General features: G+C 33.8%; 2 protein-coding genes across 3 annotated transcripts; both read right to left on the bottom strand.

Annotated features, from left to right (window-relative positions):
- Positions 1–22,947: 22,947 nt before the first annotated feature.
- On the bottom strand, positions 22,948–27,062 carry LOC113494032 (otoferlin-like). Its single transcript, XM_026872190.1, has 3 exons — positions 26,859–27,062; positions 25,460–25,600; positions 22,948–23,352 (listed from the first exon to the last, which is right to left on the bottom strand). The coding sequence occupies exons 1-3, from the start codon at positions 26,964–26,966 to the stop codon at positions 23,101–23,103; spliced, it is 501 nt and encodes a 166-aa protein (XP_026727991.1). The 5' UTR covers positions 26,967–27,062; the 3' UTR covers positions 22,948–23,100.
- Positions 27,063–31,236: 4,174 nt separating this feature from the next.
- On the bottom strand, positions 31,237–70,030 carry LOC113508402 (LIM/homeobox protein Lhx9-like). Of its 2 annotated transcripts, XM_026891428.1 has the most exons (7): positions 69,321–70,030; positions 52,115–52,361; positions 51,516–51,650; positions 44,593–44,829; positions 43,489–43,637; positions 32,465–32,700; positions 31,237–32,188 (listed from the first exon to the last, which is right to left on the bottom strand). In XM_026891428.1, the coding sequence occupies exons 2-7, from the start codon at positions 52,195–52,197 to the stop codon at positions 31,967–31,969; spliced, it is 1,062 nt and encodes a 353-aa protein (XP_026747229.1). In that variant the 5' UTR covers positions 52,198–52,361; positions 69,321–70,030; the 3' UTR covers positions 31,237–31,966. The 2 variants fall into 2 exon arrangements, with proteins under 2 accessions (XP_026747229.1, XP_026747221.1); XM_026891420.1 differs by lacking the exon at positions 69,321–70,030 and having other exon boundaries at positions 52,115–53,616.
- Positions 70,031–72,089: the final 2,059 nt, after the last annotated feature.

Genomic DNA, 72,089 nt, shown 5'->3' with positions numbered 1-72,089 from the left:
AATTTAAATTGTAAGTGACTTAATATACATTATTAAAATATAATATTCAAACATTATAAAAAAACTTTAAATAACTTTAAAAGTTTAAACATTCAATAAAACTGCAACAAACTTTTCAACTATGTCTTTAATAGACAAAAGAAACAATTTGACCACAGAGTATGTATGCGTGTGTCAAATGCATGCTGGTTAGTATGATGTTTTATTAACTGATTTAATGTATTTTTTACGCATTATTATTAAAAAAAGAATTATATTAAATGAGGCAAATAAAACTTTTTTTTGAGTACTCTATGCCTATGCACAAAATGAAAATCAAAAGAAACCATTTGACCACAGAGTATGTATAGGCAAATATATATATTTTTGAAATGTCAATGTCAGTACTTTATGTCTATGGACAAAATGAAATATAAAAGAAACATGTGTGTGTGAAATGCATGGTAGTGTGGGTAATGTTTTATTTATTGATTTAATGTACTTTATAAGCATTATTATTGAAAAACATTAGCGTTCTGCACTTCTCCTGCACATAAACTATAAGTGTGCCAAATTTTATGCTCGTGCGTCCTCGCAATTTTTGTAAAAAGGGGTACAAAGTTTTGGTATCACGTATTAATATATAGATAACTTTACGCGACCAACGAGACAGGCTGACGTCACAGCGCGGGCACTCGAAAATTACGCGCTCTTATTATTGAAGATTTAAGGGTGATACATAAATTAAGTTGAAAGTCATTATGATGTTAACGAGCCGTGTAAAAAATTATAAAATTCGCAAGATTCCTCTGGAAGAATTGCAAGAAGCGGAGTATAGATCTAAATACAGACTTTCTAAATCAACCGCTAGTTTTATTATTGATATGGTGAAAAATAAACTAACTATACAACCTTATCTGTAAGTTTTAGATGAGGTTGCATTTAGAACTGAATCCCACCACTTCGCTTGTCAGTTGTCACGAATGTCACGTTGACTTGACATAAATCACAACTCGCACTATGGTAGTGTAAGAGCCCGTGGACCCCAAGCCTACGTGATTTTATAAAAGCTGAAAGTTTGCCAGCGCAGGCACTCAACATAGGTAAGAACAATGGTCGATCATAGAGTTTGGGACGTGGTGACTTTAACAGATAAACGGGTACTTGCTTAGGAGCAGCTGCTGATAAAGTTTCAGCTTTTATAAAATAACGTAGTTCTGGCGTCCACGGGCTCTTAGACCACCAAGTTCGTTCAAATCCGTTCAATAACTCACTATTTTTACTTTTAACAAACGTGGATTGCCATAACGTTCATCTTAATCCCGGTGAAAGGAATGTATAGTCTTAGAAACCAGAAGTAAGGACAAGTTTTTAAAAAGAAAGCACGGTTACGTCACAAACAATTTAACCAAATCATTACAAAGATAACTTAAAGTTAATACATCAAACTCTTATTACTGCAAAGGAATATGAATGGCAATTATTGAAATAAAAATATGGCTGCTATGCTGAATAAATACAACGAAGGTCACGGAGATGTTCCAGCGAAGCCAGCTGACATCGGAGAGAGCGTTGCTAAGGGCAATCCGTCTTTTATAGCGGACTGCTTGTCAAATCCCAGGTTCGAAAGAGGTTTTATTAAGGTTCTTGAAGGAGGTTTCACTTTGAAAAGGAGGTTTCGTTAACAATAGTTACTCCAATTTCACTTCTGGTTTATTAATGGCATTCTTATTACGTAGTTATTAGTCTCGGATTAACAAGTCCAAGAGCAACGAGGGATTATCTTTGGACTAGAGGATTTTTATTAATAAGACTGAAAGATACTGACTTGTATTGAGTTCAAAGTTCAACCTGCAGCTAGAATACAGTGGTGAATTTGAATGCTAATATCTCGACCGCGTGGCCGAATGGTTCAGGCACTCGACTTATACAGTCGGGGCATGTGGGTTCGAGTCCCACCGCGGTTCTTACTAGACGCCTCATTCGTTTTGTATTTTTTTCCATTATTCTTATCTTTAGATATTTTTAAATATAAATTTACTTTGAATTATCGTGGAAAAACATAGGTCCGACAATTTTTTTATCTTAACGATAATTGCACGGGAGCAATGCTAATAATATACGTTTTGATAAGGGTTCATACCATCGTTAGATAGTAGTTTTTTTGTAGATCTTTTTATGCTGTACAATATTGTAAAAATATTACTTTGGTTTAGCTCTTGGTGTTAAGAAGCCGCTTGCAATGAAAGTGCAAATTAAAATTGTTACAAAAAAAGTGTTCGAAGAGATTAACCTCCAAAAAAATAGTAACGCTTACTGTACATAATTTTGTAAATAATCAAAATTTTAATGCTGCATCGCAAGTGGTCGTTTAACGCATATAAGGCCATCTATAAACTTAGGCAAGCACTATTACAATGTGAAGGCAGCTGTTAGCTGGGGCTTCAAATTAATTTAAAGGGGTTGATGATAGATGGCGCTAACAGAACAACAGGACAATCTCTTCTATTTTAATCATTGTTATTAGGAAAGAGCAATAATGAAAGAGTAACATGTAGTACATTATTATTATTTATATTGAGTTTATCGTGCCGTCTAGCCTTAAAAGTTACTTTAAATTAGACACCAATGAAATTATAATATGTAGTGACGTATGAGGAGTCCAATTTTTTTTTTTTAAGGATACTTCAGAGAATTAGGCCTTGTAGTGTTAGGGCGTGTAGTGTTAGAAGCTTGGCTCTACATGAGATCTGATAACTTTTTGACAGTACGAGTCATATGGGCTCGTCTTGGCAACATTTTACATGAAAATGTTTTTGGTGGGATTTCATTTCTTTTGTAAGTTGTTTGTTAATATTTCTTCTTCTTTTTTTGGTATTCGTATTTATATGATCTGAAGTAATGTCTCAAATCTCAATATATGTCGATTATTAAAATTATTATTTGTATCTCTTATCATTCGCGGGCTAACTTCATGAGAAGAGACCCGGTCCTTTTTAAAGGCGTGAACAGGGACACAGGTCCAACGCGCAGAGGCCTTCTTGAGAACTTTAATATATAATGTGATGGGGCATCTACTAGGGATAATTCACCTCCACTCTATGGGAGAAAAGAGATGAAGAATCCAAAGTAGATGCAAAACTATTGCAATAACTATGTAAAACTAAATAGGCTATTATATAAATGATACATGTTAAGTGGACCAGTTCCTTGAAATTATTCGGAGAACTATGGCACCTGCCTTTTTACACATGGTAATGCAAACAATTAGGCAGGCGGTGACTCGCCGCTCACTAGATGGGCCCCCCATGATACCGTCACGATTGACAGCAGGTGGGCAGCACCAGTGCGAGCGGCTAGGGGTGTAGAGAGGTGCGACACCGATTTCACCATCGCGGGTCACAGACCCGGAGCGGGTTTCCTCGTTATTACGCCATTAGACACTTCCACCCCCGAGCATATAGCTCTAGCGACCCCTCTCTAGCCAGCCAGTTAAGGCAAGAAAGAGCTGGGAGTCCCCGTAAAGAGTGACCCCCTGGGGCATTCAGGTTCCGTTGTGTCGCTACTCACAAACAGCTCGCCACAAGCTGCCCTGCGGATGTATGCTCCTACATATACCTTCAGACACATTTTTTATTTATATCTCAAGGTTTGAAAAAGCATACTTTATTATTTATTATTATTATTTTTACAACAATGAGTACCTATATATATATATATCTATGGCATCAAGTTTTAGATTAGATTACACCTCTAGCGTCATAATTGAAAATTACAGGTCTCATACAAATTCCATCCCTAGTTTATCGGGTTGGGGGATGAAAGTTACAAGTTTTATATTTTTTTACTACTAGCTTACATACAAAACTGAATTTTGATGATCATCAGTGACTCAGTGACGAAATCAGCGTTTTTTAGATATCAATAAAATCTGAAGTTTAAAAGCTAATGTAATTAAAACTTGATATGTTCAATGAGTCTGCTATTGACAATATATCCCGAAAATTTTGTTGATCTAGCATTATCCAAACCCAAGTTATGAGGGTTCAAAAAAACGACGAAGTGCTTCGAGAAAAGGTAGGTAGTGCCCGTGCGCTTCGCTGGGCTCGTCTTGGCGGGGGCACTACTGCCGTGCCTCCAGATTACAATAAGCGCCACCAAAATGATTAACCTTTATCTCGTTTATGAAGTTTCCAACAATTTTGAGTAAGCAGTATTGTATAGTGACACAAATAGATAAAAAAATGTGACCTCCTTTTGTCAAGGTTATTTATTGAATCTGACTGTTAAACCTCACTAAGACATACAACAAACACCTTCGTTTGTTGTATGACTTAGTGAGTATCATCTATATCTATACTAATATATAAAGCTGAAGAGTTTGTTTGTTTGTTTGTTTGTTTGTTTGAACGCGCTAATCTCAGGAACTACTGGTTCGATTTGAAAAATTCTTTTTGTGTTGAATAGACCATTTATCAAGGAAGGCTATAGGCTATATAACATCACGCTGCGACTAATAGGAGCGAAGATATAATGGAAAATCTGGAAAAGACGGGGAAAATTCTAACCACGTGGACGAAGTCGCGGGCAACAGCTAGTCTATGATATATGTACTTGCTTTTCGCCCGCAGCTTGGCCGGCGTCAGGGTCGGTTATATCGCGTATCCAAGAGTTCTCTCTTCAAAAGTCCGGGATAAAAACTATCCTATGTTCTTTCTCAAGGTCAAATCTATCTCTGTACCCATTTTCATTAAAATCAGTGCAGTGGTTTAGACGTGAAATCGTAACAAACAGACAGACAGACAGAGTTACTTTCGCATTCATATTATTAGTAGAGATTTAAAAGCATACCTTTACAATTTAATTATTCTGATTATCAGTTGTTGATCAGAATAATTAAGTACGAGAATAAGTATCAAAATAAGTCATACGAAAATGAGGTACGAGCAATTATTTCATCCCCACACAGATCGAAACTTCAAAAGCGGTAAAACAAATGTTTAATATTATTTATAACCAGCTCTTTTCTGTGCTTTACTCCTAAACGTATTTAATAAGTTATAACTTATTTTATTTTTTAAGTCTCTTAATATATGTGATCCTTCATGCAGTTAAAAACAGAGTATACAAATATTTATGTAATGACTAGCTGACCCAGCAAACGTTGTTTTGCCGAATCAATTATTTCTAGTTGTATACATTGTTAATGCCACATTATAAAAAAAAATTAAAAGAAAAAACTTTGTCCAAAAATAAAAGTTTTGTCTGTGCTTAACATGAAAATTAGACGTTAGCTGATTCTCCGACCTACTGAATACGCATATAAAGAATGTATGAAGTCACGTGACTCGCATGACTTCAGTATATACCTTATACTTTTTATAATAACTACAGAGCGTAATTTCATTTCAATTTCATGTTAAAACCTTGATTTTGATACCAAATATGACTGAATTATTTCATGCATATCAGAATTATCAGAAGATTACATATTAAAACAGTCGCTGGAATCTACACCTGCAACTATGTGCATAATAATTGAATCTTTGAAACCCTAGTTCACATAAATACTTAGACCTTTGTTTAGTCCTAGCTACCGCATTAGGTTAAGTAACCTGTAATGGTAGATTAGTGTGATTATTAAATAAATAAATAAATAAATAAATTTTAATGTGTGCTGTTCGGATGTTCTGTACAACTTGCAGAACGTTATTCTTGACTGACCTGTTAGTCGAGTGGTTAGTAATCCTGACTGTTATACCAGAGGTCGTGGGTTTGATTCCCACCCGGGACAAATATTTGCGTGATGAGCACGATAATTTCTTGTAAGTCTGAGAGTAATTTATCTATATTATGTAGGTATGTATTTAGAAATATTTTATGTTTATCAGTTGCCTTGTAAGCGTAATTCAAGCTTTGATTAAGTTGACAATAGTAACTTGAGTAATTGAAATAGTTAATTATAACAATTAAATTATATTACACTTCATAACAAATAAAGTTTCCCAACATATGAATCACTCATGTCAGTTATTGGCACAGTCCTCTTCATTTACAGGGTAGTATTGATTGCCATGCTTGCTCACTTGCGGGACGCGATTCTACATTCCAATAAAATGTAAACAACTCAAAGATGCTTACTATAGTACGATTTTTATTTCAAGTCATTAAAATGACAATTGCAACCGTCATTTATACAAAAAAGGGTGACCCGCTACAATAGTGATGTTTGGAATCTTACTACGACGATGACATTTAGTCATGCTTCATTTTATTATGTATAAAAAATTTTACTATTTCTATTAATTGAGCTTTGTTAATTGTAAGTTGATATTGAATTTGTTTTTCATCCAACCACTGGATAATGTCAGAATTCATCCAGTTTTGAGTTGGATGCGCTCGACTTTTCTTGAATTGTAAGGTGCTTCATTTAATACCAGCACCGCATTTGGCTTTAATTTTATAAATTTAAATTAATATTTTTTTTACATTTAAGAACAGTCACTGTGTATGTCTTTTGATTAATTATCGTAATTTTTTTTTTAATATAAAGCCAATTTGATATTGAATAAAAAAAATGTAAGCTCGACTAACTTTTGATTGTAATAAAGTCGATTCTAACACATCACTATTTATTTGGAATTAAAAACCTTCCACACTGGAAATGTCATTTTATTGAGTCGAATTAAAATTCGGACTATAGTATTGAGTTAAGTGTTCAACGTGCGGCTCGAATACGGTGGTAAATTTGAATTATAGGATCTCGACCGCGTGGCCGAATGGTTAAGGCACTCGACTTATATAGTCGGGGCATGTGGGTTCGAGTCCCACCGCGGTTCTTACTAGACGCCTCATTTGTTTTGTATTTTTTTCCATTATTCTTATCTTTAGATATTTTTTAAATATAAATTTATACTTGCACTTTGAATTATCGTGGAAAAGCGTGGGGTCTGACAAACATTTTATCTTAACGATTTTATGATAAATTAACATATTTTTCACCAAAAATCATATACTACTAATAGTCAACACTGTGTTTTCCTATATATTTTTTTTATGTAACGTACAATAATATTTGCAAAAATGTTTTTTGAACTGTTTTATTAACTCGGAGTTTATCTAAACTGTTGCGTAATTGAAAGAAACATTCGTATTTAGAGTTTCAATAAAATGATAAATCTTACTATTGTTGATGCACCTACTAATAATATTAATGCGAAAGTATTTCAGACTGAGTTGTTTTTATCTTATTTGATCAACCCGTGAGTAACAACCTCCTTACCATCTTCTAAACTCACACTGACCTTTGTAATAGGTTCGGGTTCACGTTCTATTAGCGATAGTCCACACTTGAGACGAAAGAAATACTGGAGCAGTGGCGTGAGACGATATCTTTACCTCTACGCAGCCTACAGAAAACGCCTACGCGTCGTAGCACAGGACTACGAAATTTGAATTATTCGGAGATAGTTAAACCACGGTGTTGTTACTGCATCCATATAAAATTTACAAAGTACTTCTATTACTCGAATGATTGCAAACAGTCAATTTAAGTTATGCTGACATTCAAGGCGACGCGACGCTTGTTACAATTAGTCAGTTCTGGCAACGTGTAAGGGGCCGCGCGGCGGAGTGAGCGACAGTATGTCGTCGGTCGCGTTATCTTTTCACTATCAGAACTGAATTGTGACAATATATTTAATTGTTTCAGATCAAGACCTCAATTTTGATATCAAACACGGGCATTCTATCTTCAATTTGTATTAAAATAATGAAACAACGTAAAGTGGCAAATGAAGTAAATGTACTTCAGGAATGCCATAATCGAAAAAAAAACGTCCGTTTCTATTCCGGCTTTTAGTTTATCGATCTATTAAAATATAACATAATGGTTTGTTTTCGTGCTCTCTTTAGAAACTATACGAATATCAGTTTTTACGAAATGTAAAGCCATATGTGTTAGGATATTCATTTTTTCTTATTAACATTTGAATTTAGGTGATATGCAATCAAAACGATGTAATAACTTATCATTTTTATATTACTGTAGGTTCTCGTATTTAATAACCAGCGAAACAATCAGAAATGAGTAATATTAGTGAGGGTATATAACAAGGGGAATCCCGACGATGTGTGGCAGTAGTAATATAAGAATAAAACAGCAAAAAAATCAAGCAACAAATGTAAAACACCACTTCTATTTTATAGAAAGAGTCGATCGGACGTCACGAATGACGCTCTCCAAATCATACAAAGCGTTGCATTTATAAAAAAACATTAAACTCGTATACATTATGGTACAATGGTATGGAAATATTACTTTGTTTACAGACCATATTGATATTTCTATGAGCGCTTTCGAATCATTTGAAGCCTTAAGCGTAACACTGGTCACGTGACTATATATTTATCTCTACGTAGCCTTCAAAAAAACGTATTCGCGTCGTAGCACAGACATTTGAATTAATTGTAGATAGTTTAACCCAAGATGTCGATATTGGGTGCATACTCGTACGTATATAAAACTTATCAAATCTTTCTATTTCATGTGTAAATTCAAGGCGACGCTCGTTTCACTCAGTCATTACTATCAGACCTCGAACGCAGTAATTTATAAGTGTCTGCGCGGTGGAGGTACGTAGCGAAAGTCTGCTCCCTATCTCGTCGGTCGTGTAAGAATTCATTATCAAAACTGGATAAGGTAAATACATTTACCTGTTTCAGATCAAGACCTTAATTTTGATACCAAAACACGAGCATTCTATCTTAAATTTATGTTCTAATAGTATAACAACGCAAAGTCGTGCGAAAACAAATAATGAATGAAATAAACTGTTCGATATTAATTTAACATTCCCAAAGGTCGTTCAGCCTTGTGAATATTTTTTTACTTTTTAATGATAATGTTCAATAATTTAAACTCAAGTTTGCTTAGAACGTGTTTAATTTATTTATCTTATTTATTAATGTGTCAAACGGCCATATTTATTCGTCAAATAAAAGTTGTCTGGTGATTGAAAAATCGGCCCTTAAAAAACGAGTGATCAAGTTTATCTTCCCAGTATTTTGTGAGATAATGTAGTAGTGAGATAATTATAGGTATTCTGTTATAGCCCTAACTTATATCCGTTCATTAGAAAACGCTCGCGGTAGAATATAATATAATATCGATCCACCCCACTGGCCGCCACCCGCTGTGATATGTATGAATAATAGCATTATTACAATATTAGAATGGTACGAATAAAGATAATTATAATGTAATATTTCAAGGAAATCTACTTCTTAAATAAAATACAACATTTATGTAAATATTTCTTGAAAAGAAAAAGATATCCCACCAAAAACATTTTCATGTAAAATGTTGCCAAGACGAGCCCATATGACTCGCACTGTCAGAAAGTTATCAGATCTCATGTAGAGCCAAGCTTCTAACACTACACGCCCTAACTCTACAAGGCCTAACTTCACAAACTACACCTTAGTCAAAATATGTGGCTGGAAAATGTGTCTTTTAAAAAAAAAAAAATTTCATTAGTACAGGTGAGTTTTTCTTGCAATTAAAAAGAAACGAGAGTAAAATCCAGTTCACGACATAAATTTGTCTTTGCATCGGTTTGCATTATTACATTAATTTAACATAAAATGCTCGTGTTTGGTATCAAAATCAAGGTTTTGATCTGAAACGGTGGAATATACTGATGTTAGGACGTTATAATGATGACTAGTGGTCGCCGAGTGGTCGAAATTCGACCATATAATAAATTTAAATTGTAAGTGACTTAATATACATTATTAAAATATAATATTCAAACATTATAAAAAAACTTTAAATAACTTTAAAAGTTTAAACATTCAATAAAACTGCAACAAACTTTTCAACTATGTCTTTAATAGACAAAGAAACAATTTGACCACAGAGTATGTATGCGTGTGTCAAATGCATGCTGGTTAGTATGATGTTTTATTAACTGATTTAATGTATTTTTTACGCATTATTATTAAAAAAAGAATTATATTAAATGAGGCAAATAAAACTTTTTTTGAGTACTCTATGCCTATGCACAAAATGAAAATCAAAAGAAACCATTTGACCACAGAGTATGTATAGGCAAATATATATATTTTTTGAAATGTCAATGTCAGTACTTTATGTCTATGGACAAAATGAAATATAAAAGAAACATGTGTGTGTGAAATGCATGGTAGTGTGGGTAATGTTTTATTTATTGATTTAATGTACTTTATAAGCATTATTATTGAAAAACATTAGCGTTCTGCACTTCTCCTGCACATAAACTATAAGTGTGCCAAATTTTATGCTCGTGCGTCCTCGCAATTTTTGTAAAAAGGGGTACAAAGTTTTGGTATCACGTATTAATATATAGATAACTTTACGCGACCAACGAGACAGGCTGACGTCCACAGCGCGGGCACTCGAAATTACGCGCTCTTATTATTGAAGATTTAAGGGTGATACATAAATTAAGTTGAAAGTCATTATGATGTTAACGAGCCGTGTAAAAAATTATAAAATTCGCAAGATTCCTCTGGAAGAATTGCAAGAAGCGGAGTATAGATCTAAATACAGACTTTCTAAATCAACCGCTAGTTTTATTATTGATATGGTGAAAAATAAACTAACTATACAACCTTATCTGTAAGTTTTAGATGAGGTTGCATTTAGAACTGAATCCACCACTTCGCTTGTCAGTTGTCACGAATGTCACGTTGACTTGACATAAATCACAACTCGCACTATGGTAGTGTAAGAGCCCGTGGACCCAAGCCTACGTGATTTTATAAAAGCTGAAAGTTTGCCAGCGCAGGCACTCAACATAGGTAAGAACAATGGTCGATCATAGAGTTTGGGACGTGGTGACTTTAACAGATAAACGGGTACTTGCTTAGGAGCAGCTGCTGATAAAGTTTCAGCTTTTATAAAATAACGTAGTTCTGGCGTCCACGGGCTCTTAGACCACCAAGTTCGTTCAAATCCGTTCAATAACTCACTATTTTTACTTTTAACAAACGTGGATTGCCATAACGTTCATCTTAATCCCGGTGAAAGGAATGTATAGTCTTAGAAACCAGAAGTAAGGACAAGTTTTTAAAAAGAAAGCACGGTTACGTCACAAACAATTTAACCAAATCATTACAAAGATAACTTAAAGTTAATACATCAAACTCTTATTACTGCAAAGGAATATGAATGGCAATTATTGAAATAAAAATATGGCTGCTATGCTGAATAAATACAACGAAGGTCACGGAGATGTTCCAGCGAAGCCAGCTGACATCGGAGAGAGCGTTGCTAAGGGCAATCCGTCTTTTATAGCGGACTGCTTGTCAAATCCCAGGTTCGAAAGAGGTTTTATTAAGGTTCTTGAAGGAGGTTTCACTTTGAAAAGGAGGTTTCGTTAACAATAGTTACTCCAATTTCACTTCTGGTTTATTAATGGCATTCTTATTACGTAGTTATTAGTCTCGGATTAACAAGTCCAAGAGCAACGAGGGATTATCTTTGGACTAGAGGATTTTTATTAATAAGACTGAAAGATACTGACTTGTATTGAGTTCAAAGTTCAACCTGCAGCTAGAATACAGTGGTGAATTTGAATGCTAATATCTCGACCGCGTGGCCGAATGGTTCAGGCACTCGACTTATACAGTCGGGGCATGTGGGTTCGAGTCCCACCGCGGTTCTTACTAGACGCCTCATTCGTTTTGTATTTTTTTCCATTATTCTTATCTTTAGATATTTTTAAATATAAATTTACTTTGAATTATCGTGGAAAAACATAGGTCCGACAATTTTTTTATCTTAACGATAATTGCACGGGAGCAATGCTAATAATATACGTTTTGATAAGGGTTCATACCATCGTTAGATAGTAGTTTTTTTGTAGATCTTTTTATGCTGTACAATATTGTAAAAATATTACTTTGGTTTAGCTCTTGGTGTTAAGAAGCCGCTTGCAATGAAAGTGCAAATTAAAATTGTTACAAAAAAAGTGTTCGAAGAGATTAACCTCCAAAAAAATAGTAACGCTTACTGTACATAATTTTGTAAATAATCAAAATTTTAATGCTGCATCGCAAGTGGTCGTTTAACGCATATAAGGCCATCTATAAACTTAGGCAAGCACTATTACAATGTGAAGGCAGCTGTTAGCTGGGGCTTCAAATTAATTTAAAGGGGTTGATGATAGATGGCGCTAACAGAACAACAGGACAATCTCTTCTATTTTAATCATTGTTATTAGGAAAGAGCAATAATGAAAGAGTAACATGTAGTACATTATTATTATTTATATTGAGTTTATCGTGCCGTCTAGCCTTAAAAGTTACTTTAAATTAGACACCAATGAAATTATAATATGTAGTGACGTATGAGGAGTCCAATTTTTTTTTTTTAAGGATACTTCAGAGAATTAGGCCTTGTAGTGTTAGGGCGTGTAGTGTTAGAAGCTTGGCTCTACATGAGATCTGATAACTTTTTGACAGTACGAGTCATATGGGCTCGTCTTGGCAACATTTTACATGAAAATGTTTTTGGTGGGATTTCATTTCTTTTTGTAAGTTGTTTGTTAATATTTCTTCTTCTTTTTTGGTATTCGTATTTATATGATCTGAAGTAATGTCTCAAATCTCAATATATGTCGATTATTAAAATTATTATTTGTATCTCTTATCATTCGCGGGCTAACTTCATGAGAAGAGACCCGGTCCTTTTTAAAGGCGTGAACAGGGACACAGGTCCAACGCGCAGAGGCCTTCTTGAGAACTTTAATATATAATGTGATGGGGCATCTACTAGGGATAATTCACCTCCACTCTATGGGAGAAAAGAGATGAAGAATCCAAAGTAGATGCAAAACTATTGCAATAACTATGTAAAACTAAATAGGCTATTATATAAATGATACATGTTAAGTGGACCAGTTCCTTGAAATTATTCGGAGAACTATGGCACCTGCCTTTTTACACATGGTAATGCAAACAATTAGGCAGGCGGTGACTCGCCGCTCACTAGATGGGCCCCCATGATACCGTCACGATTGACAGCAGGTGGGCAGCACCAGTGCGAGCGGCTAGGGGTGTAGAGAGGTGCGACACCGATTTCACCATCGCGGGTCACAGACCCGGAGCGGGTTTCCTCGTTATTACGCCATTAGACACTTCCACCCCCGAGCATATAGCTCTAGCGACCCCTCTCTAGCCAGCCAGTTAAGGCAAGAAAGAGCTGGGAGTCCCCGTAAAGAGTGACCCCCTGGGGCATTCAGGTTCCGTTGTGTCGCTACTCACAAACAGCTCGCCACAAGCTGCCCTGCGGATGTATGCTCCTACATATACCTTCAGACACATTTTTTATTTATATCTCAAGGTTTGAAAAAGCATACTTTATTATTTATTATTATTATTTTTACAACAATGAGTACCTATATATATATATATCTATGGCATCAAGTTTTAGATTAGATTACACCTCTAGCGTCATAATTGAAAATTACAGGTCTCATACAAATTCCATCCCCTAGTTTATCGGGTTGGGGGATGAAAGTTACAAGTTTTATATTTTTTTACTACTAGCTTACATACAAAACTGAATTTTGATGATCATCAGTGACTCAGTGACGAAATCAGCGTTTTTTAGATATCAATAAAATCTGAAGTTTAAAAGCTAATGTAATTAAAACTTGATATGTTCAATGAGTCTGCTATTGACAATATATCCCGAAAATTTTGTTGATCTAGCATTATCCAAACCCAAGTTATGAGGGTTCAAAAAAACGACGAAGTGCTTCGAGAAAAGGTAGGTAGTGCCCGTGCGCTTCGCTGGGCTCGTCTTGGCGGGGGCACTACTGCCGTGCCTCCAGATTACAATAAGCGCCACCAAAATGATTAACCTTTATCTCGTTTATGAAGTTTCCAACAATTTTGAGTAAGCAGTATTGTATAGTGACACAAATAGATAAAAAAATGTGACCTCCTTTTGTCAAGGTTATTTATTGAATCTGACTGTTAAACCTCACTAAGACATACAACAAACACCTTCGTTTGTTGTATGACTTAGTGAGTATCATCTATATCTATACTAATATATAAAGCTGAAGAGTTTGTTTGTTTGTTTGTTTGTTTGTTTGAACGCGCTAATCTCAGGAACTACTGGTTCGATTTGAAAAATTCTTTTTGTGTTGAATAGACCATTTATCAAGGAAGGCTATAGGCTATATAACATCACGCTGCGACTAATAGGAGCGAAGATATAATGGAAAATCTGGAAAAGACGGGGAAAATTCTAACCACGTGGACGAAGTCGCGGGCAACAGCTAGTCTATGATATATGTACTTGCTTTTCGCCCGCAGCTTGGCCGGCGTCAGGGTCGGTTATATCGCGTATCCAAGAGTTCTCTCTTCAAAAGTCCGGGATAAAAACTATCCTATGTTCTTTCTCAGGTCAAATCTATCTCTGTACCCATTTTCATTAAAATCAGTGCAGTGGTTTAGACGTGAAATCGTAACAAACAGACAGACAGACAGAGTTACTTTCGCATTCATATTATTAGTAGAGATTTAAAAGCATACCTTTACAATTTAATTATTCTGATTATCAGTTGTTGATCAGAATAATTAAGTACGAGAATAAGTATCAAAATAAGTCATACGAAAATGAGGTACGAGCAATTATTTCATCCCCACACAGATCGAAACTTCAAAAGCGGTAAAACAAATGTTTAATATTATTTATAACCAGCTCTTTTCTGTGCTTTACTCCTAAACGTATTTAATAAGTTATAACTTATTTTATTTTTAAGTCTCTTAATATATGTGATCCTTCATGCAGTTAAAACAGAGTATACAAATATTTATGTAATGACTAGCTGACCCAGCAAACGTTGTTTTGCCGAATCAATTATTTCTAGTTGTATACATTGTTAATGCCACATTATAAAAAAAATTAAAAGAAAAACTTTGTCCAAAAATAAAAGTTTTGTCTGTGCTTAACATGAAAATTAGACGTTAGCTGATTCTCCGACCTACTGAATACGCATATAAAGAATGTATGAAGTCACGTGACTCGCATGACTTCAGTATATACCTTATACTTTTTATAATAACTACAGAGCGTAATTTCATTTCAATTTCATGTTAAAACCTTGATTTTGATACCAAATATGACTGAATTATTTCATGCATATCAGAATTATCAGAAGATTACATATTAAAACAGTCGCTGGAATCTACACCTGCAACTATGTGCATAATAATTGAATCTTTGAAACCCTAGTTCACATAAATACTTAGACCTTTGTTTAGTCCTAGCTACCGCATTAGGTTAAGTAACCTGTAATGGTAGATTAGTGTGATTATTAAATAAATAAATAAATAAATAAATTTTAATGTGTGCTGTTCGGATGTTCTGTACAACTTGCAGAACGTTATTCTTTGACTGACCTGTTAGTCGAGTGGTTAGTAATCCTGACTGTTATACCAGAGGTCGTGGGTTTGATTCCCACCCGGGACAAATATTTGCGTGATGAGCACGATAATTTCTTGTAAGTCTGAGAGTAATTTATCTATATTATGTAGGTATGTATTTAGAAATATTTTATGTTTATCAGTTGCCTTGTAAGCGTAATTCAAGCTTTGATTAAGTTGACAATAGTAACTTGAGTAATTGAAATAGTTAATTATAACAATTAAATTATATTACACTTCATAACAAATAAAGTTTCCCAACATATGAATCACTCATGTCAGTTATTGGCACAGTCCTCTTCATTTACAGGGTAGTATTGATTGCCATGCTTGCTCACTGCGGGACGCGATTCTACATTCCAATAAAATGTAAACAAACTCAAAGATGCTTACTATAGTACGATTTTTATTTCAAGTCATTAAAATGACAATTGCAACCGTCATTTATACAAAAAAGGGTGACCCGCTACAATAGTGATGTTTGGAATCTTACTACGACGATGACATTTAGTCATGCTTCATTTTATTATGTATAAAAAATTTACTATTTCTATTAATTGAGCTTTGTTAATTGTAAGTTGATATTGAATTTGTTTTTCATCCAACCACTGGATAATGTCAGAATTCATCCAGTTTTGAGTTGGATGCGCTCGACTTTTCTTGAATTGTAAGGTGCTTCATTTAATACCAGCACCGCATTTGGCTTTAATTTTATAAATTTAAATTAATATTTTTTTTACATTTAAGAACAGTCACTGTGTATGTCTTTTGATTAATTATCGTAATTTTTTTTTTAATATAAAGCCAATTTGATATTGAATAAAAAAAATGTAAGCTCGACTAACTTTTGATTGTAATAAAGTCGATTCTAACACATCACTATTTATTTGGAATTAAAAACCTTCCACACTGGAAATGTCATTTTATTGAGTCGAATTAAAATTCGGACTATAGTATTGAGTTAAGTGTTCAACGTGCGGCTCGAATACGGTGGTAAATTTGAATTATAGGATCTCGACCGCGTGGCCGAATGGTTAAGGCACTCGACTTATATAGTCGGGGCATGTGGGTTCGAGTCCCACCGCGGTTCTTACTAGACGCCTCATTTGTTTTGTATTTTTTTCCATTATTCTTATCTTTAGATATTTTTTAAATATAAATTTATACTTGCACTTTGAATTATCGTGGAAAAGCGTGGGGTCTGACAAACATTTTATCTTAACGATAATTTATGATAAATTAACATATTTTTCACCAAAAATCATATACTACTAATAGTCAACACTGTGTTTTCCTATATATTTTTTTTATGTAACGTACAATAATATTTGCAAAAATGTTTTTTGAACTGTTTTATTAACTCGGAGTTTATCTAAACTGTTGCGTAATTGAAAGAAACATTCGTATTTAGAGTTTCAATAAAATGATAAATCTTACTATTGTTGATGCACCTACTAATAATATTAATGCGAAAGTATTTCAGACTGAGTTGTTTTTATCTTATTTGATCAACCCGTGAGTAACAACCTCCTTACCATCTTCTAAACTCACACTGACCTTTGTAATAGGTTCGGGTTCACGTTCTATTAGCGATAGTCCACACTTGAGACGAAAGAAATACTGGAGCAGTGGCGTGAGACGATATCTTTACCTCTACGCAGCCTACAGAAAACGCCTACGCGTCGTAGCACAGGACTACGAAATTTGAATTATTCGGAGATAGTTAAACCACGGTGTTGTTACTGCATCCATATAAAATTTACAAAGTACTTCTATTACTCGAATGATTGCAAACAGTCAATTTAAGTTATGCTGACATTCAAGGCGACGCGACGCTTGTTACAATTAGTCAGTTCTGGCAACGTGTAAGGGGCCGCGCGGCGGAGTGAGCGACAGTATGTCGTCGGTCGCGTTATCTTTTCACTATCAGAACTGAATTGTGACAATATATTTAATTGTTTCAGATCAAGACCTCAATTTTGATATCAAACACGGGCATTCTATCTTCAATTTGTATTAAAATAATGAAACAACGTAAAGTGGCAAATGAAGTAAATGTACTTCAGGAATGCCATAATCGAAAAAAAAACGTCCGTTTCTATTCCGGCTTTTAGTTTATCGATCTATTAAAATATAACATAATGGTTTGTTTTCGTGCTCTCTTTAGAAACTATACGAATATCAGTTTTTACGAAATGTAAAGCCATATGTGTTAGGATATTCATTTTTTCTTATTAACATTTGAATTTAGGTGATATGCAATCAAAACGATGTAATAACTTATCATTTTTATATTACTGTAGGTTCTCGTATTTAATAACCAGCGAAACAATCAGAAATGAGTAATATTAGTGAGGGTATATAACAAGGGGAATCCCGACGATGTGTGGCAGTAGTAATATAAGAATAAAACAGCAAAAAAATCAAGCAACAAATGTAAAACACCACTTCTATTTTATAGAAAGAGTCGATCGGACGTCACGAATGACGCTCTCCAAATCATACAAAGCGTTGCATTTATAAAAAAACATTAAACTCGTATACATTATGGTACAATGGTATGGAAATATTACTTTGTTTACAGACCATATTGATATTTCTATGAGCGCTTTCGAATCATTTGAAGCCTTAAGCGTAACACTGATCATGTGACTATATCTTTATCTCTACGTAGCCTTCAAAAAACTTATTCGCGTCGTAGCACAGAAATTTGAATTAATTGTAGATAGTTTAACCCAAGATGTCGGTATTGGGTGCATACTCGTACGTATATAAAACTTATGAAATCTTTCTATTTCATGTGTAAATTCAAGGCGACGCTCGTTTCACTCAGTCATTACTATCAGACCTCGAACGCAGTAATTTATAAGTGTCTGCGCGGTGGAGGTACGTAGCGAAAGTCTGCTCCCTATCTCGTCGGTCGTGTAAAGTATTCATTATCAAAACTGAATAAGGTGAATATATTTACCTGTTTCAGATCAAGACCTTAATTTTGATACCAAACACGAGCATTCTATCCTAAATTTATGTTCTAATAGTATAACAACGCAAAGTCGTGCGAAAACAAATAATGAATGAAATAAACTGTTCGATATTAATTTAACATTCCCAAAGGTCGTTCAGCCTTGTGAATATTTTTTTTACTTTTTTAATGATAATGTTTCAATAATTTAAACTCAAGTTTGCTTAGAACGTGTTTAATTAATAATATGTCAAACGGCCATATTTATTCGTCAAATAAAAGTTGTCTGGTGATTGAAAAATCGGCCCTTAAAAACGAATGATCTAGTTTATCTTCCCAGTGTTTTGTGAAATAATGCTTTGTTTTCGTGTTCGGGAGGTTAAATGTGGACATTTTATTACTATTGTATTCTGTTGTAGCCCTAACTTATATCCGTTCATTAGAAAACGCTCGCGGTAGAGTCCACCCCACTGGCCGCCACCCGCTGAAATATCTATGAATTTTATATTAAAATGTTAGAATGATACAAATAAAGTCATGATGTAATATTTCAAGGAAATCTACTTCTTAAAAACTCTTCAATTAAATACAACATTTATGTAATGGGCATATTTATTGAAAAGAAGAAGTAACTATAATAAGCGCCACCAAAATGATTAACCTTTATCTCGTTTATGAAGTTTTCCACTAATTTTAAGTAAGCAGTATTGTATAGTGACACAAATAGATATAAAAAAAACATTATCTCGTAAATAACCACCATCTTTAAAATTCACACTGGCCTTGGTAATTAAGATCCATCTTGATTTTCGTAATATTCTGTTGTCCTCGTAGCGCCATCTTTTATCAACCCCTTTGAATTAATTTGTCACCCCATCAGACAGTTGCCGTCATATAACAATGGTGTTTGTCTGGATTCATAGATGGCCTTATATGGGTTAAATGGCCTCTGAGCGACGCAGCATTAACAGTTCAAATTTAGATCAAAAACATGTTACTAGAAACTACGTACCTACTTCAAAGGTCTACTTGCATGGTGCTTATCGGAAAGTCCGATGCTGTTCGCGAGAAGTGTTGCATCTGGATGACCTTTGTATTGTTTCTAATGTAGCTCTAACGAGTCATTTAAATAAGATTGATTGATCCCTACCATATCCCTACTATACACCGTGATTTTTTAGTCGTCTTAGAAAAGCAGCCCGTAACAAAAGTCGTATATTATTCAATTTTACCATTTTAACGACTATAATCGAGGGTTGCGTACAAAAATTCTTCATGGTCCTATCAAAATGAAGGTACTCTCTTAAATTAGCTTGTTAGAAATCAAGTACAAAAATGTACCATCGACCCTGGACTATTAAGCCGAAGCTCTACCGATTCAGACTCTCAGGATGGAAAGGATTATTAAACGGTGCAGCAAAAAATATAAATATCACACATTATATTGACAACTTTAACTTCCTAAATATTACAACGACCTATGTATGATGAATGGCTAGAAAAAGGAAAACCTCTTTCATGCCTCAGTTAGATTCTAAAACAATATTTGATACATATTCTTAAGACTGGGTACAAATAATAAAACCTATTCTGTCCCTCAGGCGCGAGCGAAAAGCAAGTTCGTGAAGTACGTTGAACTTTTTCTTGATTCTACTCTTCCTACTTTATTTATTACTTGTAAATAAAAATGAATTTTAAATGCCATTAACGAGTTACAAATTAATCTTTTAAATCTATCTCTTCGCTTTTTCTGAATTTGTATACATTTTTAACTAAAAAGCCGGCGTCCCCTAACAAACGACTGACAGGAATCGAATCAGTATCCTGCAGCAAGTAGGCCGACGTCCTCACCATAAGACTACATAGCCTCAATGTGACAATTTCAAGTTTGTGTTCAATATAACTAGCAATGGCGTTATTATGGTGTTAAGATTAGTAAGAGCCTGACATTGAGCTCAGCACAATATGTCACATTTCTTTTTAAATGTCACTTTTTCATGGATTTAGAAGCCAAGTTCGAAAGCGGTGTTGTAGAAATTAATAGACTACTTTATATTCCAAGTTTCAATAATGCATACTTTTTCACCTAGACCAGCATAAAAAAATCGCGTGGGTCATGACAAATTATTGAATGCTTGAATTTTTCGTCATTTTAACGATGTGAGTAAGTAATGAGCACGATCATTTCTTATTTGTCTGGGTGTAATTTATTTATATTACGTTACGTAATACAATATAAAGTTAGGCTAGGTTAAAACTACGATCATGTGATACGACGCATACTATGCACGAGGAGAGCGAAAGAAGCGAGCGTTGCCGCGGCAGCGGCCGGCAAGGGCTAGAAGCGACTCGCATTTCGCTTTCGATACTGTTGTCATTTACAGTCAGACGCTCACTTAGTAATATATTATAACCCTGATATAATTATTTTGACACTTGAAATAGTAATTTACAGAATTAAACATGTTTGTATTACTTTACCCAAATGGTGTGAAATATGTATAGTGCCCGGTCAATTCGATTATTTGAATAATTGTTATCAAATTTCACTCTCATATTGGGCATTTTTCATAGTGACCGGGCACTAAGTATACTGCTCAATTTATCACTTGGTCCATAACATATGTATTTAGAAATATTTAATGCGTTTATAAGTTGCCTTATAAGCGTAATTCAAGCTTTGATTAAGTTGAGAACAGTAACTTGAGTAGTTGAAATAGTTATTAATAACAATTAAATTATATTACACTTCATAACAAATAAAGTTCCCCAACATATGAATGGCTCATGTCAGATATTGGCACAGTCCTCTTCATTTACAGGGTAGTATTGATTGTCATGCTTGCTCACTGCGGGACGCGATTCTACATTCCAATAAAATGTAAACAAACTCAAAGATGCTTACTAGTATTGAATTCAAAGTTCAACGTGCGGCTCGAATACGCTGGTGAATTTGAATTATAGGATCTCGACCGCGTGGCCGAATGGCTTAGGCACTCGACTTATATAGTCGGGGCAAGTGGGTTCGAGTCCCACCGCGGTTCTGTCCAGACACTTCATTCGTTTTGTAGTTTTTCATTATTTTTATATTTAGATATTTTTTAAATATAAATTTATACTTGCACTTTGAATTATCGTGGGAAAGCGTGGTGTCCGACAAACATTTTATCTTAACGATAATTTATGATAAATTAACATTTTTTTCACCAAAAATCATAATATACTACTAATAGTCAACACTGTGTTTTCCTATAATTTTTCTTACGTAACGTACAATAATATTTGCAAAAATGTATTTTGAACTGTTTTATTAACTCGGAGTTTATCTAAACTGTTGCGTAATTGATAGATTCATTCGTATTTAGAGTTTCAATAAAATGTTAAATCTTATTTGATCAACCCGCGAGTAACAACCTCCTTACCATCATCAAAACTCACACTGACCTTTGTAATAGTGTCGGGTTCACGTTCTATTAGCGATAGTCCACACTTGAGACGAAAGAAATACTGGAGAAGCGCCGTCAGCTGTCAAACTCGAACGTTTGAGTGGTTATGTTATGTTGTTATTGAGTCCATATAAAACTTATAAAATCCTTCTATTACATGTGTAAATTCAAGCCGATGCTCGTTTCACTCAGTCATTACTATCAGACCTCGAACGCAGTAATTTACAAGTGGCTGCGCGATAGAGTTAGCGAAAGTTTGCTTACTATCACGTCGGTCGCGTAAAGTATTCACTATCGTAACTAAAGAAGGTGAGTAAATTTAACTGTTTCAAATCAAGACCTTCATTTTGATACCAAACACGAGCATTCTATCTTAAATTTATGTTTGGATAATGTAACAACGCAAAGTGGTGCAAAGGAATAAACTGCACTTGCATACATTCAATATTAATTTAGATTTGTGAATAAATTGTTTTCTTTATTTATTGGTGTAAACCATTAGTTCTTAAACTTATTTCTCTCGTACTTTTAAAACTTTACTGGTTTTGGTGGACCCCATGTTTCTACATTTCTACCACATTCTTAAAGTCGGCTGATTATAAAAATTGTGCCGCTTCTGAGTTCTGTGCCAGTATTCCGATAGGTAATAAAAAAAATAGTACATTTTATAACACTAATTTTTTTGTGAATATGCAATCTATTTATTTTATGTAGAGTCCAATACTTATAGAAAAATATCATGGTCCTTTCATTATGAACAAGGTTATTCTGCTTATATTTTACATCTATGTATATCTATATAATTATTCCTTTATTAGTGATTATAACCTTTATAAATCACACTCGTCTTTTATTCATTTGTGTATACGCTCAGCAAGGTTTTTGTTCTGATGCAGCAATCTGTGTCTTTAATGAATCTGGCTTAATTTTTATGTCAACTAGCATTTACTTTAAAATATAGTTTTAATAGTACGATTTTCTTTTTAAAAACCAAATATATTTATTTTGTGTCACAATCAATAAATACATTATTTGCAAGAGGTTATGGGAAAAGGAAAATTTGTACATAAAGTTTAGAACAAGATTGAATCAGCTTGCCTGTGGATGATATTATGTTAATATTAGAGAAATAACTATAAGATCTGAGTAAGCCCAGGACTTGCACAGCTGGCCCACTCCCTTCACGCGCTGCCGTAACGCAATTTAAAAAAAAACGCAATGTTATCGTAATTAAGGCGGCTCATGTTTGAAAAATCCGGTTGAATCCAGTAGAAATTGTGCAATTTCGATAAAAACGCAAGAGTAAACCGTTATCAAAAGATTAGGATGCCACTTACTTGGTTGCGACCAAATAGCTCCCAGGTCGATACTGGCCTCGCCCATGAGGCGAGGAGGCGCGCAGCACCGAGGTTCCATGACGGCAAGCCAGATGCTGGTCCTTTGTAGATCTCTTATAGATACGTACAACTCGAACATGAAGTACTGGAACAAATAGACAACAACATGTATTGTGAATATTTTAGTGCTCTTAAGATCGAATTCGTTGGATGCAGGTGGCAGTGAACCGGTCGCGCTGGAGTGCATATGGAGCGGCCTATGTCCAGCAGTGGACAGCTATAGGCTGAGATGATGATGATGATGATGACACGTTAACACGACTGCAAAAGAATTGCAAACCAAACGTGCGTTCCTATTGCAGTTTAATTGCAGTTAGCTTGCAATCTCACTACACTGGCTGATTAATATTTAAACATGATTTGTGTCAAAACCGGATAAGTCACTAAGTTAGTACAATTGTTCCTTTTGCGAGAAAAATAGTTTCATATAGGAATTACAAAATATCTGATACTATAATTTTTACCGCTTAAAAAAAGGGTAGGGAATTTACCATCGATTCTTTTTTTATATATTTGAGACAAAAAGACCGCATAAACAATGGCGCTCACAAAAACGCCATCTAGTTTTAAAACTGCGAACTATTTAGTTAAGAGCTACGGTGAGTAAATCACATGAGCATATTAGTACTAAGGGTCACTACTAGATGGCTTTAGGTACTGTTTTTCTTGTTTGCTCAGAGATGGCAGCACATGTCGTATGCATTTGCGGTAGAAGTTTATTAACTTTGTTTTTTTTTACAATGTCTATCTACGTAACTGCTATAAATAACGTTTTCAATTGTGATGAAATGTTTTTATACTTGTCAGCGATTGAAGTTATTTTTTGTACAAAACAGTTACGACGCAAAAAAGTTAGACCGATTTTGATGAAATTTTATTTACAGAATCCAGTTACTAAGATATCAACAGCCAATTTTGAAATCACCGAAGATGAAGCGCACAGGATACATTTGGCACTTAGCAGTAAGTAAGATTTTGATAGGTACTCTAAATTCTAAATTAGCAAATTCCGCTATGTGTTGAATGTAGGTCTGAATTCTCATATATATATTTACCAACTTGTCACTTAAAGTTTAAAGCCTTTTAGACCATCGAAGTGCAAAAGAAAATCACGGCCCACTTAACGCAACACTCACCATATTTCTCGCCTTGTCTACTTAACTCAAATCACTCAAAAAGCCCCCCCACCACCGACCCATCGTAATGCTCATAACATCAATTCATAGTCGTATAGACGACACTAATAGTCAGTAATATTTGTTTTTTTTTCAACGTTAGTTGCACGTGATAATATTATATGATCATAAGCTGCACCTTCCGTGTGGGAGCAACAGGCGAGACGTAGCTCGCCTCATTACCTCTGCCCACAAAACAATAACCATAAGTAATAACATAATTTTTAACACAAATGTCATTACTTTCCTTCACGGCGACATGGATAATGGAATATTTTTTATCGTTATTATTATATTTTAACAACGCCGGGTCCGTTTCCAGCTATTTATGTTATTGTATTTAATGAGTGGTCCTGAATTTCTGGTGATAATGACGCGTTATGATCTCTTTATTAAACTCCATTGCTTTTATCATCACATTTGAATTCTTTCCATGGTTAAAGATAACTGGAATGAATGGAATTTGTGTTTGAGTTCCCTATTATGTAAATATGTACGTAAAAAATTAAAACGCCTTAACTACTGTGAAATATTGAATATAAGGTAAAAGAACCAACTTGTGATGCTTGTTCCACAGACCTTAGCATCTGGCAATTCAAATAGAAGGCTTATGTTCAGCAGTGATCTTAAAAAGATTTCTGCCATACGAACTCATAGAGATTCATAAAGACATGCAGAACCACTCGTTGTTCTAGATAAAATCTTTGAGTTACGTAGAGTTGTATTAATTCGCTTGCAATGTCTAAATTGTAGAGTCTTAAAAGATGACCTGTGACTTTGAATGAATTTAGAGAATTCTATACGTTCCGCAGTGGACGGCAATTGGCTGAGACGATGATGATGATGATACAGTTCTTAGACCAAGTGTCGTTTCTTAAAAGATAAAGATACATATTAACTGTTCTTTTACACCCTATTAGACAAAATAGGGTGTATTTTGTCTAAAAACTCATAAGACAAAAAATTATGTCTTCAACCAAAGGGCAGTGTATGAAGACCCCCCGATGTAGGACTAACCTCTCTGTAATAGGGCTCCTCCATATTCCTTCGTATAGTAGTCCTGTGCTTTTTCTTTCCAAGGACGACGATGACGTAAGAGTTGGCGGAGTGAGGGTTCATCCATATCAGCTTCCGAGCTTCCAATACATTCACTGATATCTGATCAAGAAATAACAAATTGTCTTAGTACAAGCTTACCTTGGAGATGTTTGCGCAATTATTTTCGTTCGCATCGATATGTTTTTGACCCATTAAAGTTACGAGTTCGAAGAGCAGTTTATGTTATTAGACAAAAGGAAACTATTACAAGCTATACTTAGTTATTGTACTTAATTATTGAAATTTTGGTATTTTAAACGTTATTATTTTATCTTGTCTTCAATGTGTCACATTTCACACGTATCCCTATTACTTGTTAAAAACTTCATAAGTAATATTCCATTAGTCAATACCCCCAAAACGTAAAACCAAATTCAACAAAAACTGCCACCATATTAAATACCCCATCAATATTGAGGACATAATAAATTGACACGCAATCAAGTACACATTAAACCATTCACCACTTAACATCGCTTCCAAGAAAAATCAAGTAAAAAAATCAAGGGAATTTTATCTTAAAAATCTCCTTTTAAAACTGACAGTTGCGACCATAAGCGGAAAAGTCGGTGCTTCATAAAAAGCGCAATGCTTAAGCGGCTGAAGTTACAATTGTCGGTGGTGCAGTGGCCGACATGTGAAAAGCCTGCATTGTCTTCGACAAAAACGTAACAAGTACCAATAAAGGACTACACCTCGGGTGACCAGCTTTGCAACGTGAATAGGAATGTTTTAAAGAGGTGAACTTTGAAAACATGTTAGCTAAATCAGATTTCAACGGGATGGGAAAAAATACAGTGGAAAGGCTATTCTGGGAGATTTCTGAAAAAATCATAAAGTTAAAAATGAACCTACGTTCGGAATAAAATAAAATAAAGCTGGCATCATTTAGGCTGTATCAAATTTCCAACCCATAAACTATGGGTATTGGAGACAGAGGGTGTACATGTACTTGTACACTATAATATATGTCCGGCGCTGATGGCTGTTGTCTAGTGAAACAAGCCGATGCGAAGTGGGTATGAAGGATCACTAAAACAAAAATCAAGTTCACCAGACATTAAACTTGGTAATAATTAAATCTTTGAAGATTAGTAGGACTTTCAAGACAAAAGGTAAATTCTCATATTACGGGCCGATGTCAAAGAAACTGATCAGCTAATCTGTCAAGAATGGGCACTTATCATACTAGCAATTTTTGCCAAGATCCAGAAATTTGGACAAAAGAATATCTTCGAGATGTAGAGCAGTCCCGCGATCCCACGAAGCCATGGTCGCAGGGTTGCCTCGATAAATAATTTATGAAGTCAACCAGTACCTGAAAATACTGCGGTGTGGTTTCCGGGTTCCTCTCGGTCTCAACCCTGTAAGCTTGTTGCCTCGCCGGTTTTTGCCGAGACCGTTTCTCCGGCGACTTAGTTCTCATTATGTGTGTAATGATTTGTAGTGCGTTGTAACGAGGTAATTACAATGACGCGTGTTCAGACAGCCGATGATCTGTCTTCTGTCTAAGTAGGCAGGCAGTTTTGTTTGTCTTTGATTGTAAAGAGGTTTGTTGTGTTCTTGCTTTTTGGTTTGAGTGAGAACTTTTTTGTATATTTTTTGTAATTTGCGTCACTTATCCTTTTTTGTATTTAATTTCAGCTTTATTAAATTTATTAAACTTATTAATTTATATTAAAATTTTGCAGGTCTGATCAGTTTAGTCAATAATATAGCTATTTTGAAAGTAAATATTACCTATAATTTGTTTTTTATTCTTAACTTTATATTAAATACGATACTCACATCTACTCAGTATTTTAAGCTATACAAGATAAAATATTTGATTAAGTACTTTACTCAGACAACTTAAATTGAAAACCAACTGTTTCCAATCGTAAAAAAAAAACGATTCCTTTAAAAACAGAAAAATGATGTTAGAAATTTATTAACAAAAGCAACACAAAAACACGACTTTTTGATTTATAAGCATCATTACTGAGCTTTGCCAAACATTTTAACTATAGCTTATAAAAATATTTTTCTAGTTCACAATAGATTTATGACAAGACATCTACTTTTTAATGATGTTGTCTGCGGTTTGCCGCAGTCATAGCAAGGGGCCTACCACCGCTTCTCGAACTAAGACTTTTGTTGAGGGCATGACACGGCTTACTACACAGTTTATATTGGCATCTCTCTCCCTCTAAAGCATTTGTGCCTTAAGAAGTGGTATTAGGCCGCAGTTATCCAAAATTTGTAGCAGAGTGAAGTTCAGGTCTGCCACGGCAATTAATTATACTTAGGATGGAAACTACTAATTATAATAAGCTTCTATAATCTACTGGACAAAAGTTCTGGAAAACCGAAGGCTTTTTAACTGTATAAAGTTGGAACTCTGTTCTCTATTAAACGACTTCAGTAAGAAATTTAATCATGCGTGGCGAGGTATAAATCTAATCACATGCATAAAGAGACTCAGGACAAGCATTTGGGGATAATGATGATAGACCTACGCGGAGATCGAACCGCGACACGCCAGTCAAATCAAACTTTTAGTTCCATTACCAAAGATCTATAAAAGAAAACTTCACGGTACATAAACATTTTAAATTATTAATTAATGGATCTAATGGATTGTGCAGCCAAAAAATACAGAACCATTGTATAATCAATCGTGTACGGGGAGTGAAACTAATAGATTTCATACTACGTTGCTATACCTCAGGAGTACGTATTTCAAAGATATTATTTTATATTGTAGGTACCTACCTACGTAGGTAAGTGGTACGGGGTGGGTGGTGTACATGTGATTACCACGAGTGTTAAGAAGAATGTTCGAGGTGTCTTCTCGCTCTCAAGCGGTGGTCCAGGTAGGTAGAAAATAAAATAATGTCTGCAAAATACATCTCAGTCTTTGCAATCTTCGTAAAGGTGATTAATTTGTCGTCGGGGCAATTCACTGGGGCTTTATCAATTTTTATTTTAATATTTTATTTTCTTGTCAATTTTTTGTTTTCATTTTTTATAATGTGGCATTAAAAAATTTAAACAACTAGAAATAATTTATTAGGCAAAACAACAAAGTATATAATGTATTATTAAGTTTTTAGATTGACTGCAATTAACGTTGTTGACGATAATCCGTCATAAAAATGTTTCGGAGTTTTCGTATCCTTTGATAGCACCTATAAAGTAATAAAAAGTGATTATTACGTCATATTAAAAAATCTAGTCCTTTTATTTTTTGCTTAATTTTTTAACACCGAGTTGTAATAATTAAAGACCATGGATGAGTTTGTCGGACTCGTATTTTTGGCATTGTACCTTCCTAACGGATAGTTCCATTTTGAAGACTCGAGTTATTTTGAATAACTAACCAAGTTTCTTATTCAATCTCTTCAGTTTTATGGGATACTGACGATGTTCATTACACAAGGAAAATTTTACCTAATTTTAATTTTATTTATTTAGATGCATACTTACAGTTCAAACAAGTTCAAAATCTATTTTCCAACCGACTTCAAAAAGAGGAGGTTATCAATACGTCTGTATTTTTTATGATTGTTACCTCATTACTTCGGTCTGGGTGGACCGATTTTGTTAATTCTTTTATTAACGTGAAATAGCTGCCATTTTCTCCGATTAAAATTTCATCAGTTTTCGCCAAGTAGTTTTTTATTTGAAATGAGTTCGATCGACTCGATGGAGCAGACACGTAGTGTAGGCCGCCCTGCGGCATGGTGGACCTATGATTTGAAGAAGGTGGCTGGCAGCGGATGGATGCGGGCTGCCCAGGACCGGGATGGTTGGCGCTCTTTGGGGGAGGCCTACGTTCAGCAGTGGACGGCAATAGGCTGAGATGATGGTACACTTTTTTTGAAAAATAAAATTAAATAAAATTAAAAAAGTTTTTCGTTAAGATTTGGGGAGAGAAAAAAACAAGAGATTAATGTGATGTCAATATATTAAACCATTTTGGTGTATAAATATGTTCCTCTAACACTAAAACTACTCACTAGGACTAACGCTTAATTCTGAAAACCTACATTTATCTAAGCAACTTATTAATGTAATTAGCTTTTACATAAAATACCTACATATTTTTCTTGACATTATGTTCACAAAGACCAGTTGGTTTTTTACCTTTTTTTACTCAACTACCCAAAAATGACCAGAAACCTTATAATGCAAAAATTGAGGGTAATGTTTAAATGGTGTGTGAGTTTACTTACAATGCCATTAATTTTTAAACACCAGCGACACGAGCTAAGACTATTTTCCAAATAAAAAGCTGCGATATATGGCCATATGAAATTGATTGATTGATTGATTATGACGACCTCCGTGGTCGAGTGGCGTACGCACCGGTTTCAAGGTGTCGCTAGCTCTGAGGTCCCGGGTTCGATCCCCGGTCGGGTCAATGTAAAAATTCACATTTTCTGCATTGTCTCGGGTCTGGGTGTTTGTGGTACCTTCGTTGTATCTGAATTCCATAACACAAGTGCTTCAGCAACTTACTTTGGGTTCAGAACAATGTATGTGATGTTGTCCGCATTTATTTATTATTTATTTTATTTATGAAATATACTAAATAGAGATAGTGATTTTAAAGTTCTTATTCGTTTTAATTACTATCCTTTTAACAATAGAAAGTTACATTATAAAGATGGCTCAGGTTCATTGAAATTTAGACTAGATCGAATGACGTCAGTTTTTAGTTATTACTTATTTATTTCCCTTTAAAGACAGATGGTGCTATGCATGGAACAGCACAGTCTGCTTCCAAAATTGAAATCATACTTCAAGATGTGGTGGCTCTGACCGTCTTTTATTATTATCGTTCTAATAAGAATTGATTCAAATTCTCATTCGTCCATTATTACAAGGTCTTTTCCTGGTCTGTATCTATTCGTATCACTATTAAGTAAACGCCACAAGTATGGGTATAGGCGTAATTTGGCAGTGGAGACCAGACTTATACTGGTCACTAATAATACACATCAATACATTAATCTATTTACATTGGGCTTAACATCTAAAGGGTATATACTAGGGTAGATAAAACCTTATTATTACATGATGAGATGGTACATTAACATAATATTCACATACGCTATGGTGTTTAGAAAAAAATAGATTTTAAACAGAAAAATAATGTTCTAGACATGATTGATATGTGCTCTATTTGTAAAAATCTTCTATTGATTGAACATAGACTAAATTGAACAAAAAAATCTAATGTTGTAGAGCTAGAAATTGTCATCTGCTAGAAGAAGTAATTCGTGTAGAGACAACGTAAAAAGCAAACTATTTAACGTAAGTGACTCAGCCCTCTGTATGTTGGTGTAACGTCACAAAAATGTTCTTAAATAACTTGAATACGCCATTTACGGTCAGTTTTCGACAAATATTATGGGACCGTTAAAAAGTCGTTGCGATATTTTATAATAAATGGAATAAAATAAATAGAAATATCTGATTAATATCATGAATGCGACTTCTATTCGCTTAAGTTTACTTCTCTACAAATTATTTATTAGGAACTATTTTCGAAATGTTAAAATGTCTAAAAAACAGCCCTGAAACCTTTTTTTTTTGAGATGCTATATTTTTAATTTCCAACATGAATTTTGTTATAATCATCTTTTTAATTGAAATTTTTAATTGAATCTTTTAATATGTTGTTGTGTTGTCTTTTGTTGTGTTGTTTATTACTTACTTCTATTAACATCAATTATTGTTACTTAATAACACTATTCTGTTCAAAGAGTCTAATTAGTGAAATGTTTCAATTAATTCTTGATTATTGCCCTTCTAAGGCATTTTTTTAAGTCCATGATTGATTAAATACTGCCATTCTTACCTTTCTAGAAGCGAATAAAATTATGCGGCAAATAAAAATAAATATATAATACATCTACATTTTAAATTTAAAGGACTACAATCTTTCGCGATTTTCTAAAACATTTTCAAGCGGCCAGTCCTCTTTATTATGCAGTCCTTCTTTTCCTGTGTTCTTTTCCATTTCGGCGTCACGAAGACGATGGAGTTATCAACCGCTGTTCATGTTCTTTGGTTATATTCTTCAATGTCTGCACAATAAGCAAGCAAGAAAGTCTCATAAGTTTTTAAAACCATATTTCGACACCTGATGTTACTTTTACATCTCATTTTGTACACTCGAGCAGGCTAGCTAGTTAGCTGGAATTAGCGCTAGGAATAATAAGTACTCTTTCGAAGGTGTCGTGACTTTCTAGATTCGACTTATTAAAGTCATTCTCAGCATTATGGTTTAGAGAAATGAACTTGTCAATTAAGCCAAGGTCATTTCTGCCTGAAACATCCATCGTCTTCTCAACGTCAAGTTTATTACTAAAACCCTTGCCTTCCATGTAATTGTGCGCCTAGCCTCTTTTCTAGATAGAACCGCGTCATGTTTTGTCAATACAGCTCGTTGAAGCTCATCGGGTGGGGATGAGGAGTGTGGACCCTCATATCCTCGATGGTCTGCATAGGTTCTGAGAGCAGCATGGAGCCTGGCCCAACATTGGGCTGTGGGACGGGCCCTGGGACAATGGAGCCGTTGGTATGCCCAGGGCCGTTGCTTGATTCTTGTCGCATCATGTTGCGTCGCCATTTCGCGCGAGCGTTTTGGAACCAAACCTGCAAAACAAAATAAGTTGTAGTATTGCAGCAAGCTTACCACTTTCTTAGAAAACATTGTAAAAGGCGCATGTAGCTATTTATGACTATCATGAGAGGAATTACTAATATTTCTTAGTTGTGAACGTCGGGGCACCCATTGCAACCTCTAAGGAAATCTTATTGTTGATGTGTATTGCGCCGTCACGATTCGAAAACCATAGAAATATGACTCTAAGAGGAGGTAGTAGACCCCTTTTTTAATCATTCTTATAGGTAGTATGCTATAGTTCTTACTTGCAGAACCCGTTTCGATAGTCCCGTCTTCTGAGCGAGTTGCTTCAAGTCTTTGGCGTCCGGGTTCTGGTTGATCGCGAAGTAAGACTTCATGGTGCGGAGCTGGTGGTGCTTGAAGCTGGTACGCATGCGCTTGGTGCGCTGCGTGTGGCTGGAGACACTCCCTGGCGAAGCCACTGACGAGTCATAGGCCAAAGACTCCATGGATGATGACAGGTCACCTCGGTGAAGTATTTCTGGAACAAGGAGTTTAGGTAAATATTTCAAAGGTTCTTCTTGAAAAAACATGTTTTCGCCACTCAACCGTTAAATATGAAACAATTGCAACAGCGAGTTTTCTCAGAATCGCATCAAAGTTAGTGGGAACAGAAAAATAGATAGCGTCAAGTTACACTCTCTTGATAGTTGTAATAGTATCTTTGCCACAGAGTACATTTTATCTCCACCAAGGATCTTGCGTAGCAAATGCAAAGGTTAACATCATACAACTCCAAGACATATTTTAAAAACATAATAACCTTCTTCAGGTTTATTCGCCGTCAAGGACGATTCAGGAAAAGCAATTTGTTACAACGGGAACTCTGAAAACCCTAGAATCGAGAACTTACACAATAGCTTAAGAGCCTTTTGTAGACGACAGTATTGACAAGCACTCTACTGTATATTTAGAGATTTATAATACGAAGTAAGTTACCAGGTAAGTTGGGAACATACGTGTACGATCAAAATAGTTTCTGTATCTAATTGATAAGTAATGGAACGTCAAAGAAGAAACAAAACAAAAGCCGGTTTAATGCACACTTAGGTAACTAATTCATGAGACTGATAACAGATAGACACCAGATTCCATAGTAATAGGGTGCAATTATCAGTCTAGGTTAGGAACCCAAAAAATGGTGAAGGATCTGAATGTCATGATGCATGTGACAAAAGTAGAGTACATAGTCGGTATGTATTTAAAAATTACCGAAAAGATCATTGATAGAAATCAGGCCGATGCCCTGTTATGGTTTATAGCAGTAAAGTGGTGCGAATCAAGACAGTTATCCGACCAATTTTATAGTCTACCTATCTCGAACCCACATCCTATTTTTATTTTTAATCCAAATTAGAGGAAGCAGATATTGTTGGTGACTGTGGTTGCGAGCGACGGACCAAAACTAAGCTTTTTGCTAATAGAGGATGCTTAGATCCGGGGCCGGAGAAATGAAGCATGCTATATAATATACTTTATTCAGACTTTCGTGTTCAAATATCTCTTTAATATTGATGGAAATCAAATATTAGATTAAATTCGGAGTATTATTATATCGACTGACTTACGATTTTGGAGACCTTTACCTACTCATCAGGTGTACATTTAATTAGTCTCTTTTACATCTCCACTAATAATTCTCGCAATCAACTATTCTATGTCATACCTATTTAGTTATCTGATAACGTATTCCCACTGATTAGTAGGACCATGTAGCTCTGGATTAGTAACAAAATTTTGGACGTAAAAAATTTAATAAAATGCCTGTCAAAATTTACCACATTTCAATTTTTTTAATTCAAGCAAGGGACCCCCTATTAATTGATAAGCTAGGCATCGTTAATACTCATTAGTTGGCAACGGAAATGAAGGCACTGGCTCTTGGTTCTGGCATCGCCACCCGGTGACTTGTGCGTCAAAACAAATAACCAGAATGATGTATGTCCCGATAATTGGCCGCGTTTTGATCTAATAGATAGTGTTGAGTAAGTAGGGGGTGCGTGGTTCACGGAGTGCCGTGGATTAGTCCTGTTATTAGTTGAAGTTTTGTTATAGGGATAAGATTTAGGATTGTAATCGTGCATAAGATTGGTTTGTACATTCAAGAGAGAGGATTTTTAGGTCGAAACTTTAAAATTCTATGAATACAAAATTTAGTTTGACACGATATCGAAATAGTAACGTAAAAATCGTCTCTAAATTTTCTCTGTAATATTTATAATGTAATTTCCGGCTGATATTTTAGTCACAAATTTTTTGTAGGTAAAAGAAAACAATGTTTCAACAACAGCCAATATTGTTTCGGTATCCTTCCATTCCAAAATCGACCTTCACGCATACTGCCCCTAGTAATAATGGAGTTAGAAATAAAAAGTCAGTGGTTTTTATTAATATCTATCCACAACACTTGGGTGGTTAGCTGCGTTAAATGTAACGAAATCGCCGATGCGCGACTAGCTAATTATGAAATTTATAATTAAATATATTAGGCGGTTTTGTGTGATTCAAACGTGGGGTCAGTCACAATTGCGTTCATTTTTACGACGCCGTTTTCAAGTTTATGGCGGTACGAACAAAAAACAATTAGGTTGTAAAAAGAATATCATCACCTTACAGGTTTTTGTTGTGTAATTGTTTTGAGAGGTTAGCACTTGAGTCTCGACAGTTAGTTCATCTGACTTGTGTAGTTGAGTGTTAGTTTATTAAATATAATTAATTTGTATTATAAAAGTGTTCATGTATATTGTTCTAATATTACCACAATATAGACTGCAAGCCTCCGATGCTCTGTTAAACTCAAGTTGAGTCTGTTTCTGCACCTTTTTGAGTTGTGTAGTACCTGTTGTAAGAGCAAGACATTTGGTACCTTTGATGTCTTGGTCTTGGTTTTGTGATAAAAGCCTTTAGGTAGATTTTTCTTTTTGGCCAACGATAACGGTCGGTACATGACGAATTGCACCGAACAAATAGGGCATCGTGATTCAGGTTAAGTCGGTAAGAGTTTAACACGACCCGCTTCTATCCCTAGGAGATGAATTGATAAAAGTATCCAAAAGGATTCCTCATAATGCTATGCCATAATACATTTTAGGTTGTATAAATATTTCCATAATAATTGTATTATTTACAACGTTATTAGTGTTGTTGCCGAGAAGGAGGGCTGTTAATGAGGTATGTAACTCAAAACATCCCCTTTATAACGTTGTAAGTCTAGATTAGGTTTCACATTTATTGTACGCTTTCTCGATTGATAGTCGTAAGAATTTGGTACCTTCGAACTTAATCGTCGGTTGCTAACCATTGAATATGTTAAAATGGATTTTCGCTTTGAAAATTTTCTTAATAATCGCGAGTTCCGAATTAAGACGATATACGATAATATTTATATAAGGTATATTGTTAATATCCCAAAAAAATATATTTCCCCAGTCAATGTGCTTTTGAACAGTGTTGCCAGTCCGATCCGCATTTCAACAGTTAGCTATGTAAAGTCAGAGCGGTATTTAAGGCATATTGAAATAAATGATTAAAATACGGAATAACACTGGACAAACGCAATTTAAAATATAAAATTTCATGTTGAAACATAAAACTTCGATCAAAATTTCATTTCAGTTTCCGGAATGCCAGGATTATTAAGTTGCGTTAAAATTTTGTTGAAACATATTTTGTGTTAAAATATGTAAAATTCTAGATAAAATAACGTTGGAATGTGGTAAAGATAATTATAGTTATATCGATACCGAATATCGATTTTCTATAGGTTTAAGTTTAAAGAATGGAAAATGATGATTCCTTACAGATTTTGTCAAAATAAAAATTAAAACAATAATAATATACCAGCAACCAGATCGACAAGAAAATAAAAACTGATTTCTTCGTCAATAAACACGCCTTACACATAATGTTTTATTTTTATAGTCGAAATTAACATGTTACCGAATTTGAGAAAAAGAGAAGTATTACATCTTTTTAAAGTCGGTAATAAAGCATCGGTGTTGTAAAAGCCTCGATATTAACGATAGCTATAAAAAAAATAAAGAAGCCTTGAGCCAGTGTATGGTTTATTACAGAGATAGGCGCCGCTCTTTGGGCCGCGGTGTTATTCATAAGCTGAAGCGATTTCCCGATTCTAAGACCGAACCCAAAATATAGAGAAACGCTCGAAAAGCATTCAGTTAAGACATTAATCATCGATTAATTACGATCGATTAACTGTTTTTCATTCTACGGAATTTTATACAAATAAAAGGATGAAAGATATCATTCAAATGTTTCCGAATTTTGTGTAGGTAAAAATGTTACGTGGTGTTATCATTTTTTCATAGTTAATATTAAAAGTATTTTCATAACCCAAAAATTGACATTTTTTTAATGAAAACTTCACATCTTTTTTATTATCTCATCTCATCTTCCCCGATGTTCTGTCTTTGTGACGTGTCTTCACGATATGACATAAATACCAACAACTCGCTCACGCTAATCACTTAGGCGGGTACTATAATAAAAATTCGGACCTTGTAAAATGATACTGATGTGAAACGAAAGCTGCTACGCTGGTAGGTAGTCGTATATTTGTCGTAATCAAGCAGGACCATCCAACACCTACGCGTCAGTTTGTATTCGGTAGAAATAGACTAGGTACTGATTATAATATACTAGCTGACCCAGCAAACGTTGTTTCGCGGAATATATATATATTTTCTAGTTGTATGTATTTTTAATGGCACATTATAAAAATTAAACCAAATAATTTCGTCCAAAAAATAAAATATGTTTTTTTAGTGTGAGCAACCCTTATCCCTTAGAGGTATGAAAAATAAATGAATACGCTTATAAAATTTGGTAAAAATCGGTTTAGCCGTTTCGGAGGAGTACGGTAACTAACATCGTGACACGGGAATTTTATATATTAGAAGACATGATTATTATAACAAGGAAAAACAGACTGTAAAAAAAAATTAAAGACCTTACTTCATAGCTCTTCCTGAGAATATCAAAGTAGAGTTTTGGAATAAAAGTAATAAAGGACTTAAATCAATGTCCTGCGGTTATTGGCGAAACACAGCGATTGCTTTATCAGTTAAGCTTTGTGATTACTGACCAAGAGTTAAAATTGTATTAGTTACGAAACAAAATATTGTGCTCATTTTTTTTAATACATGTTGAAGATACAAACTTAAAAAAAAAAATGTAAAATTATAAGAAAAAAATACATGCATGTTGAATTGACACAAAAAGAAAAAACTAATAATCAAATTTCTTAAATTTTAAATGTAAACACATTTTGACACATCTTATAAAAAGCTAAGTTCGACCCCTCGATAACCACAAATTGTTCCCGAATTTAAAGCAAAGGACGCGTATCACGCTTGGCCACTTTCGAAGACAGGTGATGGCACTATAAACGATTTTTTCATTTGCGGTCAAGTTGTTTGAGAATTGTTTATTGTTAATTGTTTTAATCAGATGGGTAGGCAGTTTATAATATTTTTTGTGCCATTAGTTTTAATTAGATAGTATAAATTGTATTATATTGATGGAAATGTGTTGCAGTGCCGTGGTTTTGGGTGAGAATCAATCAATCTTGAACTCTTTTGGAAAGTTTAAAACTGGTTTTAATATTTTTTCCAAATTTATGTGTGAATTAAAAATAATTGGCACTTGCTAAATAGGGCGAAAAAGAAGATCGTGAGAAAACTGGCACACCAGAAAAATTATCTTTAACGTACTTAAGACGCGTTATAAATTTTTCAATCATAAGTTATCATAAAACTATATTGGTATATTCTGATAAGCCCATAGTCCAATTGCGACTAAGCAATTGTAGACAGAAAGAGAAGAATATAGACCTACAAATTAAGTTCTCTACAAACGCAAAACCTCTTGACACACTTATACAGAAAACGTGTCAAAACCAGTAGGTTAGGAATCATCTTCGTTAGTCAGGATGAATCCAATTCTGACTCACGTCAGTTCAAAAAGGGTCTGCCTTCATAAAGGTGTATGCTCTAATTAAAACTCGAAAATGAAAAGAGTCTTCGAACCTCTATAGTCAATCAAATCAGGTCAGCGTAGCTAAAACTGAGTCATGATTGGAAATCCTTTTATAGAAGGGACTTTCTCATCAACTGAAGAGTTTTCGAATTCAATGAAATCTAGGGCATCTGAATGCATGTTAAGGTTCTTTGCAATAGGTTTGATATTGAATGTGACCTTTCAATGCTCTGAAGAACTGCTTGAACTATATTTTATGAGAATGCTATTTCCGTGCTCTCGTATTGTTATACCTCTTAGAGGTAAATTCAGTAGTATTATGCTCTGGAATAAACAATGTTGGTTCACATTCCGTTTTAATAATAAAATTACAAAAGAAGAAAAACATAGTTGCATTTGGAATTATTTCACTATTTTTGTGTTGCGGCAGGAAATGTTTCACACTGATCCAATAACATTTTTTTTTATCAATGGTATGAATGAATAAAGCTGTGCAAAGTAGACGTTGTTTACAAAATCCGAAGTGGATCTCCCGGCGCGGCGGCCACCTCCAAGCTCAATTTAAAATCAATTACAAATGGATACGATTTAAACAGAATCTCTAGTTAATTATATTCATAGTATTATTTAAAAATAAATGCAATAATCACTGTGTATTCCACACGCATTTATATCGTTTTAATACACAATATGTTTTTTTGTTTTTCAAATTGTAGGTACATTTGTAAGTGGGTCGTAATATAGAGACAATTTTTGGTCACAGTAAAGCATATCTAATATATAAAATTCCCGTGTCACGATGTTAGTTACCGTACTCCTCCGAAACGGTACGACCGATTCTTATGAAATTTTGTATACATATTGGGTAGGTCTGAGAATAGAACAACATCTATTTTTCATACCCCTAAGTGACAAGGGTTGCCCACACGAAAAAAATATATATTTTATTTTTTAGACGATATTGTTTGTTTTTATCTTTTTTATAATGTGGCACTAAAAATACATACAAATAGAAAAAAAAAATCGGCAAGACGACGTTTGCTGGGTCAGCTAGTAATTTTGATAAGAATAGAAAAAGCACGAAGTGTTCACGTTTGATTAGAATTCAAATTTGACATGAAATTTGCATAACGCATACCTACGAATATTACACAGCAATGCAATACCACGATGAAATGAAGCTGATCTTGTCCTTAAGTTAAAAGGTAGACGTGAGGTGCTTCGTAATATATCGACACAACTCCATTGACTTTGGGTTCGTTTCATTACGATTATTAACGAGTACTTTAATAATATAATTATGAATTTGTAATAATAAATCAAAACATTTATTTTTCAATTTTTAAATTATAAGTTAAATATGGCACTGTGGCGTAACTTGAGGAAGGCCTAATTTAGCAGTAAACCGCGTTTTCTTTTGAAGAATTCAATGAACAAAAAAAAGTATGACTGACATTATCCCTAAGAGGGTGAACTCGACTTGCATACGGCTTATAAACACAAAACTGCACGAATACATTATCATAGTGGCTCAAACCACATATTTATAGACTTAACACCTCAAACAAACCTATTTGATAACACATCCTTTATAATATCAATAAAAAAACAAAGAGCCGCTGTTTGCTCCTTCGCCACCAACAACATCAATTTACACCCATAAAACTACATTCACATCCAATTTGAACTTTATCTTAAGCGTCGAAAGGTTCCTTTTAACTTGTTTGTTTATTTCGCTCACCAATTTTCAATTTTGTGTTCAAAAGGCGTAGATAAAAATCAATATGTCATTTTAAAAGTTGGCTATAAATTTTTTCATCGAAATTTGTTAATTAAAACCATTTTTATGAGCCTATTCGTTGGTGGCAAATGTTAAGCATCTGCTTGTTTTTTTTTCTTAAATATTGTTAATTCGTGCGTTTTGTTCGTCGTTTACACTGTTCCGTCTTCCTCCGCGTAGTTCCTTTTGTTAAATAAATGATCCAATTATGTGTTTGATCTTTATAAAGTTTTGGCTCCTAAGTGATGGAAATGCTCAAGAATAATTGTAATTATTGTAAATCTAGACTCTTTAGTAAAAATATAATAGAGCAGCTTGCAAAGAGATTCGACAAAATTCATTGTTTTATAGATTTCAAACCGATTTCCGTTGTTTTTTTTCTACCTTAGATCACGAACGTCATTTGACTGACACCCCGTAGATCTATAGTGCTAATCACTATTTTGCATTGAAAATGCAAGGCATGCGAATTCTCAATCGATTCCCCGATGATCGATAAGGCACGTCACTAACTCGAGTGCACTTGTAGTTCTCATTATCGGCATCACGCGCGCTACTCGATGGCGCTGTTGTGCCAACATGGCTGCCGTTTGGGCGCGAAAACGGAGAGCGAGTGCGTGTTCCTCTATCAAGATATAGCGGCAATTACAATTTGTTAAGTAATGAGGAAGGGATTTAGGCTTTACTGAAAGGATTTTTCTTATTAGTTTGTATATGTTAAGTAAATTAGCGCACGATAATTATTTTTCTTAGTATAATCATCAAAAATTTGCCTGTACTACGCAGGTACAGGCTAATTTAAAAGTGAGCTTAAATAATCGCGGTATAGGGTAAATAGAGTATTTAGGTACTTTTGTTTTGCCGATATTTTAATAATTAAAAAGTCCGTATAGGTTGCTAAAGCTAAGTCGCAGTAGCACAAACAACATTAAACTTATCGGAAAAGTTTTTATTTCATATATGTTTTGAAAAACTATTTTCTAGGTTTAAATCTCCATATTGTTAAATAATTAATTTACATGCAGGTTAATAACATAATTCTTGGAGACATTTTTTTTTAGTCCGGAGTCGAACGCTTATTACGTAGCGCCATACTGCACTGTACTAGTAAGCGCCACGCTTACCGCGCACACGCAGCGTATTATTTATTTTCATTTACATTCCGATCCACTCTATTGGCTCATAATGAAGCAAAATGATTTTATTTAAATTTCTAAGAAAATTATGTCTAAAAATTAATTACATCTACGATAAGCCTACGTCTGAGGACTTTTGAATTGAGAAAAATAATATCTTTAAGATTCCGAAAAAAAATTCCCGTCAAAAACAATACTTGTCAAAAAAAACCAAGTCTCGCAACTCAGTTGTTCTGTGGTAAAAAGTTGTGAGATCCATGTAATACCAAGTCGGTTATTAATTTATTCAGTCGCTACTTAAGTGACTTTCTGTCTTAATACGTCCAGTCTCCAAGACCACGATCGTGGTCGATAACAATTGAAAATCAATTTTATTGTGTCTGGAATCTCCGTACTCGAAGCATTAAGTTGTTACGTAATGATTAACAGCATCTTATAGTGACGTATATCAATATTAAAGTTCTTGAATATTTTAAATATATCGAGACTTGGCCATCGCCTGAAAACACGTGTAAATTCAATCGTCTGAAAACATTGTTTATCGTTACAATTCACGGAAACGTTCGAGTGTATTCGCCCTCTCATTTGAAAAGTACTTCAAGAATATTATTCTCGGCACAATTTGTAAATAACTAATATTGAAATAATGTTAAATACTTTTAAAGACGTATTTTTCAGTGAAGTCACGAGAATTTCTCGGTAGTCTTTTTAATTTAAAAAGCCTTGTACAGGAGTTTCGTCGTCTTGCTGTTCCGAGTTTAATACCAGACCTTTTATTTATTTTTCAGAGATTTATGGGACTCGCAAGTGGTACGGTAAACGGTAATTGTACTGTTTCAGTTATAGAAAATAATTCAATTAAGTCTTAGGGGTTTTCAATGTTTTCTTTTGCTTTGATGGTCGGGTAACTATGTGGTTAATTTTCGCTTTGATGGTGGTTTGGTTTCTGCATCATTAGTCCTTTTTAAAATGGGACATATTTGATTTTAGTGTCGTTTTTTTCTGAGAAAATTAGGTTTTTTTTTTGTTAAAAATTCCCTTTTTTATTTTCTGTGTAAAACGATTTGCAAATACACATTTCTATATACTATATTTTCGGAGCCACCACTTGATGACCCATCGTCCAAATATCAACATTTACAACAAACTTAATTACAATTTCACAAACATATTCAATTTGAGCTTCCTCTTTACACAAGTTTATTTACAGTTTGTGACCGTACATTGCGGTATTTACACGACTTGTTAATTCATCTCGTTAATTACCAGAGCGATGAATGCAGCGTGCGCCGTTAATCGTTTTTGTCGCTCGATTGACGCTGGCGGTATCGGTTGACTCCCGGCGTAAGAGCACGTGTACGAGTCGTATATAGGTCATATAGAGCAATTTAATAGTTCTTGTGGACTACGAGTATTGGGATATGTATTGGAAACTTGTTCAGAAGTTTGTTTGTGTGTCTGAAGTGCTTCTTAGTGTAGTGCTTAAGTTTCGAACGTAATGTTAGGAGTTCGATTTAAATGTTGGATTGTTTTGTTTCGGGTTTACTGTAATGTCTTTGGTGGGTTTGGGAGATTCTGTGTGAAGAGCGGGCAATAAGTATGGGAGTATCGTTTTGTAAAGTTTTAGTGTAGACCTATTAGAGTATTATACGTTTGTGTAATCGTGCTATGCGGTTTCATGCTTTGCAGTTGCTTGCACTTGACCTTGAATGCATGGTAATCTAGGAGAACAATAATAAGCCTTACCTAGCTAGGAACATTATTTAACAGTAAAATAAGTACGATTGTCCCTCGCCCCATTCAGGCTAACGCCATCATTAATCGGGTCGACAAGTCAACATAACCTGAATTCACCTCAATGAGTGCCTCGCATTTCGACGTTATAAAGAATAATCCAAACCGACCCTGACTGGGGACCCAACCCACGTAAACAGACACCTCTCCCTCTAACTTACGGGTAAACAACAAGGGTGAGGAGGAAAGAGAGAGTTTTGACAGTGCGTCTTCTATTCATTAGTCGTGATTAAGGCACGGGATGAATTGTCATCTGGGACATCGGGGTAGGCGCTCGGATTTCCTTGCTGAGGTTTCTGTTAAAATTTTGAGCGCGAATGCTATGAAATATGTATACCGTCTGGGGCCGGGCGTCGGCGTCGCGGCGGCGAGCTGTATACAACGTCTTACAAGGAACGCCGATCAAAGGGAGCGAGGGGACCTTTCAAAGTATTTTTAAGTCGACTTACATATAATTAAAATTCGTAAGTTTTAATTACAGGATAGAAAAATAATTCGCATTTGATTCCATTCGCTGGGCTGAGAGAAGAAAAGGTGAGATTTGAGGAGAGTGTTATCTTACCTAGAGCAGTGCTGGCCATTCTCATGGTCTGGACCTGCATGTCGTCTGGGGACCCCTGCGCCATCTTCCTCTTCCTGGGCCGTCCCTTCTGGCTGGGCCCTCCGTTGTAATACTGCGGCGAGTCGCCTTCACTATGCAAATCTTGACATCTGAACAAGAAACATAAAACATGTAAACACAAGGGAATGTTGATTGATTTTTCTAGGATTTGCGTTCAAGAATTTGTGATACGAATTCTTCGTAGCCATTAGCAGTGGGACCAAGTTAATTGGCAAATATTCGGGAGCTCTAAAGTCGATAGATGTCACTTTGAACTGTTTGGCAATTTTTTTTAGTTTTTTTTTTTACTACGTCAGAGTTATAATTCCGGTAAAGATTTTTTTTTAATTCTTTTAAAATACATCCTATTTATTCGTTATTCAGGTAACTATAGCTAAGTACCCTAATTATAAGTATGTAAGAAAACAACGTTTTATCGATGTAATGTAATTAATATTTTAATAGCAAACTAAATCGATATAATGTGTGTACTCTCTTACATTTTCACAATTATTAAGAAAAACAAAGCCTTTAAGAGTCAGTTAATTAATTGATTTCTTGGTGCATTTTTTTTTACTTCCATATTTGGTTACGTGGCAAATAAAAATATTTTTTAATACATTTAATTGGATACAAATTTTGCAAATTGGGAATTGAACCTACACTTTTGTAAGAGGATCACCCTTATACTAATCCACCCTAAACCTAAACCTAAATACACCCTTATAAGGGTTACTTTTCCGATGTAATATAATACTTTTGTATACAATTAAGGGGAAGACGGTCTTGATTTTGTGGAGTGATTGATATTGTGTGTACATAAAGGATAGAGGCATAATATATTAATGTGAAAACAACAATTTTACTTTCGCATATTTTCCAATTACTTAGCTCAATATTATTTCATACTAAAATCGACTTATATACATCTATAAAATAACCTTGACTGTTCGCTGGATCAAAACCATTTGCATTTGGCAAACGATGGATAGTATCATAATATGCTTGACCTAAAAAATATACTTTATACAAGCGAAAGCCTTCAATAAAAAAAAACGAACCTACCTATAAACGCTGCTAATATCATCATCACAGTAGTCATCTAAGCACGCGCTGTCGTAATGAGGTCTGCAATACACGAGGCCTTCTTTCATCCCGAAGACATCTCCCTTTGACAGTTGAGTACCACAAGCGACGCACGTGAAGCAGGTCAGATGGTACACCAGGTCCCGAGCCCTCATCACCAGCTCATTAGCCGTAATCCCGTTCCCACACCTGCCGCAACGCTTCACACAAAACAGCCTGCAACAAAAATAAAAAGCTATGGAGATGTATTAAATAACGTTTTAATAGTAAGGATTTGTTTCGACCGCATGGTTGTTTTTGAGGTTAAGATTAATTATTTTATTGTAATAAAAGGTTTTGGTTTCAATTTTGTGGGTAAAATTTTTGGTTTTTGGACTAAAAATCTATGGAGTTGTTTAGGTTGTGTTATCAATCATGCGGTACTACCATCGCAAGCAGTTACAAATATATTTCGTTAGTATTATTATAAATAAACAAACTATAAACAGGTTTTATGTGACGTTATTCCATGCCAAAATTATAATCACCTTTTTTACGTCACCAGTTACCATTAATTTTCTGTTCAAGACAAAAAGTACCTTACTGACAATTTATTCTATTCAATGATATAAAATAAAAAAAAACCGACTTTTATACAATACTCATTTATAATTCAACCATAAAACACAAAAAGATCAGCAAAAAAGAAGCCCGCAAAACTATACAAAAACATCCAAATAGTTCAAACGTCAATCCTTCAAAAGTTTGTCAACACGAACGAAACTGAAAGCATTCTTATAAATAATTGCAATTTATTAATAACTGCTCTATATCCAACGAGAAATCGTTCAAGTTCGAGTCAATTCATGCGAAGATTTCTCGGAATCTGAGACTGCGCTAGATAAAATGTCCTTGAACTGGGAATGCATGCTCTCACTACGCAGACTTCACCTAGACTTAGGGTTTCCCAAAGGTCAAAAGTGAATACTGAGGTGCGACGTTCATTAGTTAGTGAGATATGTGAGTTTATTTACTCGTGTAAGTGATTTTGGTTGTGCATAGAATATGTTTGGATGGTTTTGTTTAAAGTATGATTTGTAGTTATGGAGGTTTTCAACTAATTATGAGTAGTTTTTTATTTTAAAAAGTCGATTCTACCACATCACTACTACCTTGGGAAGAAAAACCTGCCACAATGGAAATGTCATTTTACTGACTCGAATTAAAAATCGGACTTATAGAATAAAATATTTGAGCAGTGCGACATCGACTAAAATTAGAGCCTTGCTTTTGTGCAGTGGTTACTCGTGGCTTTTGAACGTTTTTAAATATTTTTGTGACCTAGTTATTATGCTTCTTGCCAAATTATATCGATCTCATCTCCCTATGATTTTGTCATTTTTTTCATATGTATGGAAGAGAGGTATACACGAGCATATCTTTAATGTGTTAAGACTAAATTTTGTTTTCATCTTTTAAAAACTTCTTGATGAACCGAGTAGTGTTAAAATAGATCATTTCTTTTGAAATCCGGTTACTCAACCAAAAAAGAAACAATAAAAATCTCTGTTAACTGCTCTATTTTAACTTATAACTTTTATTCGTTTTGGTAATATAATGCTCCGTAAACACAAGGTATGCAGCTCAGAATGTAAATTTAAACGTAAAAATATATTATTACTCATAAACTTCATAAAAAAAGTATTTAAAAGAAATATGTCTCATGAAAAGTAACTGAATGGTGGAAAGGCCACAGGTGGGAAATAATAGGTATGTTTAACAGTTGACTGCGCGATGCTTTTTAGTCTTTTAAAAGGGAAAGTAAATACTAACAATGCCCAAAACTGTTGTAGGTAATTTGATTTATATAAAAACATCATAATTTGTGCATCTAGAGTGTTTGTTTGTAAATCAATTTTGGTTTTGTAAAAAAATACAGCAATTTAAAATTTGGTATATTGAGAAAATATATGCCAATTTGAACCTTAATTACAAAAAAAACGTATTTAAAAGGTTTTAAACCTACAGCGTTGTAATTCAGTACCACGTATTCAAAAAGAGCACGATTGTATTTAAACGTCGTCTTGCTTCTCTGCACGAAATCAAACCACTTTTTTTGGAAAAACAAAAAAAAAATGATACAAAAAAAAATCCTCATCAATATAATTCAATATCATCAGCATACAAAAATGTACCGTGGACGTTATTCGTTTACAAAAAATGAAACTTTTATTTTATTAACATATTTTCTAACACAAAGCAGATTTTTTTCTGTAATTTGGTTAATAATCCCATCTTGACATTTCGATAGACCCTCAACACCCTTGTGGACAATCAATCAATGATTATCGGGGTCTGTCGGGCCCCATGTAAACAATTATAGCATATGTCCGCATACATGTAGGGGTGACTTGAGATCCAAATTATGACACGAGAATGACACTATTTTGACAGTCGAGTTTTGTTTTGGTTAAGTATATGTCAAGAGGTGAAAATAATGAGCAATGATATTTTATTAAAAAAATATTGTACCTCAATATACAAGGGGTATCAGAAATCAAGGTTAAGCCGAAAACGGATCATAGACCAGATCCTGAAGCTTATCCAAAATGGATAAGAAATGGCAAGTTAAATACTAAAACCTTACATAAGTGGTAACAGAGACAGCATGACGTTTTAAAACTTAAACATGATTAAGGTGTCAATTATAACCGATCAAAAACTGCATTAATTTTCTAAAAGCGAGGTTTTTTTTTTATTTTAACTAAGTATCAGAAATCTATCGAATCTATGTACATATAGTTGGTTTCTTGTGGCGGATAACCTGGATTCGTTCATACCGAACTGCAGGTCTTTGCCCGGCAGTGGGATATTCCTGTCTAATAATAATAAAAATAGATAAAATAGAAAAATAAAAATAGATTCCTATTTGCAATAATCTCCAACTCTCTTCTAAAATTACTCCCACTGAATATGACAGCGAGCACGATTTCAAAATGCCTAGATATATAATTAAACTCTTGTCTAGCGCATGTCTAACAGTTCTAAGCTTATTGAATGCAGCTGATAATAATTGGCTAAAATCTACGCTCAAATATCTAGATATGCTGGTAAAGCTAACTTAGACTTCTATTCTATATATAAGAATCTTGTGATGTAATAAAAAGAGGAATCGGTATTATTTCTCAGGCAATTGTTTAAAAATATATTTACAAGTATTTTTGACTTTATCTGAACTATAAATATACTAACTATACAAAGTTTAAGAGTTTATTTACTCGTGACGTAACCGATATCCAAAAATTTTATGCTACCCATAATTTATAGTAAATGAACATGCTTTTTACCAAAAAAAAAACAGGTGAATAATAAATAGTCAAAACTCTTGTTTCGTACTCACTTTTTGTGTATATATTTTTTGTTACGTAAAATAATATTTGCAAAGGTGTATTCTGTACTGTTTTATGAACACGCAATTTATATCGAGTGTTACGTAATAAGTAACTTATTCTGGTGTTTTATCTGCCAGGTCATTATCGAATCTTAGGAGGTTCGAGGTTCGCCGGGAAAGCTAGTATCTTCATAAATTACAAAGGAATGAAAAATTAAAGGATTTTTTTCAAAATTTTAATTCCTTTTAAACTTTGAGATTTCCTAAAGTAAATCGACTTGTGAACATTTGAACTGAACTGTGCCACGCGCTAGAGTTATGAGCTAGACCAAAAGCCCACTAAGAGTGTCGAAACTTGCAACAAAGCAAGTCATCGTTCTCATATCGATGTCTCGTTAAGTCTAACCATGTAGAAACGCTTATTTACAGAACCACTAAATCCAGTATACTAAAGCGTTCTAAAGTATCTTTCCATCTTAGCAAACGCTCAAAGCCGTTTACTCTAACTTCGACTCTTTTCGTCAAAACATTAATCAACTCGATTAGCTTTTAGAAAAAATTTTTTTCTCGGCGGACGTAACATAAACCCATACAACAAATCTAAAAATAAATATTTACATTAATAAAATTATCGCAATCAGAAACTCTACAACGAGAAACCATACAAATTGCTTTTAATTTAAAGTGATGAAAATTCTAAGGAAAAATTGTATTGAATTACAAAAATACGACTGAGCAAGTTTGAAAAGTTTTGCGTAATAGTTAGTAACTTGATGCTGGAGCTAAGAAATTATGCAAGATCAGATACGATTAGGAGTCTAAAGTAACCGTATTCTAAGCTAACAATAGGATTTGGAATAGGATTGCAAATTGCTAGCTTACCGCAGTCGGTCGGTAAACTTTGTTAATGCTAGGATGACGATGGAACATTATTCAATTGAGATATTCCAGATGCAAATGTTTGATCTTTAGAATAATATTTGGATGCAAAGCTTTTTTGATAGTAAATTTGATATGCAGACTCTTTTGATTGTTGACTAAACTTTTGTTTCAACACTAAAAGGGGTTGCAGAAATTTTACGTAAAATGTTTGAATTTTCAAAAATAGCTTTTTTCTACAGATATAACGTAATTAGAATAAATAACTTAAAGTAAAATATACTTGTCGTTACCACTTTTATATAACACTTGATTCGAAATGAGTCCTTGTTGACATGACGGCTACAAAAACATGTATTGCATGTGAACCACCGCATGTGATGGACTTTGAGGGACGTATTACTGCCTTCCTAATTGTGTACATATCGCGAACAGATTGACGGCAAACGTAAACCTCGTGTCAGCATACCTTATGACCATAATTATCATAATTGACAATACTGCGCTTTGAAGTAACGTGGTAGCTTAGGCTTTCAAGCTTGGTATCTACGAGTATCTACTTGGAGTTGTTTGGTTAAAGTTTTGGTAATATTTTCAATAGGTAGATTTTTGTTTAGTAAATGATCACTTTTTACAAAACGAATTATTTTGTGAGCTTTACGAAATTTAAGTTCGAAGAAATTAAGTCCTAAATTTGAATGAGGGTAAATTTTTATGTTTTGGAAATTAATCAGGGTGTTGGTTTGAAACAACTTTTGAAAAAACTGAAAACAAACACTTATCAATTTTTACCACTGGATCCCCTTCTCAGAATCTTAAAGAATACAATATAGTCCCATTCTTCCGATGCACCCGACTAAAAGGCATGATCAAACAAAACAAAAAAGAATTAAAAATATTCGAACATTCAAGTTATCATTAAATATTCAAAAAGAGAAATCGCTGACAATTCTACTTAACCTAAAACAGTAAACAGGCTGAAATCCACGCCTGAATGCTAATTAAACACAGCACAGCAATTCGCAACAGCTGAAACAGAATCGCTTCGCTAGCACAACTACTATAGCTCTACTTAACTATAAAATAACACAGTGTAACGATGAATATTGACCTTTTGCACCTACCTGTATAAAAATGTTTCCATAGCCTGAAGTTCCAAGTTAAAATTTTGCTTTTCAAAAAGTAGTCATAAAGAATGGTACGCTGATATCATTTTGTTTAAGCAATAATAGACATGCCATTATTTTCCCCTTCTAGTCTTATAATAAGCAAAGGTAGTCCGTTCATGTTAAAAGTTATGCCAATCTTTGATACCCAAGACTTTAATCTCAAACGACGCGTGCCTACGGGACCTAGGGCATTACTTGCTTCTGTTCTAAAATCGTCAGATATTGAAGACTTCAAACTTCTTACAAAAAAGTATCGAATATTTTTTAAACAGAAGCAAAGATGCAAGCAAGAGAAAACTTCTTTTGCGGCGTTGGACTCTTTTTCTTGTAACGAAAATTTGGAAAAAAAATCACTTCGCGTCAGCACTCGCGACCTGATCGAAGATTTGTAGGACGGATGGTGAGTTCTTCCCTAACTATTCCAAAATATCAAATATTTACAACGTTAATATTCAAGACTTCATTCATCATTCTTTCTTAGATAGACGTATCAGTTAGAAATGGCTGGTATTAGTAATACAACTGATTTATAACAGACTGTCATAATCAATTTTACTACTTCATTTACTTGGTTCAAGATTCTACGATGTTAAATTATTGAGGTAGAGTTGGTTGGGTGTAGCTTGCGAGCAGAGCATCCAATAGTTCTGAGAATCTAACGATTGAATAATTTCTATCTGAACCGTTGGGTTCTGTGGCAAAATCAATTACGAGTAGTATAGACTACTGATATTGTCGTTCGAAAAACTGTTTCAGAAACTGAATGAAATGACTGCCGTGAAAGATTTTTGCGCGTCTTCCAAAAAAAAATGATTCACTTTTTTTTTAATTAAATCTTTTTTATCAAAAATGTTATGTTTAAAAATTTTAAATAGCAAAGAATAGGGTAATTTGTTTTATGACGTTCTAATTAGATTTAAACCGATTCACGGTACATAAAGTTAAATTCTAGTTGCTAAATACCTGCCTAATTAAAAAAAGAGTGGAAATCTGGATTAAATACTTTTTTCAAAATATGTGGAATAATTACCAAAAAGGAATGTCTGTTGTAATTGAGTTTTTGATTTAGAACGGTTAAAAGTCGTGATCTACCCAAATACGTAATCCATTTCGAATTTAGCCAGGATTACGGAAAATTTTCAGTAACCTTTTTGCCTTCGGAGAATTTCCTATTTTAAGCTGTTTCGTCACGTAACAAATGAAAGCTGATCTGATATTTTTTACGAATCCTTAGAAGTGTGTTTGCTTTTTCGACTTCGTTTCAGTTGAAACAGTTTTTTTGGAAGCATTTCACAACGTGATCTTTTTTGAAGAAAATGTAAACTTTGTTCATGACGAACGTAACATTTTTTTAGAGCATTGGAAGTTTCCGCTTTCAGAAACTCTTTGGCGCTTGATGACGCATGACGCTTCTAATATGACATGTGCTACACAAGGCTTGTGCAATCTTCAATCATTATATTCTTTATTTTTAAATTGCTTACCTGTAGTAATCTTCCTTGCAGTAAATGTTGCCGTCTCTGGAGAAACAAGTGAGTTCGGTGTCCAAGGGCAGACGGCACTCGCAGCAGCGAAGGCACGTGCCGTGCCATTGCCGGTCTACTGCCAGTAGGTAATACCTGGATAGAAAACGTTCTTAAGAAACAGCTGGAAGAAGAGAAAGAGTCTGTGTAGATTGAGACCTGCCTACGACATCTACAAGAATTTATTAGCGGTTTGCTTAAGTGTCTTGAAGTGATACGAGACTTACTGAAAACTATTATTTTTGACATGCCTTTATATCAGCGATTTTAACAGTGTTTATAATGTTATTCACTTTTCCTGATAGCTTTAGTTATTTAAACGACTATTCATTAGACATATCAATCAGTCAAGCGGTTACTTACAATCGGAATATTCAGTGGGTAGATACCATTGTATCAAGTTGTTTTTTCAGGTGATAAGATATATTGACTTCGGTAAAATTTGATTTACTAGTGGATCTCAATAAGTTAACTTAGAGTATAATTCGTTGTTTGCTTAAATTAGAATGTACGTTGTCATCGGTAAAATTCAAGGTCGTATCGAAAGAAACTGAGCTCACCTGTCTTGGATCCTCCCCCCGCACCCCGCGCACTCGTCGGGAGCCACGGGGGAGTCCTCCGAACTCTCTCGTTCCTTCAACATGCCTTCTTGCTCCGTTCTGCTAGCAGAACTGTTCCTTCTATCTCAAATAACAAGGTTCATTTCACCTTGAACCGTATTCTCGCTGACTCCATTTGCTACAGCCATAGTAGCTGGATCTTGCTCCAGTTTTTGTTTTATGGAATCGAAACGGGATTCTTGGGAATCTGTCAACAAAAAGATTGCTTGGTTTTGGAAATGTTGCTTCTGTTCCGGCTGCATCGGATAATATTTATTTAGTATCTACATCACATATAAAAATGAATGCTGGTTTCGAAATTTTACGTTTTCCACTTTTTTAGAGAGTAAATTGTTGGCAATTTTCTGTCCTAGCGGATTGCAAACCTGTGGCGAGCGGAAATCTGATATCCTATGATTTCGTGGAAACATTTATCATCCATCCGTTTAGATCGTTCCCTGGTTGAAATAGCTTTACGGTATAATTGAATTGATCGTATGATCCGGATTGATTACTAGTTGTCGCCCGCGGACCCACAGTCTACATGTATGAGCCACAAAAGTAGTATAATTAGTCCAATAATTAACGGTTTTAATTGTTTTGTATTAGCCCAAACTATTGAAATTGATTTCACTTTACTTTTCTGTTAATCTCTGTAAGACTTGCTAAATCATAAATAAATGTTTCTTAAGTAAAAAACGAATTCAAATCTCATTGATATCAACACCCTTAAATTCAATTCTTATATAAGCGCCATATTCGTTGTTTCAAGCACACGTCGTCTCTCTCTCCCACATTTAAATATACTAAATAAACATCGAATGCTCCTTTCCATATCATTATTCAGTCGCACAAATCACTATACATATATGAGGGTTCCTATGGGCTCCTACCATGAGACAATGGGTTCACGTCTTTTTATTTTCATTCGTGATCCCAGTCCGACTGTCGACGCATAATTTTGAATACATACATTCGAGTCAGCTCTATGTATGTTTATAACCAAGCGTATCGTTGAGAACAATTTTGCAAAAAATTTGGAATTTTTGTTAAGTCAAAAATTTTATAGAATTAATTAGGTGTGACTACTAAAAATGCTATTAGTTAATTTCATTCATATAAAAGGTAAATACCCTAATTATTTGATGTAAATGTCGTTCGTACGATGCAGAGTTGTTATAATACTTATGAACACGTATTTTTTTTACGCGTACTTGAAGCCCCCAAGAATCCGATTACTTATAATTGTTTCGTGTTTTAGATAACCGCTATTATTACGCTATCATTTGTTCCAACATTATTTGAGGCATTTTTACACAGAATATTTTTCTACTTTGTATTCTTTAACGATTTTTTTCTCGGTTGAATCAGAGAGGTTTACGTTTTCAAGAAAAAAATATGTTCCATTATTCTACTTTCTGCTACGAATACAATATTTGCGATAACAAGTACCTATAAAAATGAAATGTAAAAAAACTTCATAACAAAATTTCATGTTTTGAGGACCAATTAGGGGAAATATCGTTATATTTTGAGTGAAAGAAATTTGTTAAAGTTTTCGATTTTCATTCACGTGCTGTGAGCAGAATCCGAGTTAAAATGGCTGAGGAAATATTTTAAAATACAGCGAAAATTTAATATTTAAACAGTAAATTGAGAGATTGATTATGAGATGAAAATTTTATACAAATTTTCTTTATTTACATCTGCCTTTTATTTAAGCTATGCAACATCAAGCAAATCGTTATCCTCTAAAATGTTGGTTGTTTAAAAACATTTAACGAAGTATTTTATTTCTATCCGTTTCTATTCCACGGGCGGTTCTACGACCTTTAATTCTCCTCCAACTCCTTCTACCTAGAGCTTTTCTGTTTATATTTTATAAAATAAATTGTCGAGTACTGGATTCTTGTGATACTTCTGCTCCTTCCAATCATGGCACATGCCTGTACAAGTGTACATTGTAAAGTCACTCGCAAGCGCCTTCGAATACATTTAAATATAATTTTCTTTCCGTTGCTCTTTTATTTTTCTATTTAATTATTCATTTCGAGAGTTTTTTCAAGTAATTGACGTTTTTCAATATCGTATTATACAGTTGACTTGCGTATAAGTTTTGTTATTTTACTAGAGTCAGGAGGTTTAAAACTTACCTGTTTTATTGGAGAATTTTATATGTTATCAATGTCCATATATATTTCATCGCAAGAGTTTAAAAAACAACCAGAAAAAGACGCTTATTTATATATGCTGGTTTGTATAAAAATAAATAATCATAAAAACAAATAAAAATGACGATTGAAAGCTCAAAATAATCATAACAGGATAATTGAAAAAAATAAGTATTTGATTAAGCTAAAGACAAATATTTGGTAATTACCAAATGCGGCAAAAAATTAAACCTGTTCATCCAAATATGGTGAACAATAACACATTTTAATATGTACTGATTAAATTATAGTAAGTATTTATATTTCAAATGACCTTAAATGTTCATTATCGAGGAAGGAAACTAAAACACTCTTATCACCTTAAAGTAACCGTAAAAGTATGCAAAAATAACAAATACAGATTCTGCTTTATCTACTTACTGTTTACTTAATGCTGTCTGTGGCTAAAAGAAATTAAATTACTAATTTACAAAAAAACATGTGCACACGACATCCAATTCTCAAGTACACTACAAAACGATGCCGACAAACCAAAGTAAAAACTAACAAGAACATAGGAACGTGCAATTAGTCGACTATTTCATTTGTACAACAACAATAAAATCAAGCGTTATCGGTCACTCCGGCTTTAATTGACGAATAAAAACTTACGCACATAAACTGGTTTAATAAGGGCCCGTAAAAATAATTTTAGACATCACTAACTTTACTATTATAGTTGTGTAGTAAAGCCATTGTTCTAAAAGAACTTTATGGGTAAAGAACAATTAAGTATAGTATTTCTAACCAGCTTGTCTAAATTTAGCCTGGCTTTTTTTTTTTTTCGATTTCGATCACATCTTGCTAAATACAATCTTATCTTCTTAAATAAAAACATTTGATTCAAACTTTTTATATTCGCGTTAACTGTTTTAGGAGGAGCTCATGGCTAAGCTACAACCGCATAAGTGAAACGATCACAGGTCAAGCTATGCTTGACGCGGTTGGTCCGTAGATGGGTGACCATCTTTGTCATAACGAGTTCCTCCATGTTTCGGAAGGCACGTTAAATTGTGGGTCCCGGCTGTTATTCCTACATCTTTGACAGTTGTTACAGGTAGTCAGAAGCTTGAAAAGTCTGACAGCCAGTCTAACCAAGGGGTATCGTGTTGCCCAGGTAACTGGGTTGAGGAGGTCAGATAGGCAGTCGCTCCTTGTAAAGCACTGGTACTCAGCTGAAACCGGTTGGACTGGTAGCCGACCCCAACATAGTTGGGAAAAGGCTAGGCCGGTGGTGATGTAATAACTGTTTTAGCAATGAAGATTTAAGATTTCAACCCCAAACAGTTAACACAAAACCCTGTAACTTTCACATCTCATTGTCTGTCGGTCTGTCGTAGTGTCACCAGGCTTTTGACATGTACCGTGTATTCCTTTCAGTTTTCATTTTCACAGACGATGTATTTCTGTTGCCGTTAAAGCAACAAACATGAAAATTATCATTGAAATTAAGCAACGGTTTGTAAGGACACAAATTTAAAAAGGACCCTCGGTGTTGCGAGACGTCTTGCTCCAGACATTATTCGTCATATTATTATAGTGATTATTATTTCAAAGAGTACTTAGTGACTTTGTTATTATTATAATTTTATATTCGTTCAATTCTTCTATTGCATTGACGTGTAAAGATTTGTGCTCCGAAAACGGTAGAATATTTTGGACATTTTAAACTATAGGTAACAATTTGTGACTACAATATTCTTACAAATAAATATATTTTATTCTATTCTATAAAATATCTTTTAAGCCTGCCAGACATATAAAAACAGAATGTCTGATTTTTAACAAATACCATCAGACAGATTACGTTACAAGTACTATTGAAAAAAACATTTGCAAATTTCACGTTAGCATAAAATTGTGAAGAGATTTTCAATCAATAGCAACTATGATGTTGTTTCCATGCTAAGTCTTATATAGAAAACCTAACCTACTATAAAAACTGCTTAGTACTATAGAACTCCTTAGAACCCAATTAAAAAAACTTTTTAAGGGAAAGTATATATCAACAAAAATGTACAATGAAGCACGTGTCTCTGATAAATAATGCATTTTTATTAACTTGCCCATCGTGCCCTGTATAGTGTTACAGTATCGAGCAGGGCTCCTGCACTAATTGCAGTCCTCGTTAAATATTAATACCCGATGATTGCGAGTATTGTATGTTTGCTATTTTTTGCGATAAAACCTAATATTCAACGTTCAACGAAATATCAGCGGCCATTTTTACGAGTCGAAATACAGCACATTTGAACAGTAATTGGCCTTTACATACACCCCTTATCTAAAAAGATATCGGACCGAACATTGATTAGTTATTTTCGTATTTTATTACTTACTTCCAATGTTATTGAATCGTTAATGCATAAAACTTTTTACGTTGATAAATTATATTTTTCAACAATTTCAAAGCGACAATATTCGTTCTCGGAAACAGCGTGGCAGTTAAAATAATCAGTAGCTGTAAAGCTGGTATCGTTAAATTTATCTAGCCCGGACTTTATCAACAACAATACACTAAGGAAAAACTTGATATTACGAGTAAGCTAATTAAAAGTTCAATGGTACTTCGAAAATATGTTCTTTTGTGATTTTATGAATGACTTGTCGAAGATTTTTATTTAAGTACAATGTTGTTTGTTAGGATTTCGTATTTGATTTCACGAAACTTTCGCGTATTTTATACGTAGATATAATATTATTGTGATGAATTTTATTCCATGCAGGAGGCATTTTAAAGTGTTTTTTTAAGTTTCACTGATGTAAGAATAAATGTGTATGCGATATTCGAACGCGATCTGATCTCGCGGGAAATAATTTAGTTCTTTACTCGCGCGTTAAAAAAGTAGTGAAGACTCCTTTTAAGACTTTAAAGCCTCAAAGAGCAGCAGAGATAATATAAAAATAAACGAACAGTGAGAAACTTAAATTAAGACGCACTAAAACTGAAGTGTAAACAATGATGACTATAAAACTACAGTTTTTATATTAATTATAATTTAAACAAATTTCCCAAGAATTTGTCATTATTACGTCGGAGAGCTATCAACTTCAATCGGACTCTCAGAACTTACGTAAAATCGTAAAACGAACCAACCGTGGAAGGGCAGTTAAAGCCAAAAATGAGACATAAAAAGTAATTGTTCAAACTATTAAAACTGGCCTCACTTCACCAGGTGTAAACACCTTTTATAATAATATATCTCACTCAAATGTGAAGCAACTTAATGAAGCAATTACTTATAAATAAAAATAAGAGGACTCTCACGTAAAATAAATCAACAAGAAGCTTTATTAACCAATATTTAATTAACACAAGACTTTAAGTTCTTACATAAAATTCGCAGCGATTAAAATTGTACAATAACTCGCGATCGCCGTTTCATTTAATAATTACACTTTACGAAAAACCATTTCATTGAATGAACGGTAGTCCATATTGGCATAATAAAGCGGTTTCACACTTTATTCGAAACAATATGGTTTTTGAAATAACTCGTGACAAGTGATTATGAAACAAATCGTTTTATGTGTCGATAAATTTGTGTTATTTTTATTGGTTGCCTTGTTGGGAGATTTAATACGCTTTAACTACGGCATTGTTTCATTTATCTAGCTTTGATTTGTGGTTTTTGTGTGACGATAGGTGTACCTACACTTTGGCTTGATAACGAATAGGTAATGCAAACCTAACAAAGTAGGTATATACCTAATACTGTATTTTAAACGAATTTGAAAATAAATTTATGTAAATTACGTTCATTATTTATGATATTACTGGTTTTTTAATTGGTGCCTAACATCTGAGTGAGCCTTAGGTAAATAGTTGATTAAAAGGTTGTTTTTTACACAAGCTATGATTGCACAGATTTCTAAAGAGGGTTTTCATCAGACTCCATCCTTAACTTCACTAAAACTAGTATATTATTGTATTAATAATATTTCCAATATTTCATAAAAAAATGGACAACTTGTAGCAGTCTGCTTTTCTCCTTACATTGAATTAAACATATGCATTGCAAAAAATTAAAAATAGATTCCGACTGCTTAATGCACAATGCATATTCTATGCCACATCAACACTGTTCACTAACTTTGAAATAAACTATCGAAGAACATATTATCCCAAAGGTAAACAAAAATATAATTAAACCACACGATTATTCAAAACAAACAATAAGTACTCACCTACGAACAGGCTACCACACCAGAATCACCGAAAACCGTACAAATTACGTAACGTCAGACAAATTTCGTACAATAAACATCAACCCTTCAGGATCAGAAGAATAGAACCGAATAAATCACGGAAAAACGCGATAAATCACGGAATCCCCCGCGAAAGGGCACGAAACACGTTCGTGAGGTTCAATGGTTTTCGCACGAATGAGGGGCTTTGAAAAAACCGCCCTCTCTTTGGGCGGCACGGGCGACACACCCCGATTGAACCCCGTATTTATCCGTTGTACCGAGATGTCCCCAGAGAGGTGTTGTATTCAATATCCAGACTAGACGACGTGAATATTTCGCTTTAGGTATTTTTGTCTCGTAAATAAAAATAGAAATGTTTTTAACCACAGTTCGTCGCTTGATCAGCTATATTTAGCTAAGGCTCATAACTAATGTTTATGTAACCAACGCGCTAAGTTTGTCAACATAACAGGACGGTAAACACCTTGGTCTGATCAAATATTAGTGTAGGTGGTAGTTATTGTAACATCTCGAAATAATAACTTGAGCAAAATATTCGAATTAAAATGATAAAACATTTCCCTACTATTTATACAGAGTACACTTTAATAACTGTTTTAAAAATAAAGATATACTTTATCTTTTATTTCTTAACCCACAATTTCCCACTGTTAGGAAAGGATACCCCTAAATCCTTCCTGATCCTTGTATTGGTCCATCTCACTTCTCAGATCAAGATTCTCAAAATGTAAAAGTTACAAACTGTCCAACACAAATAAATTCACTGCGACTTCATAGATGTAATGAACTGTAGCACCGGCTCGCGTCTCATAAAACTTCATGAAGAAAAAGTTAAATAAAACTCCCAGCAGGTAATGGGTATACGACTAGAAGTCCTATCATCTAAATAGGTACATTTATCAATACATTAAACTATTAACTACAGATTTGCAAGTTCCGTCTATCGAGTTACCAACTCTAATTGCACAGCTCGGTCGCAAGCAGCGCGTGTAATGTCGCTAACTTCGACAAAGTACAGAAAAACTAATAGTTTGTAAAGAGGGTTGAAGCGAAAAATATTAATTGATATCGGAATAAAGTTTATCATTGTGTCACAGACTTTAACTTACACCTAACTCGGGCTGTGCGTATGTAAGCGTATTGTAATATATTGAAAAGTAACATCGTACTGAGAAAACACGCGATATTGAAAATCATACGATTTTTTTTCTGTCTGTCTGCTAAATGTTTTATTAGTGATGTTCGCATCACTTCTTTTTACAAAAAATGTTGTTCGATTTAAAAATACTGAACTTTTACGCAAACGCCCGTTTTCCATTTTCGAGCGACCAAATACCCACTGATTTTACAGTACAAACAAAATATCGAAGGAGGGATAAACTTTTTGCATTTACAAACGAGCGTCGATGCTTTTTTTTTTGTTTTTGTTTTCGTCAAAAAATGTCGACGACCATTATATTTTAATATTTATCGAGAACTTTATGTGTTTAGTGATAAAAACGTTGATACTTTGTTGTTTGTATTTTCCTCAATTATTTTGTTTAGGTAACGAAATTATACCGAAAATGGTTAACTACAAACGCTTCTTACGTAAGACAGTCCCCTCGAAAATAATATTATAAAGGATAATTTTCAGGGTTTCGGAGCGAGGTTTGTAGAGGAAATTTCACGGGATCTTTAACCTTGCACAGTCGACAAAGAAAAGAAAACCTCGTTATGCTGAGATTCGCAGATTTAACGATGGAATAAAAGCTCCCAATTTCAAAATAAGACATTCATTTTGTTGTATGCTCCTATTGTAGTTTCGCATCCAATTTTAAAATTTCTTGCACTACATAAACTTTTAGTACCCTTTCAAGACGGTAAGAACATTATAAAAACACGTTATGTATACGGATTATGTTAAAAGTCACTTCCTTTAAACAACTACGATGCATCAGCAAAAAAATCCGGAAACAAGAAAATAATTTTAAAAAATAAAAACAATAAGAAAAATACGATCATAACTATAACCAAAAACTATGTAAAAAATGTGGCGGCATTTACGAAATTAATTAAAACGACGTTTAACGATATTTCACAGTGGGACTCCAATTACAAACGTTAAACCGAAAACATTAAGAACATAGAAACTGTAATTATATGCTTCAAGACTTAAAACCATGGAGGGAACACTTGAGACGAAATTGTTTCGTTTTGATGAGACAAAACTGTTTATATAACCTGACTTTTCATCATGACTTTATATAAGTCTAGATAGGATAGGTCTCAGAGAAGTTTGTCCATGTTATCTTTTGAGTGAACGCATTATTAGGCTTTAAGCTCATTCTGATATAGATCTGCACAAAGGGGTAGGACTTGACCCCGTCTCCAAAGCCATGCTACTAGCTGCCTTTTAAAGAACGCTGTTGTGAAAACAGAGACCGAAACGAACGACTAATGGGCTTAAATCGCGCTCTTTTCCTATCTCTCTCTTTTCAACGTGAAAAGTAGCGACAGACAGAGCTTAAAGTTAAGGTGTTTCAGTATTTAATAGGTAAGAGCTTTGGTAATGAAAACAGTGAACAGTGCTCAATGTAACAGAAAGATGGGCAGTGTCATTAAATGAAATATTATTTTTAAAGAAAATCAGAATAATATGAAGTAATGTGATTCTTGTTGCCTTTCATGCTTCATTTATATCTTTAATACCAGGAATTTCATAATAAAGATCAAAATATTGCCATGAATGGATATGTCGCTATAAATCCATGCACGAATTTAAAATCCCTTTCAGAAGCGTCAATAATTCGCGCATAACCAAACGAATGCCAATTAACAACGATATTCTTTTGTATTGCATTGTTAATAATGATCTCAAACAACGTTAAAGAAAGGTTTGATTTTCCAAAAAATACATTTGTTTTCCAGAATACGGTTCTGAAACGTTTTTCCTAGAACTGTTTGGCTCTTGTACTCGAGTTTTATTAATAATTTACCGTGAAAACTGCACTAATACGACTAATGAGAAGAGGATTAAATTTCCAGATATTTGCCCCCAACCTATAACTGCCTCTCCCTATTAGCCAGTTGTAAAACCTTACTACCATGTCCTGGATTAATATTATTACAAGTTTAAGAAAAACGCCACTTTAAAACAGACCGTGTCAAGTTCAATAATAATAGAAAATACATCTTAAAGTATTACTGGACAGAAAATGAAAATAAGCAAAAATTTAAACCAAACACAACGATCTTTGGAGAGGACAATAAGGATAGGCTTTACAAGACTAAAGTGCAATCGCATCAACCTAAAGCCTTAAGTACCGTGCTTTGAAAAATTAATTGGTTCTCAGACCTATTTATATTCGCTGCGAAAATTATATGTAAGAGTATACACATAAATATTTTTAAACAATAACGCCCTATCAGCTCACGATTAAGGACGAAAAGTCCGAAGCGAGTCGATCAATCCTCACACCTTCATACTACGTCTAGGTTAATAAAAATATTGTAGGTACTCACACATAAATATCTCTAACACAATTCACAAAACAAACATCTCATCATCATTAATGCTACAGATACCTATATTTTACTCTGCAGCGTATGCCTGAAACATTAATTCTCTACTCATGTACATCTCAAGTGCACGAGAGTAGCTGGCTGCCGGGAACAAAGCACTCGACAAACCACCATCCTTCCTAGAAGCCTGCAAATGTTCGAGGAAATTCGTAATCACCCAAAATGTAATATCTTAATTCCCCTTATGCAAAATGGACCAGCAGAAACCTGAATTCGGAAAAGGAAGACCCAAATAAACCTAGTATCAAGTAGGTGGACGTAACACCCGGTTTTGTTTCAACATTATAAAATAAACACTCAATAATTTTACCTATCTCGTAAAGTGTAAACGAAAGCAAGATGTCACTTTTCAAATGACATTAGCAGAAATATATTTTTCACAGCGATCTCAAAAGTAAGTAAGATTCTATTTAGTGTTGATGGTTTTTTAAGGCGGTGTTATTTTTACAATATTCCAATTTCCATGAATTTCGTTTTTCAATGCCAGATTTGGGCACTCTACCAGCCGGCAGCGATGCCGATGAATTTTTGATGACTTGTTTTAAGTGTTTATGTATTTAATCTAATTTGTTGGTATATTAGTTATTGATGTAAACTAAGGCTCATTTTGAAAAAACTGTGTTTTCTTGACTGACTTCACGTTTTTAGTAGAAACGCCTACAAAAGGACTGAGCAGGTTACGATAGTTCATGCCCAAAATACTATTAGGAAGGATGCTCATTTTTGTGATATAGACCGCGCAGCCTGTTTCTGTAGGATGTGGGCTGGCATTTAGGATGTGTGCTACGATTACCTGTTCTTTTTTCGGACCGAATTTAAGGGCAAAATGAGTACATAGAGCTATATAATGGATTGTGACCATACAGGCTCTAGAAAGGAGACTAAATAGTCGAGCTATGGGCTTTGGGCACCTCGTGTGTGAAAACTCTTAGATACGTCAAATGGTTGATAAATTAGAGATTTTAGATATTGGACGAAAAAAAGTAGGTTGAGTCGTTTTATCAAAATATGGCTAAAAAATGTGGTTAGTGTTTTGACCCGGAAGCTAATTTATATTTTCCTATTCTCTGATAGAAAACACTAGAACTATGCAGGAACTTTCGTTTTCTTAAGTCTCGCCATCTAGATCTGTGATATTGATTCATTCGAGAACTTTCTAATATGTTAACGTTTTTCATTGCCCAAATTTCAATACGTAAGTTGGTAAAATATAACATACATTGTATTCTGATCTGATCTGTCTGATCCAAACACATTATCCCCATATCTATTAGCATGACTTACATATTGATAACTGTCTACCATTTGCATTTACATAATATATAAGTGTATATAAGTGGTAGTTTCAATGTTGGGCTAGGGGATAAAACGCAAGGGATAATGGATTTGTGGTCAGACTGTGTTCATTTGTTTACTGAATACAGCTTCGATATTCAAAATGTACGTTGGTTATGAATGTATGAAAGTCATATATAGAAAGAACTTGGTATAAATTTTAAGCTGGCATTTTTTTTGGAACACTTGTTATTAGTGATAAGAAAAAGTGAGAAGAAGTATAGTGAAGATTGAAAGTCACTTGGTAAGAAAAGGACTATGACTATGAATGGATTAAGCAGAGAAAAACCGAAGAAGACATTGATTTATGGAATGCGATACGGGAAAGTGGTGATAAACGTGTAGAAACTTTGAATTATTGAAAAATAAACGTCGCGCCCAAAACCAAACAAAATACAAAAGTCTTATGTCAGTCTTGCTTTTACGTACTCAAATTCATAAAAGCGTGGTGGATGAAAAATTGTGTTCCAAATTTCTCAAACTGGATTTAATTAAAAAACAGGTCACGAAAGTTCCTTAAGTAGGTCAGTAGATATAAAAATAAAGAAGAAAGTGAACAATCTAACAAAACAACGATAGAGTAAAATATTGTTTACAATTAATGAACCCATTCATGCCTTAGGGTTTACGATCCCTGGGGCTACAGACATGAGAATGTCAACCTTCGATTGTAGATAATGCGAACACCCACTACTTCTAAGAATACATCACTCGACTTTTATAAATAAAACTGAGGACAAGTCCAATAAAATTATATTTACTTTGCTTGCTTACTATTAAATTTTAAGATTTTTTTTAATTTCCTAGATCCATTTCATTCAAATTTATACCAAACTAAGATATGGTTGTGTACGAAATTTTGAAAAAGTTTAAAATTTTATCCCGTTACGCATTTTTTTTCTTTCGAAATATTCAAACATGTCGCACGTATCGCGAAAAGAAAAAAGTTATATCCACATTCAGCCTCACCACATTCTACCGCAGATGTAAATCCAATCTCATATTGAACTGCAAACACTAAAGTAAACGTCACGCGTCACTCAGATGCAAAAAAGGTAAATTTGAGTTAAAATGTTGATGTTTCAAAGAATGAATTACAATCGCAAAGTGCGCTTCAAGACACACGGAATGTTTTGTACAAAAATGGGCCAAGAAAAAACCAGTTAGTAAAGCAAAATGGTTACCCATCTTCTTTTTGACTGCCTCAAAGGTTGATTAATCTAGATTTTTGCAATGTTACCAAAATACATTGCGTCAACAAAATAAATCATCTTCATGTGAAAAGGTCAACTGTCTACCTATCACGGTTCATGAGGTTCAACCTAGTGTCTTAATGCAGGATTTCCGATTTTACCCTTTAGATACGGATCCCTAAAAACAAAATACAAACGGGCCCGCACAGTAAAAGTTCATTTTCCTCTCGTGAAAAGTCGTTTCTACTTATTTCGTTTTCCGATTCCAAGTTTTTCTTGTGTAATTTAATTAAAGACAGTTTGGAGTGCAAACTTGGCAAAGATGGAAAATAGACGACTGTGCATTTACGTAATAGAAAAGAAATGTCGTGTGTGTTGGATAGAAATAATGATACGTATTTATTTTATTATCGGTCGGTTTTTTTGTATTTATCAATAAAGAATAAAAGTGTTGTACTCATTCTAGTACTTTATAGTAACATAGTATATATTATACTCGTAATAGCGAACACTTAGAGTTCTGTATTAGCTAGAAAACCGCTTCAGAACGTGAGGTAATAGATTTGGTGTTTTGGAAACTTTAAAGCTGAAATTTTAGATTTAAAAAAGATAGTTTTTTTTTAATAAATAGGAGTATTGAAAGTAAAAATATTTTTTCAATTCATAGCTGTAATGATCCAAGAGAAGTTATTACAGAAACAGTAATTCAACCTTAGATTACAAATATAGAGCTAAAACTTACGTTACGCCTGAAAACACGTGTCAATTCAATTATTTAGTGCGATGGCCAAGTCTCAATATATTTCTATAAAACATTCAAGAATTTTAATATTGATACACGTCACTATAAGATGCTGTTAATTATTACGTAACAACTTAATGCTTCGAGTACGGAGATTCCAGACACAATAAAATTGATTTTCAATTGTTATCGACCACGACCGTGGTCTTAGAGACTGGACGTATTAAGACAGAAAGTCACTTAAGTAGAGACTGAATAAATTAATAACCGACTTGGTATTACATGGATCTCACAACTTTTTACCGCAGAACAACTGAGTTGCTAGACTTGGTTTTTTTGTCAAGTATTGTTTTTGACGGGATAACATTATCTATTTTTATGACTTTAACTTAAGAAATGCACCCTTTTTATAATGAAATCGTTTTAGGAAATAATTTTACGCCTTACTTCTAGGATCAATCCTAACTGGATGTACGAAAATAATCAACATAGAAGCATTATTAACTGACTTCTAAAAAAAGGGGTTTATTCCCTCGATTCAATTCGACCTTATAGAGTTACTGTGCTCTTTAATTAGTTAGATTAAAATATCTTAACATAATGTCTTTTCGTTTGATCTAACATTTTAGTAATTTTTGTAAGTGAAACACTTCTATTTCTACACCTTTTGACAAAAAAATGGAGTTCTTATGTACAAGAAAATAACTATTAAAATGAGAAACATGACGCGTATGTGAATAGGGTATATGGTTGACTGGTTGTCAACGGTGAAGGAAATTTCTGTAGGGAGAACTTCCGACTCCGATATAATGTCAGTTTCCATTGAAAACTTTGTAGCCAAAGTAACGTAGTTTTAAATAAAATTTACCGTGAAGTAGAGTTACTTCCTGAGCGGTAGATTGGTTTGAATTAAGTTAAGATTTATGTTATTTGTAATATTGGTTGATTATTACATTTGATATTTTTCTAACCTATAATAACTATATTTTAATAGAAAGCTATCATTGTTCCCCTTTTGTTTTAGTTTCGTGATTTCTTTTTATTTTTATATTTTTGGTTTTGGTAATTCAGACTCTCCTTTTAGGTATTTTAATAATAATAATACTAGCTTGCTATTATTGAAATTAAAAATGTATGGTGATTTTTTAAATAGCTAATGATATTTATTATATGAATTTACAACTTTCAGCAACATTCAGTGCTTTTTTTGTAAATAATATTAAAAAAGTGACAAAACTATTTGTATATTCTAAGTTTCTAGTTTTAAATGTTTTTTGCTAATTTTATTTTTGTCTAATCAAATGAAAGCCTCGAAGGACCACTTAATTCAGAAACAACCGCAGGATTAAAATTTTCTTTATTTAATTATAATTTAATATTTATTAACAACCGTCGTAAATTAAAATAAGAAGCTGCAGATATTGAAATATTTAACGAAAATAAATAATATTCGATGTAGATGCCAAATTTTATTTTAGGTAAATAAAAAAAAATGGACAACGCCATGTTATCTTAAAAAAAAGTAACAGTTAAATGGGATTCATGACTTCGTACAGTCAACAATAAAATTCTATGAACACTATCGGGTTTACATGGTATATACAGTATTTCATTGCTATAACAATAAAAAACAAAACCAACATTATAGAAAAAGATAGATTAAGAAAACCCGGTTTTTTTTCATCGCGCTGCAAGAACCCATCCAAATATTATTGTAATTTTAAACATTCTTGAGACTCTATAAACCTGTGTAGACTTGGACTTCTGTCATTGACTCTACCAAATATTCGTAGGGTTCTACGAGCCATTTATCCGAGATCGTTTGATATCACTCAAAGCTTGGATCTCGGTTTTAATATAGTAATATACGAGAGGCAACAAAGCCAATCATGTAGATAACGTATCAGTCATTGAGAACACAAATATTTATAGAGTAATGTGGTAAATACAGATAGATATGTGACAATGATGTGACAAGTGATGTTTATGTTATAGCTTTTTGCTTTTTGTTTTTATTAGGGAGTAAGCCCTCCCTAAGGCAAGCAGATTATTGTTTTCGCTTGAAAAAATCCGCATAGTGTATATTATAGTCTTAGATAGAAATAGTATTATTTGATTTTTGAAGATTATTTTTCATTTTTTCATGTAACGAATTCAAAGTAAATAAATAGTAATGAAATGATGAGAAACGGAGAATATCTTTTTTTTTAATTTTAGTATTATATTTAATTGTATATTTTGTTTTGGGTGGTATTATTATCCTATCATTGTTTTTTAAGCCGCTAGAGTTTTAATTTAATTAAGTGATTAGTAAAGCAACATATCCTAAAGTATCATAATTATTTCAAAAACATTTCTGATTTAATTTCGGACACAAATAAATATTTCATAAAAAATAATTTCAAACTTCAACACTTACACTCTAAATTAACTAAACTCTACATTACGGAAATCTAAATACTTTCATGCATATTCAAACCTTTCAGTACACGTTTACTTAAATTACTGAGTCATATTGCATACCATTTCAATCGGAATTACTAATCATAACTATCCGAATTGCGATCATTGAATGCGTTCAACAAATTAACTCACAGACGTAAGTCAATTCAACTCAAATAAACTCTTCAATTTTATGATCTGCAAAAAATTTCCTCGCTCACGTTATTCTATTTCAGAGAGTAAAAGCAAACTGAACGCCAAGTCAAAATGAACGCAAACGTATAAAAAAATCACAGTAATTAATAAAACTCGACAGTTTCAATTCAATTACCTACTTATCTTTCTTACCTTATCCTTTTTACCTATGAGTAGAACAAGGTTGGACAAACACTAATGATTTGTTTCACATTCCCATAATAATCTAACGGAGTTTCTCTCAATCGGGAATGAGCGATAAGATATGGAAATCGCATGTAAATTGGTGACATCTATCAAAATATCTTGAGAGAAAATTATAATCTACTTTTTCTGCTATTTTATTTATGGAGCTTTGGGAATGATAGATGTCGCATCTATTTTTATTTAAATTATGTGATTATTATTAATTAAGTATATTCATATAACAAGAAAAACTACTCAACATATTATGATAATGATAAAAAATAATTTGTAGAGCTACACTTTAAAAAAAAAAACCCCACATCAAAATGTAAAGAATCATAGAATACTGCGACACTAAGGACCAAAATAATCCGTGTATTTACTTTCTTGATTTTCAGTGCTATTTGGTATACATTAAACGTCAAATTAATTGCACTCTACATAAACGTTCTAATCAATGAAGCAAATAAAAACATTCAACTACTTTAAAAATAAAATACGATATCAATGTTAAACTCTACATTTTTTAGTTAGCATGTTCGGTAAAATCTTAGTGACTAGCTCAATTGCAAAATAACTGTTTTCAGTTTCATTAAAATAAAAGAATTCGAAACTCCAACACTCGATGGCCAATGATTCTAAATAATGTTGAATCTTAAAACTCCAGACTCTACCACCTCTCCACTAAACCCACACTACCCTAATCAATATTTAAATGTGCGTATAATAAATCAGGAAACAGAAAAGTACCGATGAATAATATTTCATACAGAAATTATCTCATTTTATAGTTGACCAAGACTAAGTTTTATAGTCCAGAAAATTTTAAAACTCGTCTCTCTAAGTGTTTTCCACTAACAGCTTTCGAAGTTGTGAAAGAACCAACTAACTTCAGGAAATTCAACCTGCATAATGTTTACATTCTAACTTCAAACTACTTTTCAAGTCATGCAAACTATCTGAAACATTCCTATAATAAATCAAACGTACTAAGAACGAAGCTTTAAAAGTTTAAAAAACTAAAAGAAAGTCCACTTGTACTAACATTACCACATCATACATCAAAACCAATTCAATTTCAAATTTACCTCCTAATTCGCTGCGAACTGGCAACGTCGCGAAATATACGCTGTCAGCGAACGCGCAAGCATTCAACTGTTCGAAAATGTAACGCGCGACTGTCTGGCGGCAGACATCTGAGGGGCGCTGTGCGACGTTGCCACGCCTCTGCATCAAAACCGACCAATGAGTTGCGCGCACGCTCCGAATGTGTTTTGAATTCACGACTTTTTTTCTGTAGCAACATCTCTTTCGTTCCAACACGGTTCGCTTAGGTGTGAGCGGGATAGCGCAACGATTGTTTGATATTCAGGTTCGTTATACCGAGTTGAACGCAATTAGAAAGTGACAAATCGCGGGCGTTGTGATATCGTATTTTGAGCTTAGTGGCGTTGTTAATAAGGAATATTGTATCTAGTTACGTCTTAAAAGTTTAAGTAAGTTATTGAATAAAGCGTTACACAAGTTACTGTAAATACAGGCACGGTTTGCGGTGGAGGATCGATTATTTAAAGAACCGGTGCCTTCGAGACGCGGTATTTAGGGTTGTTCGGAAAAACTTATTTGTTCCTTGATGAATTTTATGAAGAGTAAGTATGTTAAAGATATTTATTCAGTGAATCAATAAAAAAAAACATACTTTTATTATGGACAAATTCTCGCTTAAAGCTTATAACTGCGAAAATTTGTTTTCAACATTAATAGAAAAAAAAAATATGAAAAAAAAAATGTAGGTTACTTTCCATTAATAAATTACCCAAAAAAAGAACTTTAAAATAAAATTACAAAGTTTCAACAATTTTCACATGCGTCACGAGTTAGCTCTTAAAGTTTCATGTCCTAGAGTTTAACTCCTGTTTCACGTTGTAAACCAATAGAGGGCGGGACGTGCTCCAAGCCAACATTGCTTGGGATAAAATGACATGCGATTCAATTGAATGAAAACCGAGTTTAAATACGTAGTAGACTGTAGTTAATTAATGCCATTTAATTAATAATCTCATTTGTGAAAAAGGTAGAGTCGTTTATTATTTTACAAATGCTGGTTTCTATTGGAAAGATAACTGTACGTTATATATATTTTTTCTATTAGGTGCAAGCAGAATAAGACGTACTTTTGAATCACAGTACTGTTTTAGGGATTGGATGCTAAGTTTTTAAAGCTTTTGTTTTGGATCTGGTAAACTTTGATTTGGTGTAATAAAGTAATTGTTTAGTTTTAGTATTATTACTTGTATAAGTATTTTATTACATTATTCCTAGCTTAGCTTCAATGTAAAATATATAGTATTGTCTTGATAATCTCCTTTGTTTCATATGGTATATATATTTTTTTACAAACTGGTGTCGGAGCTTAAAAAACTCGCACGCCTTTGACGTGACTTTACAAGCACTTGAAAAATTCTCAGGTTTTCCGGTTTCCGTACGTCGCAGACATTTCCTCCACTATTTTTAGCTAGTGATAATTACTTTGTGATACTCCTACGAACGTACTGAAACTACTACTCTTGACGTTACACATATCACTGAAATATTCTGGCTTGATAGATTTAGATTTTAATAAAAAGGAAAAAAATATCTTGACTTCTTAGACGACGATGACAATATTAGAAATTATTTGCGTTTTCCGACTTACAACTTAAGTCACGGTTTTTCTTATAATATAGGTATAAATAAGGTAGCACAAGAACCAGAATCCCGTACTATCAACAAATATCTTATCTTTCCTTAAGATGTAGAGTTCATAAAAAAAATATTATCACTTAGCAACATCAACAACAATATTAATCGCCAATTAAAAAAGTATTTTAATCCATCTACAAATGTTTTGCTTGACCTTTTGAAGGACGTATTACAGGGAAATTTACTAGGGTCCGCGCCCTTAAATCCCTGTAACAAATCCCTCGCGTTAATCGCCTTTCGTTTTATCCCTTGTACTGCCTCTCAGACTTAATTCTTGTTAAAATATACGAGTAGGTACTAAGCTGCGTGTATAAATGTGAATTCGTTTCGGCTTCGTGTACGATACTTATATTTATAGTTTTTTATTTTATTATTTATTGATTTCCATCATATTAATATGGTACAAAAACGCGTAGAGCATAAGATAACTTCTAGAAATGTACCTAAAAATACTTTATGTTTATGAATATAATTATATTATTGTGTTCAGTAAATAATTTGGTGCCATTGATGTACAAATTTGTAGAGCGCAATGATACAATATAATATTTTCTATCATTTGGATACGTCTTTTGTATTTCATTTAATTTAAAACATTTCTTTAACACTAGGCTCATTATAACTAAGCTTCTATTGGGTTCATGTGACTTTTTTCTCAGCTCTCCATCTGTTTATACCTGCTGACATTTAAAATACTTCAGGTTTTTTCTTTATAATTTAAGATAAATGTTACGCTGAATGATTTTATGTTTTTAATATGGTCGTTTTAGTTTCATAGCAACAAGCAACTCAAAGCAAATAAGTAAAACAAATACTTCAATATCTACATACGCAATAATTACGTATGTATTAACAACATGAAACAACTTCGCAGTCCTTTGAACTTGTAAATTTAAAAGAGGATCCTTCAACCGTCTTGAGAGTGACCTTGACAGTCACTCGTAAAACCGTAAAAAACGAAATACATCCCACTTCCTTTCATTAAAAATAACAGTAATTAAAAAACGAATAAAAAATTACGGTCTTCATAAACATGATGGAATTATTTCTATGATAGTTTTGTGTAATCTTATCAGAATGGTATAAATTTTTATGAGTATTTTTTGTAAGGGTGT

Source organism: Trichoplusia ni, chromosome 1, assembly GCF_003590095.1.
Source record: "Trichoplusia ni isolate ovarian cell line Hi5 chromosome 1, tn1, whole genome shotgun sequence".
Lineage (NCBI taxonomy): Eukaryota > Metazoa > Arthropoda > Insecta > Lepidoptera > Noctuidae > Trichoplusia > Trichoplusia ni.
Note: the sequence above shows the minus strand (reverse complement) of the source record. Positions and strands in the feature narration are given on the sequence as shown.

Coding starts and splice junctions, on each gene's coding strand:
- LOC113494032 (XM_026872190.1), bottom strand. CDS start 26,966: ATGAGAACTAAGTCGCCGGAGAAACGGTCTCGGCAAAAACCGGCGAGG. Junction 25,601..26,858: donor CCACACCGCAGTATTTTCAG/GTACTGGTTGAC, acceptor TTTCTTGATCAG/ATATCAGTGAATGTATTGGA. Junction 23,353..25,459: donor AGGAGCCCTATTACAGAGAG/GTTAGTCCTACA, acceptor TATTTGTTCCAG/TACTTCATGTTCGAGTTGTA.
- LOC113508402 (XM_026891428.1), bottom strand. CDS start 52,197: ATGTTGAAGGAACGAGAGAGTTCGGAGGACTCCCCCGTGGCTCCCGAC. Junction 51,651..52,114: donor GGGGGGAGGATCCAAGACAG/GTGAGCTCAGTT, acceptor TTTTCTATCCAG/GTATTACCTACTGGCAGTAG. Junction 32,189..32,464: donor TATCGAAACGGGTTCTGCAA/GTAAGAACTATA, acceptor TTTGTTTTGCAG/GTTTGGTTCCAAAACGCTCG.